The sequence below is a fragment of the Petromyzon marinus genome, chromosome 1 (genome assembly GCF_048934315.1).
Source record: "Petromyzon marinus isolate PM22_M1 ecotype Great Lakes invasive population chromosome 1, UKy_Petmar_22M1.pri1.0, whole genome shotgun sequence".
NCBI lineage: Eukaryota > Metazoa > Chordata > Hyperoartia > Petromyzontiformes > Petromyzontidae > Petromyzon > Petromyzon marinus.
Genome location: NC_133667.1, coordinates 5,811,190 through 5,883,278, shown reverse-complemented (window position 1 = coordinate 5,883,278; position 72,089 = coordinate 5,811,190). Strand labels below are relative to the sequence as shown.

The following is a 72,089-nucleotide window of genomic DNA, read 5'->3' as shown; positions in this document are numbered from 1 at the left end:
CTGAAGGCGATGGAGACGTTGTAGGGGATGTACACCTTGCCACTCTGCTCGGGCCACAGTTTGATTTCTTCTGTGGGATCTCCCATAATGTCTCCTGTCTTCTCAAACTCCTTTTCACCTATAAAACAACATCAATGTGTTACAGTATTTACAATTAAACATGCACATTACAATGCCACATTGGTGACATTACCAAACGTTTCGCGCACAGCACCCATCACAATGAGACCACGATCGGCCTGGACGGCGCTTTGCTTGGCACCATCACCGCAGCCCGTGTGGCTCTGCAGCTCTAAAACATCCTGAAGTTACTGACAATTCATGGTTTAATCATAGAATGCACAGTAAGAACATTTACTGAAGGAAAACGATTCATCTATTGACCAACATTCCTTCACATTCTTCAAGCCTTTGTTATTGTGCATGAGGATGTGTATCAGGGTACCATTAATGCTCAGTGTGCCACAGCAAGCACCACACATTTTAATTCTGCAATACACAACCAAATTAACTAAATTGATATCTCATGAAGCACAGCATCTCAAAATAGAAGATCTATCAAGTCGTGTACCAGTGGTTGATAAACCACATCATATGGACTGAGGAAGCGTAGAGGTGCGAAGGAAAATATCTCATGAAGCCTGACGAATTTCGACGTTGTCCTCAGAGGAATAGCCCGTGTGCCAAAGCCGTCAGAGGAAACAAATACCTTGAATCTTGGATTGTGCTCATGTAGTAGACATTTGAACTCATGTGAACACTCTTGAGTGTGCAAAGCATGTTATATATGGCAAATCGTAATCCACATATAGATTTTTCGTTCAAAAGCCTTCAATCACGTACAGTACAACCTCAGCTAGCTACAATAAAATAGGGGGACACTGGTCCAGTGAGCTGACAAGACTGGCTAGCTGCTACAACAATTAAAACTTATGTGAGATATTGCTAAAAAGGCTTTTTAAAACACCTACAAAATATGATTACATCACAGGATCATGAGACCTGGAATTTTGGTTTTGTTATAGTGTTGCAGGCAACTCACCCAAGATTAAGGGTTTCTAATGAGAATGATCTTATTCTTTGGGTCTTTCAGTAAAGTCACGTAGATAGGTTCAAAAAAATAAAAAAAACTACGACGTTTCGATCGCAACACAAGCGGTCGTCATCAGGTGGAGCAAAAAAAGGGGTTAGCCTCTAAAGGCAAACTGTAGACAGGATGGAGAAGTTCAAAGGGCTCGCATAATGCACATGCATAATGTACGTTGCTTCAGTAATCGCCCCACATTGTGCAAGAGCGCAGTTGCGTGGTCAACACATCTACGCCTCTATATAAGGAACGAAACAGTGAGACTTCTCCACAAATCTGGCTGTCGCCTTAAGGAGCTAGTTGTAATTACTGGCGAAACGTTGTACTCAGATTGTAAATGTTGTAGCTTAGCTCTCCAACACATTGGTGTGCTGTACTAGTGACGAATTGGCATGTTCTGTTTACGTGACAACCCTTACTAGTTAGTTGGCTGTGTCGGGTGGTGGTAAGTTTTAACAACACATATTTACGCGATCTAACCCAAAAACCTCCGTTATGGATGATATTGGTCGCAAAAGCCTACATGCTAAACTGATTATAAAGGTTTCAAATAAACAGTTTGCCTTTAGAATCTAACCCCTCTTTTTTCTCCACCTGTTGACGACCGCTTGTGTTGCGATTGAAACATCGTAGTTAAAAAAAAATGTTGAACCTATCTACGTGACTTTACCGAAAGACCAAAAGAATATGAATTCCTGCAGTCACGAAAGCTTTAAGTCGAGAAGGCTCTTACCTGAAGCAATGTTATATTGCGAGTGAAGCAAATTGATCTTCTGCAACAAAGTTAAGACATCCAGTCTTGATTCACTTAAGACGCAAGACTCGAGAATCTTCTTTATAAGCACTATAAGAAAAGAGAAGGGAGCCAAATGAGACATAAACAGTACACAAGGTACATTATCTGAACTATGCAAAGCCATTGAAAAATCATGGTTTTGTCATGTGAGACAATGTTATAATTTCACAGAGATGTAGTCATTGTTGATTGGACTTTGGTCTATCATGTGTTTATGTTTGCGATTGGAGTGTTAGTGTGGTGGCTTGTACACTGCTTTACCTAAACAGTGAATACCATTCAAATTATGATTACTAGGGAAATAGTTACTGAGAAAATTGTGCAATTTTATTGTGGGAGCATTATTGTGACTTTTGAGAGTCATTTCCACATTATTTTGTTGTAATAAAAATATAGTTTTCATTGAAAAGTATAACTTGTCAAATTGCTAACTTGACAGCTTCATATCAGCCCTCCGGGTTGAGGTAAAATAATAAAATATTAGAAATGTTCCAATTTTTGTGATTAAATTATCACATACCATAGGTTCATATTGAGCACACTATGGGATAATAGCTCTATGGTGGTGGGAAATCAAAGATTCCAGATTTTAAAGCTGGCAGGACACATGGTTCAACTTTGAATAGTAAGAAATGTTTATATTTAAAGTAATAGTTACAAAAACTACATGTAATTTGTGAATCATACAGGCTACCAAAACCTCCACGTTAAGTATTTGCTTGTAAGACAAACAACAATGTGAGGAATGGTCGCCGGTGTGGACGCCGTTTCCATGAAGCCGCGCATCATGCATCTCCCCCGGCCCCTCCCTCTATCCTACTCGAGCCCACCACCTCGTCAGGTAACCCCCTCCCTCATCCGATGGGGCCCTTAAAATGCTTCGTGACAACTCTGCCTTGTTGGGGCTTGGTGTGATCCCTCCAACATTGACCTCTAATGGCCGCCGGCAATCTCACAATCGCGTGCAGCCTGCTGACGGTCTCGAGGCGAGATGGCAGTCTCTTCTGGGTCCCCCTGACCCGTGGAGAAAACATAAACTCACTCGGTATTGATAACTTCAACTCATCTACGTACGCAGCAACATTGCACTTTCATCCCTCCTTTTGACTATGGACCAGGATCACATCAAAGCCCTATCATTGAAGATAACTCTCCTCAGCAACCAACATATCATGCTTTTGTGCTGCTATCGGCCAGTAAAAAGCCATGGCTTCGAGTTGTTGGTACTTCTGCGGAATGTCATCTCTGCCTGACAAGAAAGGGAGCTGATGGTCACTGGTGACTTGAACTGCAACTGGGACAATCCTAGGACTAAAGTTGCCTTCACAGATGAATGCAACCTTTATCAGCTCATCTGTTCATTGTCATGTCCGAATAATAAAAAAACCCTGATCAATGACAAATCATTGATGTACTCATGTTAAATGCTCCAGGAAAGTTCATAAAAGTGGGTGTCCTGGAAAATCATCTTCGTGACCACTCAATGATATTTGGCATTCGACATACAAAACTTATTAAAATTCCACATATTAGATTTAAAAGCTCTTTGAAATTATTTGACCATCAGGCTTTCATCCACAACATGCCTAATTCTGACCTACATTACGTCTTTTTTCTATTGTTTATAAACATGCCCCTTTTTAAAAGTTAGTCAGGGTAAATCAAGCTCCCTGGTTCAACCAAGAAATTTCCCAGCTCATCCACTCCAATAATGCAGCTCGGAAATTTTGACTCAAACTGGACCAACTACAGAGAACTAAGAAAATGTTGCACCAAATTAGTCCGGAAAACCAAATATCGTAATTTTCAGCATACGCTCTAGGATTCAAGATGATCCCAAACTTTTTAGGAAATCCATAAAGAACGTTGAGGGTAAAACGTGTAAATATGGAGTACCACAGAGGTGTTTTCTCAATATCAGTTGTCTTTCCGATCAAATTGCAACTTTAAATGGGTTTAAATCACACTTTTCAGCTGCAGGCCAGATCTTCTGCACTGACATCCATGTATGTGACACCATTATTCACCAAACCTCTAGACCAGTGGTTCTTAACCTGGGTTCGATCGAACCCCAGGGGTTCGGTGAGTCGATCTCAGGGGTTCGGCAGAGCCCCCGCCACGGAGGTCCGGACACACTTGAATTATTGTGTAAATTTGTGATGACACACACGGCCCGCTTGGCCATCACTGGCTGCAGATGATCATGCTACACTGCTTGGCCAATCAGCGCTGCGGGGAATTTAGTGCGTACTCAGTAGTCAACGTGTGACTGTTGTTGTCGTACGTCGTGTGATTTCTTTAATATTTTATCCATACTAACTATGTCGGGCAAAAGAAAAAAGTGGTCGGACGAATATGTACAACATGGATTCTCATGTATCACGGAACGTGATGGGAGTGAGCGTCCTATCTGCATGATTTGCAACGCCAAGTTGAGCAACTCTAGTCTTGCACTGGCAAAACTAAAGGAACACTTCTTGAAGCTGCATGGAGACGGGGAATACAAGAACACAACACTTGCTGAATTCAGGGTGAAGAGAGCCAGATTCGATGAAAGGGCCACTCTGCCTGCTCTTGGATTTGTACCTGTTAACAAACCGATCCTGACAGCATCGTACGAAGTTGCTTACCTGATCGCAAAGCAGGGCAAGCCACACACCATTGGTGAAACACTTGTGAAACCAGCTGCATTAAAGATGGCGAATCTGATACTCGGAACAGCGGTCGAAGGTAAATTATCCCAAATTCCCCTTTCAAATGACACCGTCAGTGACAGAATAGAAGACATGAGTAAAGACATCTTGGCTCAAGTAGTCGCGGATCTGATTTCAAGCCCGGCAAAATTCAGCCTTCAACTCGACGAAACCACAGACGTTTCTGATCTAAGCCAGCTTGCTGTTTTTGTACGCTATGTGAAAGACGACATGATAAAAGAAGAGTTTTTATTTTGTAAGCCTCTTACAACAACAACGAAGGCAGCCGATGTGAAGAAGCTTGTGGATGACTTCTTCAGAGACAACAATCTTTCATGGGATATGGTTTCTGCAGTTTGTATGGACGGAGCTCCAGTCATGCTGGGAAGAAAGTCTGGTTTTGGTGCGCTAGTAAAGGCCGATGCACCACACATCATTGTGACGCATTGTATTCTGCACAGGCATGCGTTGGCAACAAAAACCTTACCTCCAAAAATGGCAGAAGTATTAAAAACTGTGGTGGAATGTGTGAACTATGTGCGAAAAAGTGCTCTGAGGCACCGCATCTTCAGTGAGCTGTGTAAAGAAATGGGCTCTGAATTTGAGGTACTTCTGCTCCATTCTAATATTCGGTGGTTATCCCGGGGACAGGTGCTGAATCGTGTTTTTGCCATGCGTGTGGAATTAGCCCTGTTTTTGCAAGAGCACCAACACTGCCATGCAGATTGCTTCAAAAATCCTGAGTTCATTCTCATTTTAGCGTACATGGCTGATATATTCGCAGCTCTCAATCATCTCAATCAGCAGATGCAGGGTGGTGGAGTCAATATCATGGAAGCGGAAGAACACCTGAAGGCTTTTCAAAAAAAGCTACCGTTATGGAAACGACGAACAGAGAACAATAACTTCGCAAACTTCCCGCTTCTGGACGACTGTGCAAGTAAGATCGAAGATGTGTCTGGAATCGGAGATATTTCTGTATCCACGGAACTGAAGCAAACAATTGCCACGCACTTAGATGAGCTTGCAAAGTCTCTCGACGGATATTTCCCTACAAGAGAGTCATATCCAGCATGGGTGAGACAGCCGTTCACGTTTGCTGTTGAAACAGCAGATGTCAATGATGAATTCCTCGACGAAATCATTGAAATTCAGCAGAGCCAGGTTCAACAGCAACTCTTCAGAACAACAACGCTCTCAACGTTTTGGTGTCGACAAATGAACAAGTATCCAGTTATTGCTAAGAAAGCCCTGGATTTTTTTTATACCATTTGTTACAACATATCTTTGTGAGCAATCCTTTTCGAGGATGCTGGACATAAAAACGAAGAAAAGGAACAGACTTTGCTGTGAAAATGACATGAGAGTGGCACTTGCCAAGGTGAAGCCACGCATATCTGAACTGATCTCTCAAAGGCAACAGCAGAAGTCACATTGATTTCCAGGTATGTAATTTGTTGTGAGTTTATGCATTGTGTTGGTTTTATTCTTTGAACAAGGTAATGTTCATGCACGGCTCATTTTGTGTACCAGTAAAAAACATATCTACGTCTTGAATTTGAAAAAAATCACATTTTATTTTTCACTAAAGAGGGGTTCGGTGAATGCGCATATGAAACTGGTGGGGTTCGGTACCTCCAACAAGGTTAAGAACCACTGCTCTAGACCCATCCTCCTCACTCCAACCTAATTAGAAATTGAATATCCTCCCATTCCCGGAATCTGAAATCCTAATCTTGCGCTCCACAATGGTGCCTGCACACATTTTCCCTCCACCTTGACACAAACGTCAGAGCAACATTTCTTGAGGTACCCATCCCTCCTGAACAGAACATTGCTTGCGTGCGCCCTCACCATACCACCGCAATAAACTTCACCTGTACATTAAGCAGTCGCGTCTTTCACCTCTTTTCATTCCTCTCTTAAATATTACCTCTTCTCCACTGTCCATTTCCTTCTTCTTCCCTCCCCCCTTCCATTACACTGCTCAGTCACCTATCATCATTGCAACCTGTACAATAACTCAAATCTGTACCCCTCCATATCTGGACAGTCCATCACTGGGTCCACTTAGTGCTTCTTCACTCCCTCCCATAGCCCCAGTCGTGCCTGCTTATTCCTTCAAAAAATTCCAGTTGCTAAAACTTTGCTTGGTAAAAAAGAATATCTTCGTTGCTGCTCCACGTTTCTGGAAATCTCTTGCCACGCATCTCCAGCTTGGTTCCGTCCCTTCACTCCCTCTCTTTACTTCCCTATTATGCTTATGTCACTGTTGGACTAAACTATAGAACTTACTTGCACCTGTACTTAACTTTTTCGGTTCCTCTTGTTCTCATGTTATATTTTCACTATTTTATTTATTCTCGTATGTTTGGTGTTTAGTGGTGATATTTAATGCTCTCCAACTAAAGTTTTTGTATATATGCATTAGATCCATCTGTTAATATATCCGCTTGTTAGGGTTATTATAACTCTCAAAGGTGATACAATATGCAATCATCTTAAGTATGAAGTCGTGTTGACTGAAAACTGGACAAATGTATCAAAGGATTGCTTTAAAACCTGCAGACAGAGACCGCAGCAAAAAGAGCTATTGACAAACATGACAATGTATTTTGCCTCGGCAGCGACTGGTCAGCGCCCAGACTGCTAATGCAATACTTCTGAAAACAAATGTATGTAAAGTGGTGTGCGTGTTGTCCGGAAAAACAACCCCCTACCTCCTCGTGGTGCCGGAGGGGCAACGTTGTGGGCAGTGCCGTGGGGGTAGGGCCAATCCAGATTGGCCTTTCCCCTCATGGCGTTTGTAGCCACCACAGCAGCCTAATGGGGGCTCGGGACTTGTGCGAGGAGATGGTAACCCCTCCACCTTCAATTAACTACCACGAAACTACGAGGTAAAACATTTATTCAGCTTGTGCCGGAGGCCCCGGGGGGACAGACATCTATGACGTCTCCTGGGCAAATCCCATTTGGCGGAGCCAGGAGACTGAATCCTTACCCTTGGGGCTCCTCCAGAAACAACAAAAAACCACTGCATGTGGCCACGTGGAATGTTCGAACGCTCACTGCGGAGAAGAGGCTGCCATTCCTCGGACCAGTACCGCCTGGATCTCTGTGGTATTCAGGAGGTCCGGTGGACCGGCTCTGGCTCCTGCCACCATGAGGGGTGGACAGTCCTCTACTCGGGGCAGAAGACTGCCAAACAACAGGGTGTGGCTCTTCTACTAAATAAAAGAAGGGAGCATGGGAGCGTGGCGGTGAGGTGTGGGAAGCTGTAAGCCCCAGGCTACTTTAGGCTCGCCTTCCCATCAACCAGAGGCGAGGAGTGGTGGTCATGGTTACTTATGCCCCCACTAAAGATGAATATCCGTGGAGGGATGCAGGAAAGGCCGATGAGTCAGATGCCTTCTATGACCTCCTGTCCACAGATGCTAGCTAAAGTGGCCCCTCAGGATAGAGCCATCTTGTTGGGTGACTTCAATGCCCGAGTTGGTTATGATGCTGGCACCTGGTCTGGAGTGATTGGAAGGCATGGGCCATATCAGCGCAATAACGGCAGGAGGCTGCTAGATTTGTGTGCAGCCCATGGGCTTGTAATTACCAACACACTGTTCCAGCATCGGCGCATCCACACCACATCATGGATGCATTCCTGGTCCAAGCAAGAACATCTGCTGGACTACGGAGTGACGGAACAGCGGATGCGGGCCCATGTCCTTGACACCAGGACCTACCGTGGAGCTGATCTGCCCACTGACCATCGACTTGTCATCTGTAAGATGCGCCTGCCATTCTTACACTCTGGTGGTGGGTGTACACTCAGGACCCCATTCAAACCCTTAGTAGCATGGTCTCAGCTAGCCGATAAAAGTTGCAGGTGAGAATTTCATCATCGCTTGCGGCTGGGGTTGGCATTTTCCCCCACTCCATCCTGATGTCGAGGGGAAGTGGGTGAGGTTTAAGACTGGCTCATGCAGCTGCGATGGCTGCTTTGGGTATACAGTCCAGACCTCTCCAGAGACCCTGGCTGACAGAGGAGGTGTTCAAGCTGGCTGAGAAAAAGCGACAGCCCCACTCTCATCGGCTACAGCATCCCACGTCGGAAAAGGAGGAGGATTACCGCAGCCTCCGCTCAGGGGTTTGGAGAGCCGTGAGGCGCTGCAAGGATGGGTGGTGGTTGCGGGTTGCTGTGGAGATGGAGTCTGCCTCAGTGGCCCGTGATGCCAAATCGCTCTTTAACTCCATCAAAAAAGTAACCTGCAGCGCCACACCTATTACCATCATTAGGGGAAAGAACGTGATCCAATCTCTGACCCCCAGGAACAGGTTTGCTGATTTGCTGAGCATTTCTGTGAGGTCCTGGGGGAGAGGAAATCCCTCACCCAGGAAAACAACGTGGGACAAAGTGGGGATGACCCTGCCGAGGCTGCGGTGCCTCAAATATTAAAGAAGTCACCCCCTGCGAGTGGCTGGCTGAGGTGCCATCTGTGGAGGAAGTACTGAGGGTAATCCAGAGTCGTGAGACCAGGAAAGGCACCGGGCAGAAATGATCTCCCAAGCAAAATGATGAGGGAGGGTGGCGTTTGTGCACAGACTGGTTGGATGAAGGTCCTGGTGGTCCCCCTCTTTAAGAAGGGGGACCGCACAGACTGTAACAACTACAGGGGAATCTCACTCCTCAGTGTGCCAGGAAAGGTCCTGGCAAGGATTATTCAACATCACCTTGCTAGGGCTCGCTGAAGAGAGGCTTGTGGAGCCCCAATGCGGTTTCAGGAAAGGGTGGTCCTGCACAGATGCCATATCTTGTCCATCTGCTACAGCAGAGGTGTAGGGAATTCCAACAAGACCTACATCTCTGCTTTATTGACCTGGTCAAGGCCTATGATACCATCAGTAGGCCTGGGCTCTGGGTTGTTCTTTGTGCTTTTGGAGTCCCTGACCTTCTGCTCACGATCATTAAGGACCTTCATGATGGTGAGTGGGCCCGGGTAAAACTACGTGGCCAGGAGTCGGAACCATTCCCTGTACACCTTGGGGTACGACAGGGATGTCCTCTGGCTCCCACATTATTTAAAATCTATGTTGACCATGTAGTTCGTGAAGCCTTCAATAGCTGTACCGGAGGAATTTCCATCTGGTACAGATACAACGGGAGGCTGATCGATGCCCGAGTGCGGTCAAGGGATGGCTCCGTATTGCTCAACCACGTTATGTATGCCAATGATCTGGTAATTGCTGTTCACTCAGAGGAGGAGTTGGAGGTGCTGCCGCTGAACCTCGAGCTTGCCACTAAGAGGTGGGGCCTTACCATCAGCCCCACCAACACTAAGCACCTGCTGGGTATTTTGTACCATCGGACACTCCACCCCCACATCTCCCAATTGGTGATAGGGCAGTTGTGGAGAGAGTGGAGAGTTTCCCAAACCTTGGCAGTGTGTTCATGACCGGCTCTGGTTTAACAGCAGAGGTCTCACTCCAAATCAGTTGAGCGGCATTATCTTTTCATCGGTTGCGTAACGCTGTGTGGAAGCTACCTGGTCTGTCGCTCCGCACGAAGTTTCAGGTCTTCTCAGCCACGGTCATTCCCTCCATTCTCTATGCTTGCAAAACGTGGACCCCCCGAATGGAACATCTTCGCCGGTCAGAAACATTTAGGCTGGCCTGCCTACGATCCTTTCTAGGTTTAACCGGCTGGATTGTGTGAGGAGCTCACAAATCCTTGAAAGATCTGGACAAAGTCCCATCGGTAAGCTCCTCGGGCAGGCAAGGCTGTGTTGGCTGGGTCATGTAGCCCGCATGCCTAGCCACTGCATGCCTAAGCAGCTTTTGTTCGGCCGGATCGAGGGTGCAAAATGGGCACGGCATGGGCTAAAGAAGAGATAGAGTGATGTGGTACAGGAGAATGTGGAGCTGAGTGGACTTGCCGATGACTGGTACCAGCGGTGTCAAGGTCAGCCTCTGTGGAAGGACGCTACTGGGCAGTTGGAGGCAGTCGCCCTCCAACAACAACGGAGGGCGGAGGAGCAACGCTCACAACAACGAGCGGAGTGCCGGGTGGCTAAAGCACAGTAAGTTGGCACATTAGGGGGCACAGGTGGTGCATCAGCCAGTCGTCTCAGTCAGTCGACCCGTGGCATCTGGGTCTGCCCCGTAACCTCCTGCCAGCGGGCGTTCGACACTTCACGTGGCCTCAAGGTGCACATAGCCTGGCGCAAGCGTCATGGTGATGCCACCGCCACTTAGTGGCGAATGGCGGTTGTTGTTGTGTTGTAGACACTATACGTATTCATGATTATTATTTTTTTACTTGTTTATTCCTGGTTTAATCGTGGTGTTTGAAACCCGGATTAAACCCCAAACTCTCAGTCGTGTTGGCTCAGTGACCGGACCTGGCCAAGCCAGATCGCTAGGCACTCTGACCGAGCAACAGCTGCCACCTTTACTGTTCTGCCTCATGACAGGTGTGGAGGTGTGCGTACACAGGAATTTCCTGATGTGATGATGAGTTTGGTCACGTGACCAGGAAGTTACGATTTGACATTCTCTAAGCCATGAGGCAGGGTGTCAGCCATTACACAGAGTACAAAATACTGGCACAAATAGCGTCTCAGTGAAGGCAGGTGCATCTGTTAATTGTGGGACTTTAAGAAGCATTGTCTGTAAGTTTGTTTATGTTCTTATAATACTGGGAATGCTGTTATAATGTTAGGATTGCCGTTATAATGCTGTAAAAGCGTTTATAATCCTGTTAAATTGTTATGATAAATATGAGGCCTACTTAACAACGAAGCCTGCCACTTGCATTATTGTGAATGTTACTTGTAATTGAATAAGTCGAGTCAGACTTGTACCATGTAACTTTAATGCAATCTTGACAGCAAGGATGAAGAAGTATGTCATTCACAGTTCAGTGTTATGTGCAGCACTGTACATTTAGGCTGCAGTATGGTGAGTACACGATGTGACCTTATTTAACACATTAGCTTATTCTCTTGTATAGCTATTCAGTGCTAATGGAGGTGCCTGGTCCATCCAGGACCTATTGTTGAATTTCATGCTATCTAAGACAATGTTATTATGATGCAGTGTTCATTAATTCTATTGATATTCCAAGTATTAACAGATGCTGTATTTTGTGCTGTGTTTTTACATCAGTTTTACCTCGTTCAATTAATTAAATACGTTTGGAGTTGGATGTTCACCCTGGCTCTGCAGGTTTATTGAATGCGAGGTTAACTTCTTGGATAGTGGTGCAACGCAGCGCACAGCGAGGCCGAGACGTTTACATTTGCCTCATCTCTCCTTGTTCTACTCTCGCCTGTCACATCAATCCTATACCTGGGCCTACCACAACACAGGAAAATATTGTAACACATGCTGGCGACAAACCGTTGTTTGTGATAAAGTAGTGAAGCAATGCTCTGGCTATTGGAGTGAAAACAGAAACAGGTCCAGCTGGATAGGAGAAAGGGGTTATGAGTGAAGCACTGACAGTAAAAGGTTCACCCTGTGATGCTGGTGTGTGCAGCACCTCCTAGAGAAGCGTTGTGCCTCAGTCCACGTGCTCTGGACAAAACGGGGCCCAAATGTTTTCAATATTTACACCCTGCAGCATTCTCACTTAGCATTGTCTTTTAGCAACCTACGTATGTTCCTGAAATGTGCCTCTGTTTTCACTAATCATATGATCTGACAGCATTTGTTCACATTAAGAGCAAGGAATACATGCATGGATTCTGGAACACTTTCCTTGGAAGAGTTTAATTATCAATAATAATGTTTTATTGCAAGCCATACAACAAGCTGATGCCACATAGTGCATGAAGTGTGACATAGCAATGATGTCACACAATGACATCATCACTGTCACACGTAATATGACTTGCTTTTCACGTTTGTTTTATTGCAACGTTTTGGACGATGCTTTCATTGATTTGGCCAGTTTTCTCCAGGGCAAGTCCTTAATATCAACACCACTTTATACTAAAATTGTATCCATAATGGATTACCTTTACTGGAGTTATCATGCACTCTTCCCCTCCCTATTAGAGACAGACAAGGTTTAAGACTTGATTTGAAGCTTTCGTGACTGCAGGAATCCATACTCTTTGGTTCTTTCAGTAAAGTCACGTTGGTATATTATTTTATTTTATAGCAACGTTTAGTCGGGATGTGTTAAAATTAATTAATAAATACAAATTCCCCATTATGTTCCCATCCCTCCCCTCTTATGCAGTTTCCTGACGTGACATAATCGATATTAGCAGCCATTATCAATGCACTGTGGGTTGAAGGTTTCCACAAGACATCGTCATCTCTCACCGGTCCATGATGCAACAATTCACCTGCATCTGCATATTGCTCCATGTCCACAGTGGATGTTCTCTTGGTCGTGTTACATTCCTTGGCTGCCACTCCATCATTATTCATGATCATCGGTTAACTTTTTTTAACAGTTTGAATGAATATTCTTAGTTCTTTCGGTAAAGTCACGTTGAAGGTAAACAATAAAATAATAAAATATATATAAAACAATAAAAATTCTCACGACGTTTCGACCATAACACAAACGGTCGTCTTCAGGTGTGTCGGTTTGCATAAATTTATTTATTTTTAAACGGTGTATTTATTTATAAAAAACGTTAGCACCACGCGCAGCGATTTGGCAGTTTATTTAGAAGGACTAGTCCATCTATGTTCTGAAAAGAGGAGGGGGGAGACGAATTTTTTTTTTTAATGTATGCTGTCTGAAAGCCACTGTAAGCGTGAACAATCAATTAAGACCTGAAATGGTTTATCAAATCTTTCCAATGATTGCTAAGCCAGAATCCATCTTCTCGGTTGAAATTGTCTCTGTGCTTGTATATGTGGATAGCCTCATGAACGAATCTCTCATGGTAGCCAGATGGCTTACAAAGAACCTCTGTCTTGGAAAAGTCAATGTCATGTGAGCCTACTGAATTATAACAATGATCTGCCACGGCCGAGGTGTTGGTCCTACCGTGTTTAAGGTCTGCTTTGTGTTCACGAATGCGGTCCGAGACATGGCGTTTGGTTTCTCCAATGTAACTACTACCACGGAGGCAACTTAGTTTGTAGACACCAGGGTATTGTATGTCCGGAATCACATCTTTTACAGACGGAACCAGATCACGGATTTTATTTAATGTGTTGAAACGGACCTGGATCTTGTGTTTATTCAAGATTTTGGAGATCTTTTTTGTGATCCCCGCAATGTAGGGTAAAGTGATGGTTTTGAAAGGCTCCTCAAGAGGGTCCTTCTTCATGGTTTGAGTGATAGCTTTGCGGATTGTATAGTCGGAGTAACCATTAACCTTAAGAGCTTGGTGTACGTGCTTGAGTTCACTGCCTATGTGTTCCTGGTCGGATATGCATTGGGCTCTATGATACAGAGTCTTGATGAGAGAATTCTTCTGTGATGGATGGTGGTGGGAATCCGGTTTCAGATAAGCATCCGAATGGGTAGCTTTCCTGTAGACAGAGTGGCTCATTGAACCATCAGGTCTCTTTTTAATTAGGACATCCAAAAAAGGTAGCTTGCCATCTCTTTCGACTTCCATGGTAAATCTGATGGCTGGGTGTATGGAATTGATGTGGTCGAAGAATTGGTCTAGAGCAGGCCGGCCATGTGGCCAGATGACAAAAGTGTCATCCACATACCTCTTCCATAAGGTTGGGCGCAGAGTGGCAGTCTGGATGGTGTCAGTCTCAAATTTCTCCATGAAAATGTTAGCTATAACCGGAGATAGGGGGGAGCCCATTGGGGTGCCCTCAGTTTGTTTGTAGAAAGTTCCATTCCAAGTGAAGTATGTATTGGTTAAACAGTGTCTCACCAGGGGGGGTACCTCAGTGTTTAGTCCTTGATGAACCAAGTCTTCAATGATTGCAATGGTGTCAGGTACAGGAACCTTGGTGAATAAGGAAACTACATCAAAACTGACAAGCAGGTCGTCTGGGGACAGGGAAATACCCTTGATTGTCGATACCAGGTGAGTAGAATTTTGTACCGCAGAGGTGGTTTTTCCAGTGAAAGGACGCAGGATTTCAGACAAAAAACGAGCCAGTTTGTAGGTGGGGGAGTTGATAGTAGAGACGATGGGACGAAGGGGTGTATCTACTTTATGTATTTTTGGTAAGCCGTATAATCTAGGTGGCCTGGCAGCAGAAGATTTCAACGAAAACTGTTTAAATTGATCAATTAATGCGGTTGAATCAGAAATTATTTTGTTGGTTTGTGTGACGAGGCTGTTGGTGGGATCGCTTTTTATTTTTGTATAACTACCATCGTCGAGTAATTCTTTAATTTTGTTGTTGTTGTATTCTTTTTGATCCATGATGACAGTAGCATTGCCCTTGTCAGCTGAGAGGACTACAATATCATCCCTCTTTTTTAATTTACATAATTCAAAACGCTCATCTTTGCTGAGGTTGCTCACTGGCATCTTAGCGTTTTTGAGGGTTGCAGCGATTTCAGATTTTGCTACGTCTGCAGCGATGTGACCCAGGCCCCTGAGAGCAACGTCTACTTGGACAATTATATCATTAACTGGTATGTGTTTAGGTGTGACTGCAAAGTTTAGACCTTTAGCTAAAACGGATTTCAGACCATCGGAAATAGAACTGTTACTGCGATTAATTACGACTTTGTTAACGTCTAACTTTTTGGTGTGTGGGTCCGGTCTTTTGTTGAAGAGGAGGTTAAATTTGGAAATCAGGTTGTCCTTACATTTGGTCGACATAGTAGCAGCTGAAGAGGCAGTCATATTGTCTACATGTTCCCAATCCGATGTGGACATTGTTGCCGTCAATGATAAGTGTGATTTGTAGAGTGTCTTGTCTAACTGATCTAGTTCGGTGCGTATAAGTCTGATTTTTTCTGAGATAAGAGCTAAGCTAGTTTTGAAAAAAATTCGTTTCGCATTAGAAGAAGTTACAGCAGCAGAGGTCAGTGTAAATGCGATTGGTATTACCCCAGAGTCGCGGCATCTCTTCAGGAAGGTGAGAGACTCGATCAGCTGAGCCTTCTTATCCCGGAGTTTGTTGAAGGATCTTAAAGTTATGTGAAAACCCTCCCCGTAGAGGCGGTTAAATTTTTGATTTAAAGCTTTCGTGACTGCAGTAATTCATATTCTTAGTTCTTTCGGTAAAGTCACGTTGAAGGGAAACAATAAAATAATAATATATAAAACAATAAAAATTCTCACGATGTTTCAACCATAACACAAACGGTCATCTTCAGGTGTGTCGGTTTGCATACATTTATTTATTTTCAAACGATGTATTTATTTATTTATAAATAAACTGCCAAATCGCTGCGCATGGCGCTAACGTTTTTTTATAAATAAATACACCGTTTAAAAATAAATAAATTTATGCAAACCGACACACCTGAAGACGACCGTTTGTGTTATGGTCGAAATGTCGTGAGAATTTTTTTATTGTTTTATATATATTTTATTATTTTACTGTTTCCCTTCAACGTGACTTTACCGAAAGAACTAAGAATATGAATTACTGCAGTCACGAAAGCTTGAAATCAAAAGTTTGAATGAAGTCATTAACGAGCGCGTTTTCTATAATCCATGTGCGCTGCACTTCGTTGTGCCTTTCCATGTAATTCCAAAACATGCATCTCTCCATAATTCTCTGCATATTTTACATTTTTGTTCCATTTATATTTTTAATTACCTAGGTTTCTGGACAATATGTCCTCGGATAGTATTCGCTGATTAAAAACTCTCAAAGCACATGTTATCATAACGTTTATTTTTCCAAAATCACTCCAACCTGCACTCATCCGCTTCTACTTCATCATTATGATCTCGGTCATTTTAAATAACTGTCCCCAGTGCTCACACCCTGCTCTGTGTTCCAGTTGTGTTCCTCCAGCAGGTATCTGACTGTCTAGCGAAGCTGTTGTACATCACCTTTGTTTTGCTCAATTGTCTTGAGCCCAACTTTGCAACCTTTGCCATTAAGTTATTGTAAGATTTCCTGCTGTTCATTCCCATTGGACATAATAATGGATATGCAATCAGTACATCTGAGATAGTAATGCTTTTGTTTCTCCAATCCAATTTTCAGAAAATAACTTCTAATGATTCTATAAATAACTTGGACAAAAGCTTGTCAGCTTTTCTGACTCCCCTGCACTACCTATGTTGGTACTTTATCCATAGTAGAGGATTTTTTAAATCCATGTAATCTTAGTGGCTGTTTCAATTTTCTGAGTGGTTTTTATGATTTCAAAGCTCAAATAATCTAACTAGAATGTAATTGCACGAGAACCCCAGATCACCAAACATACCTGAACCACCTTCCTCCTTAAACACTTTCCACAGCATCTCATTCTCAGGGCGGTCTTGAGACAGGGTGTCCAGCAGGCTCTGCAGGCGGGGCACTGAGGAGGCGTCATACCTGACAAGCAGATAAACAAAACGTACATAAAATAACTATTTGTTTACAGCTAAGGCCCACGAAGCTATATAGCTCATTTTCACAAGCGACCTGGCTACAAATGATCACTAAACAAAGTGGCTTATCATGTGGACATTTATAGCAGCCAAATACTCTAAATGCATGTATCTAAATGTGGAGGGAAAAACCAGAGGACCCGGAGAAAAATCCACACGACCAGGGGAACAACATGCAGACTCCAAATATACAGGTGTCAGGGTTGAGATCAAATCAACGACCTCCTGTATACCAGGTGAGGTAGTTAACATCTCGCCACTGTGATAGTGAGTCAGCAGTGGTTATAGTAATAAAATAACTGCAATCAAGCACGACACTAATAATGATTATGAAGGGGCTTTTACAAGTCAAGGAGTCTCCATGCTCACTTGTATGTATGTTGAACTTCCTTCGCACTGTGGCAGACATTAAACATTCCTATGCGTGAGGTCAGTGACTCCATAAGATGACACAAGGGTACTCTTTTTATTGGCTACCGAGGAGTGATGGCTGATTTAATCCTTCACTTTGAACTGAAGATTTTAAATATTTCCAAAAGTGAAGGGATTTCTCAGTTACATTGAGCGCATTCCTTGACGATACACACTTACCAAACACAATATGCTATCTTAAGCAAAGCACTGCAGAAGAGGCAGGGCATTTGCTTTTATATTTAGCAACCAGATATAAGTTGGTGTTATCAAATGAGCCATCACAGAGGTAGCCGTATTGAGTAAATAACGGTGAATGCAGGAGCTCTGGAGCCCCGGTGACGCTACACAAGGTAACAACTTCTAACGCCCATTACCGATGCCCAACAAGTAGCAGAAAATGCATGGGAGAAGCCTTTAACTTTTCTTGAGCCCTCAGCAGCACAACAAAACACGCAATCTCGTAAAACACGAGGCATAATAAGGGTTTAATTTATTTCCCAAAATTTATTAATGCATTTGGGCTTTTAAAATACAATTTCAGAGCCTTTGACAAACGAGGATGAACGCGCATGTAGCACAGTCCATTCACCAACCCGCACTGATGAGTGTGGTGAAGTATGGTTAAACAAACTCCATGACCTACATGGCGTGAGGAGGCCTTCGTTCAGCAGAATAATGAAAAAGGGCTGGGAATGATTACATATTGTTACACAGTCCCCATAATGCAACGTGTCCATTCCACATGTGGCCTTCACAGCGATCTCTCTTAAATGTGCAACTAAACACGTAACTTGAAGTTCCGCAACACAAAGAAACGATTAGATTGGCCACTAAGAAACTAGACCCAGCAGCTGCTAGAGGCTCAGATTAAGAAACAGCTCTAGAACCAAGGACAGGAAGGAAGTGTAGCAAGCATCTGCAGTAAAACTCCTTTCAAAACAAGGTACATCAAACGTTCACGACTCTACAGCAACTTGGAGTTGGAACACAGAAGATTCCTTTTGTTGCTCAATAAATGTGCACGTTACACACATCCATAATATCTGCTCCTTAACTTGGCACCTTGAACAAGGCAGACTGCGGCAAGCACTGGCACTCTCACATATCTCCACAGAGCTCCAGAACTACGAGGTGACATGACAAGGCACAGAATGTACTCTGTGGATAGACTCGCCCCACCAAAGGAACATGGAGTGTCCATTTCTGGCTCAGAGCTGTAACAGACCAGCACTGCACTATGCTGATATGAATGTTCAAACACTGACTCGAGGAAATGGCTTGGCCACACCTCGTGTATGGGAGTGGGTCGGTGCAAACAGCCCAAGTGAGAGCAGCGCCTCACCAGCGGATCTCCATCAGCTCCTTGATGAGGTTCCTAAGGGGGTCTGTTTTCTCCTTCCACTCCAGCCCTATCAGGGCGAGACGTAGACTCCAGTCACGAGTTTACACAACGAGGGTTCGTTCACTTTACGATGTGTTAGATTCCGTCTGCACGTCACCCTGGTCCCACCTTAACAGCAGCCACAGGGGGTATTTACTCTGCATTTTACCTCAAACACAAAATACACTGCAATGTGGTGCTGGAGCAGCGTCGAGTGTTTTGCTGAGAGCGAGCAGGCGCGAGCGTTCATCACAATGGGAGTCTCCCTGGAGGGTAGCACAGCCACCAATGCAGCCGGCACCGCGTGGCGCGAGCGTCACGGCAGCCATTACCTCTCTTCTTGGTTTCCTCGTCTACTTCTTCTTTTGTCTTGACAGAGGAAACACGAACACAGCGGTCACATTATTCTGTCAACAGCAGAACTTGTAACCAGCAGTGTACACCAGTTAACGAGAATACATATGTAACGTTATTACTGCAGTCATAATGCTAATTTACTTGACATAAACATAGAGCAGTAATTAAAATGACTCAACAGTAGTTACATTACATATTGGACACTTTCTTAACACCACAACTATAGCCGGTCAACTTAACAACCTGGCATGCGAATGGAGTACTGGGGAAGGTATTCCCCCACTTAGTATCCTATCCTCCAGTGAATATGTCTTAAATGTTTTATAGTGTAATGTGGAATTTTTTTTATATTTACTACAATTAAAATATTGAATATTACAAAATAATACGGAAACAAACATTCATAACTCCAATGTAATGTATAAATATTATATCCAGTAGATTTTTTAATAACCTAACATTTTTAATGTCACTCTCTTCCAAATATCGAAAAAACACTAAAGTATATAACACATTGACTAAACATATAGCGATTGTGTGTTTTGCGAAAGCTTGTGCCTGTGTGTAACTTCTAAAATGTAGCTGTTGTATTTTTGAGAATATTTTTGTTTGTTATTTCTAAATGTTTATATTTATGTAAGCCTAGATTGGTAAAAGCTCCGTTGCCTGCTTTAAACATGCCTTTCCATGGTCTACAAATGCCTTTTCATTGTTTCCCGCACCTCCGATTCACACGGTTGGCTATGTACAGTGTGAAAGAAGTTTAACATACAAACATACAGGTATGAAGGTAGAGGGAATTCTTGAGCATTTTCCATAATATCACCTGTAGCATGTATCACAATAAAATTATAATATATTTTTGTAAAATTGTAGTTGAGAAACAAAAGCGAAAATACGTAGGCTTTCGTGACCAATATCATCCATAATAAGAGGTTTTTGGGTTAGATCGCATAAATATATACATCTGTCCTCTACGCCTCTATATAAAGAATGAAACAGTTAGACTTCTCCACAAATCTGGTTGTCGCCTGATGAAGCAAGTTGTAATTACTGGCGAAACGTCGTACTCAGATTGTAATTGTTGTGGCTTCGCTCTCCAACACACCGGTGTGCTGTACTAGTGACGAATTGGCATGTTCTGTTTACGTGACAACCCTTACTAGTTGGCTGTGTCGGGTGGAGGCGGGTTTTAACGACACATTTATATATTAACGCGATCTAACCCAAAAATCCTCTTACATAAAAGCCAAAATGTTGTTATTATTACCTATGGGACCTTTTTGGCAGTATCAAAAATTATGAAAAATAATAGGTTTTACCCTTTTTGGTAATAAAACAGGTTTTGAGATGTTCAAACACCAAATAGATACCTTTTGCAAGGCATCAAGTTTGCATTAACAACACGTACTTGTGGCAAACGAACATGCATTGTCTTGGAAACTGATTGGCCTACACCAGAGACAGCCTGCTGTATGGCATTGCCTTTCATCATTGCTTTGGACATGACGAGTTTGTATGGGTTTTGAAGCTATTGGAGGAAACTGGAGAACCCAGAGGAACGGATATAAACTCCACATGGAAAGTTGGGAATCAAACCCAGGCCCTTCTTGCTGTGAGGTATAATTGTGACTTCTGCACCCCACTGTAGAAAATATTTTCAATCTCCAATTTGCTGATGACATCGTGATGATGACAACCAATGGAAGTGAGGTACAGGGAATGCCAGAAGAACCTGATTAGGAAGGCTGTGAGTGGTCAAGATAAATATGAGCAAACCAAATGTGACGTACAGCAATTCCATAAACAATTGGAAACACCTGTTGGAAGAAAACAGATCAAAGTAGGAACACTTAGTACAGTTGTTGAAGGTGAATCGGGATCAACATGATCTAACAAAGAGGCAGACAATAGCAGGTTGCAGTGCTTCTAAAACATGAATTGGATAACGAAAAGGACCATGCAACACCAATGTACCTAAAGAAGAATGGTGTTAATAAGTGGGTATTATCTGCTATGCCTTGTGCACCAGAAAAGTTGACATTGACAGACAAAATGTAAGAACATGGAGAGGTGCATACTTGCAACTCTATTCCGATACAGAAAGAGGAACAGGGATTACAAAACACATGTGGACTGTGAGGAAGAGGTGGGTGGGCTGAGGTGATGGCCGGTGGTCGAGATGAACGGTGGAGGGGCTGCTGGTTGAGCGAGCGCGCCCAAGAGGACCTCAAACAAAGAGATGAAGCGGTAGAGTCAGCTGGTGTGCAGCTGTGAGATGGATTGTAGCATCGAGACTGAGAGAAACTACTGCGACAGCTTAGGAAGGCCTTCACGCAGCAGTGGATAGATAATGGTTGCTGATGGTGACCAAGTATAAAACCACACTTTGTCTCCAATTGGCATGAGACTGATAAGCGCTTATCAGCAGATGTTTTCAAATTGTTAAAAGCTTTGCATTACAAAATGTTTACTGTTCAGGATGTTGTCTTCACTGCACTGTAAAAGTACGGAGCTGCCTAGGGAGCCACAGAGTTGAATGTTGGAGCAACAGCTGTGTTTGGGAGCAGAGCGTGGGAACCTCTGCTGCACTGCGTGGCTGGACGCTGTCACGATGATGCCATCAGCAAATAGGAGACGTTCAGATGATTTCTGTTGATTTATTCCTCTGTTTTTTTCCAATTCAGGTTTTTGGGATAAAACATCTCCAATGTTGCTGTAAAGAACTGTGTTGAAAGCCTCTCTCCTTTGCGTGTGTGTTTGAGGAAAACCTCTCTAAGATGGACTCAAGTCAGCTACGATTCAGGTCGAGCTACAGAGGCTTAATTAAACCCCCAAAAGCTCTGACTGCAGCACTGTCCGTGCGCTTGTGAACCTGCACGCATCAAGTTGCAGCATTCTGCAGTGAATTGCAACTTTGAATCACTCAACGAGTAGGAGTTAGTGACGTTAGGAATCACCCGGTAAGAACAGGGTGCAGTTTGATTTCATAGGTAATGTAACTCTCAAAGGGAACATCCCCGTGATGCATTGGGTGGAGTAAAACCCCAGCTAGTCGGACTTATAGGGTAGCCCTGGTCCGGCTGGCTGACAAGTCTGGCTAGTTGCACATACAACCATGTTAAGCAATAAAAATCTATGAAACATGCATTTCAATGCTAGATATAAATCCAGAAAAAAATATCTGGACTGTATTGATGGTGCATTGTGCTGCAATGACCTCACCACTGAGTTGTTGTGAAGCCCTCTGAGAATGATACAGAGGACACAAAACCAAAGAGAGACAGCAAGAGACAACGAAGGAGGAGGGAGCCAGAGGCAGGGCTCAAGGGGGCTAAACCCTGCAACACAACGCCACGCAGACACCAGGCGTGCGAGAGCGTGCACTGTGGCCATGCGCTGAGGTGGCACAGGAGGCAGCACAGGTTTATTCTATCACTTGCACTGGTCTGGCTAAGTGCAACATCCAGCTAGCTGGGAATTTACATTATTAAAATTGTGTTTACACATATGCCTCGTGTTTTTTCGTGGTGTAGTAATGGATTACACATTTAATTCCATCCCCATGCTTTGCTACAATAGACAAAGTGTTACCTTCGCCTTCCAAACGCCGACGCGGCTGTCCAGCGGCGCCTCCTCATCAGCCGAGATTCTGCTCCTCCTGACCACCGCTGCCGACACAGAGACAGGGCCAGGTGAGTGCCGACACAGAGACAGGGCCAGGTGAGTGCCGACACAGAGACAGGGCCAGGTGAGTGCCGACACAGAGACAGGGCCAGGTGAGTGCCGACACAGAGACAGGGCCAGGTGATTGCCGACACAGAGACAGGGCCAGGTGAGTGCCGACACAGAGACAGGGCCAGTTGAATGCCGACACAGAGACAGGGCCAGGTGAGTGCCGACACAGAGACAGGGCCAGTTGAATGCCGACACAGAGACAGGGCCAGGTGAGTGCTGACACAGAGACAGGGCCAGGTGAGTGCCGACACAGAGACAGGGCCAGGTGAGTGCCGACACAGAGACAGGGCCAGGTGAGTGCCGACTCAGAGACAGGGCCAGGTGAGTGCCGACACAGAGACAGGGCCAGGTGAGTGCCGACACAGACAGGGCCAGGTGAGTGCCGACACAGAGACAGGGCCAGGTGAGTGCACACGAGGGGGGGGCAACAACTCCACAACTCCACGGCACAGCGCACGGCCACGGAGCGACGTCTGAAGTTCACGCAGCCAGAATTCCTCACGCCACTGAGAAGCTTCCATAGCAATATCCAACACACATCCTACAATGGATTCCCTTCTCAGCAGAGCTCTTACAAACAGCCTGGGGAAGTCGAGGTATATTGTCTCTTTGTCAACAGTGCATCCGTAATTAGAATCACCACAGTAAACTCACGGCAAGTTTCACATGGAGAGTGTTGCTAAATACTACGAGCGTTGTTGGGTTTTAGTCACTTATGTCAATCATATTATGGTGGGTGTGCCACAATACACAAGACAGGATCATATTTTTTTTAAAACATTCATATTTGGTTTAAGCCAATGGCAATAGTAAAATATGTAGCTTCTTATCACAGTTTGGGTATGGTTGTGAAAGGGACTGTTGCATTCATTCAGGGTTGGAGTCACCGTGGAACCAAAGAGAATGCTTCGGAGGGATGGACGCACAGCTCATCACGAGACCCCCGGTCCTCACTAAAACCCAACACAGAGGCCAACGGCGTAAACCACGCGGCCCAACCTGCGGGAGTGGCGTCCACCTCCGCCTCGTAGCCGTACAGCTTCTGCACCTTGACAACGTCGCAGGGACTCAGTGAGTGGCTCTGTCCCATTTGCAGCATGGACAGAACGTCCCTGGGGATGATCGTTGGGTTGCGCTCATCCACAGAGCCTGCCAACCTGCAAGATACACGTGCTCAGCCTGCATTCATAGCAACAACTACAGCTACATACACATGCACTCATACACACAGCCTACATAAACCCACTCATACACAAAGCCGATATATACACAGCCTAATAAACTCACTCATACACAGCCAACACAACAAAAACAACAACCGCCATTCACCACTAAGTGGCGGGGACGTCACCACGACGCTTGTACCTTGAGGCCACGTGAAGTGTCGAACGCCCGCCAGCAGGATGTCACGGGGCAGACCGAGGTGCCACGGGTCGACTGACTGAGATGACTGGCTGATGCACTACCTGTGCCCCCTACTGTGCCAACTTGCTGTGCTTTAGCCACCTGGCGCTCCACTCGTTGTAGTGAGCGTCGCTCCTCCGCCCTCCGTTGTTGTTAGAGGGCGACTGCCTCCAACTGCCCAGCAACGTATTTCACGAGCCTCCTCCACAGAGGCCGATCTTGACACCGCTGGTATCAGTCATCGACAAGTCCACTCAGCTCCACATCCTCCTGTACCACATCACTCCATCTCTTCTCTAGCCCATTCTGCGCCCGTTTAGCCCCGTCTATCCGACTGAACAAAAGCTGTTTAGGGATGCGGTGACTGGGCATGTGGGCTACATGACCCAGACAACGCAGCCTAGCCTGCCGGAGGAGCTCACCAATGGGACTTGGCCCAGATCTTTCAAGGATGTGAGCTCCTCACATAATCCAGCCTGGTTAAACCCAGGATGGATCGTAGGCAGACCAGTCTAAATGTTTCCAATCGGCAAAGATGCTCCATTAGGGGGGTCCACGTTTCGCAAGTGTAGAGAAGGGAGGGAATGACCGAGGCCGAGAAGCCTTGAAGCTTCGTGTGGAACGACAGACCAGGTAGCTTCCACACAGTGCTACGCAACTGATAAAACGATAATGCAGCTCGACTGATTCTGATTGAGACCTCTACTTTCAAACTGGAGCCGGTCATGAGCACACTGCCCAGGTATGGGAAACTCTCCACCCTCTCCACAACTGATTGGGAGTTGTGGGGGTGGAGTGCCCAATGGTACAAAATACCCAGGCAGGTGCTTAGTTTTGGTGGGGCTGATGGTAAGGCCCCACCTCTGAGTGGCACGCTCCAGTTTCAGCAGCAGCGCCTCCAAGTCCTCCTCTGAGTGAGCGGCAATTACCAGATCATCGGCATACATAACGTGGTTGACCAATAGGGAGCCATCCCTTGACCGCACCCGGGCATCGATCAGCCTCCCATTGTTATCTGTACCAGATGGAAATTCCTCTGGTACAGCCATCAAAGGCTTCACGAACTACGTGGTCGAAAAATGTTAAATAATGTGGGAGCCAGAGGACATCCCTGTCGTACCCCAAGGTGTACAGGGAATGGTTCCGACTCCCGGCCACGTAGTTTTACCCGGGCCCACTCACCATCATGAAGGTCCTTAATGATCGTGAGCAGAGGGTCAGGAACTCTGAAAGCACAAAGAACAACCAAGAGCCCAGGCCTACTGATGGTATCATAGGCCTTGACCAGGTCAATATAGCAGAGATGTAGGTCTTTGTTGGAATTCCTTACACCTCTGCTGTAGCAAACGGACAGAAAATATGGCATCTGTGCAGGACTGCCCTTTCCTGAAACCACATTTGGGCTCCGCAAGCCTCTCCTCAGCGTGCCTGGCAAGGCGATGTTGAATAATCCTTGCCAGGACCATTCCCGGCACACTGAGTGAGATGCCCCTGTAGTTGTTACACAGTCTGTGCAGTCCCCTTTCTTAAAGAGGGGGACCACTAGGGCATCCTTCTAATCCTGCGGAACTCGTCCAGTGGCCCAGACTGTTGTTATGATGTCATGTAGGGCAGTCTGTGCACAAACGCCACCCTCCCTCAGCATTTCGCTTGGGAGAACATCTCTGCCCAGTGCCTTTCATGGTCTCAGACTCTGAAACGCCTTTCGTACATCCTCAACAGATGGCACCTCAGCCTACATAAACCTACTCATACACACAGCCTACATTAGCACACTCATGCACACAGCCTATACACATATTCTTGGTTCTTTCGCTAAAGTCACGTAGATAGAAAACAAAAATCTAAATTTAAAGCAAAAAACCCACGCCGTTTCGATCACAACATAAGCGGTCTTCTTCAGGTGAAGATAAATGCAGCTGCTTATAAGAAATGCAGCTGCTCATAAGGGCTCCAGAGTGAGTGGGTGGGGGAGAGGGCTTCGCGATCATACAATGGGGGGGGGGGGGGGGGAAGAAATGGAGATAAAAGAGCTGCGAGAGAGACAGGGGGAGAGAGAGGGGGTGGGGCAGTGGGGCAGAGATAGGGGGGGAGAGAGGGGTAGAGATGGGGGGAGGGAGGAATTGCATCTCGGTATACAGAACTCCAGCTGTACCTGCGGCAGCAGTTACATTGGGGAAACCAAACGACATGTCTCGGACCATGTTCGTGAGCACAAGGCAGATCTGAAATACGGCAGGACCAATACTTCTGCCATAGCTGATCATTACTTTAATGCAGCTGGCTCACATGAAATGTATTTATCTAAGACGATGGTACTTTGTAATCCGACTATCAACTGTAATTCGTTCACGAAGCCATCCATATATACAGACACAAACACAATTTCAACCGAGACAACGGTTTTAAACTCAGCAATCATTGGAATGATGTCATAAACCACTTTGGGTCATGATTTGAATGTGTTTCCTTGTCAACCTCCACCGTCAGCAGTGTGGATGGGCGTGGCAAGGTGCAATTCCCACCCATCCCATCTATACCCTTCCCCCCTTATCTCACCATTCCTTTCAGCTTTCATCCCCATTCTTCCCCCCATTGTCTCCTCGCACAGCCCTCTCCCCCGCCCACTCACTCAGATGCAATTTCTCCCTCCTCCCATCTCTACCCCTCTCTCCTCCCCCCCTATCTCTGCCCCACCCCCTCTCTCTCCCCCTGTCTCTCGCGCAACCCTTTCCCCCGCCCACTCACTCTGGGGCCCTTATAAGCAGCTGCATTTGAAGGCTTGCCCCCTCTTTTTTCCCTACCTGAAGAAGACCACTTGTGTTGCTATCGAAACGTCGTGAGTTTTTTGCTTTTAATTTAGATTTTTAATTTCTCTCTACGTGACTTTACCGAAAGAACCAAGAATATTAATCCTGCAGTCACGAAAGTTTTAAGTCTAAATTTAGCCTATACACACATAGCCTATTCAACCCACTCATACACACAGCCTACATAGCACACTCATACACAAAGCCTATATACACACAGCCTAATAAACTCACTCGTACACACAGCCTACAGAGCACGCTCATACACAGTTTATATACACACAGCCTAATAAATCCATTCATACACACAGCCTACATAGCACACTCATACACACAGCATATTTGCACACAACCTAATAAACCCATTCATACACACAGCCTATTTAAACACAGCCTAATAAACTGACTCAGACACACAGCCTAAATAGCAATTTAACACATAGGTTTTTGTGACCAATATCATCCATTACTGGTCGAAACGTCGTACTCGAATAGTAAACATTTTGGCTTGGCTCTCCAACACACCGGTGTGCTGAACTAGTGACGAATTGGCATGTTCTGTTTATGTGACAACCCTTACTAGTTGGCTGTGCCGGGTGGTGGCGGGTTTTAATGACACATTTATATAATTACGCAATCTAACCCAAAAAAACTCTATTATGGAAGCCTAAATAGCACTCATACACACAGCCTACATAAACACAGCCTAAAAAACCCACTCATACACACATCCTACATAGCACATTCATATACAGCCTACATACACAGACTACATTAACCCACTCATGCACACAGACGACATATCACACTCATGCACATTGCCTACATAAACACAACAACACCCAACATTCGTCACTAAGTGGTGATGACGTCACCATGGCGCTTGTGCCAGGCCAGGTGCACTTTGAGGCCATGTGAAGTGTCGAAGGCTCGCTGACAGGAGGTCACGGGACAGACCTAGGTACCATGGGTTGGCTGACTGAGATGACTGGCAGATACACCACCTATGCCCCCTACTGTGCCAACTTGCTGCATTTTAGCTGCTCGTTGTTGTGAGTGACGCTCCTCTGCCCTCCGTTGTTGTTGGAGGGCGACTGCCTCCAACTGACCAATAATGTTCTTCACAAACCTCCATCCATAGAGGCCGATCTTGAGACTGCTGGTGAACTTGCCAGTCTTCGGCAAGTGGAGCTGGGTGAACTTACCAGTCTTCGGCAAGTTCACTCAGCTCCACATCCTTCTGCGCTGCATCAGTCCACCTCATTTCCAACCTGTGTCGCACCCGTTTAGCCAAACAGAAGCTGTTTGGGCATGCGGTGGCTGGTCATGCGGGCTACATGACCCAGCCAAAGCAGCCTCGCCTGCCGGAGGAGCTCACTGATGGGACTGTGCCCAGATATGGAGTAATGTTACGTGGTGCCACGACCGTGGAGCAACTCCGCAAGCGCCGCGACTCCCTCCCGCCCCCCGCACTAAACACATACTCGCATGCAGTGCACCCACGTAGTGTCCTGGAAGAGGGTTGCCTGGCACATCGGGTTTAGCTCCTAGGGGGAGAGTCCCATGGTTTCCCGGTGCCAGGAGATTGGCCGACCCCCACAGGCCAGGTTACATTGCGGTGCCCCTAAATTGGCTGAAAATTGTATGGGTGCAAAAAGAAGAGGTTCCCTGGGCCAACCGCAATGAGTTACTCACAACATTGGGGGGAGGACAGAGGGTGGCATATTAGGCGTAAAGAGCAAAACCGGAGGCTCAAACTACTGGGCACGGGAGAACAATGAGTAAGGGGTAGAAAGAGCAAATAAACCGAAGGCACGAACTAAGAAAACGATGGGTGGAGGCGTAACGAATGCTCCAGGTGAGGGCAGGGTCTCAGTTGTAAATTTAAAGGTAGGCGCGTGATTGGCTGCATGACGTGACGCCCCCCCCCCCCCCCCCCCTGAACCTTTGAAGTTTAGAGAATAAAGGTGGGAGCCCCGAGACAATTGGGTTAGTTGTCTACAATCTCCGGGCCATCACGACCCACTCCCTGCCTGCCGTCCTGCCTCTTCAAGCCGCTCACAGCATCCGTGTGATACCAGCAAGTGCTGCTGCGAGGCAGTGATTGGGCAAGTCTTCTCTCGTCCTTCTCCCTCCGACTCGCTCAGCGTCCGTTGGACGCCACAAGTCCAGTTTCAAGGTACGTGGTAGGACATTTGAGTAACTGGTTTCATAGGCAGAGTTACGCAAGGCTCTCCTCGCGAAATATTCCTCCTCCAGGTAATGCATATTGGCGCCATTAATAAACTCTAGTACAGAATATCGGTGTAGCGTGATTTCTGTGTGTGTGGGCAGAACCTTGGCATAGTGTCTGTGATCTGTGTGTGGCGCGTCTGCGTGGAGAGACGGTGTGCCCGGCGTGAGCACGAGCGCAGGGCTGCAGTGAGGGGGTGATTTGAGCATGCGCGTGAGGCGCGTGTACTGCAGCACACACGGCCGCCATCGTTTAAGCGTGCTTGCACTCGTGTGCGTGTTGACACAGCGCGCCATACGCAGCGCATTTACACAGTAGAAATCGCGTTAACGGTGAGGCATGCCCCATAGCCCTGTCCCAGCCGTTCCTTTCCCACTAGCATTAGCCTCTGTTTGCACAGTGGATTAAGGCTTATCCACCGGGGGGTAGGTGTGCATATTCATACCACCGCCACTTCTGTTGATTAGCTCCTTGGCGTGTGCGGGATAACCTCAGCGGTGGTAAGGGCTCGTGTGCGTGTTTACACAGCGCGCATTACCCAGCGAGTTTACACCGTGTGTTTGCATTACGATGCCGGGTCCTTTGGGGACCGTAGCGATGGCCGTTGGGGAAGCAAACGCCTATAGATATTCATACAGCCACCGTTTCTTTTCAGTTTACATCAGCATTGCGGGCATGCAGATTAGGACTTAACCACCCAGAGGGGCGCATGCATATTCATACTGCCGCCATTCCTTTTGGCCAGCCAGCTTTGTGAGGGAAAAACGCGCCTGCAGGGGCGCGCGCGTGCATACCTCTGTGTTCGTTTTTATGTGGTGGGGTACGTGTGCGTGGGGGAAATAACCCCGGGCAGTGGTGAGCCAGCTGAGTAGCGATGTCCCTCAGAGAGGGTGCTGGAGCGGGGGGGCCGATCACCTGATCGGCGGGGGTGCGACGAGTGGCAGCCGAAGAGGAGGAGGGAGGAGTGAAAGGGGTGGACGTCGCTCCCTGCCCACTCACGGGGAGCGGGGAGGTGGACGTCAGCCCCCACAGTTACACACACGTACATGCTGTAGTGCATGATGGAGCTGCAGTCGTAGGGCGCTGCCAAATCTTGTTCGTTTGATTTGATGTCCACAATCTGATCTCTCCATTCTGTAAACAATAAGACAAGCACGTGGTGTACAGCATCACCGTTGCTAATGCCACTACCACAGTACAACATCTGTGAATGGTCCTCTAGCATTACTCAGCATCTTTGTTTCACTACCACAGTACAGCACCTGAATGTTCCTTCAGCATTACTCGGCATTATTGTAATTGAAAAAATATTTATACATTCAGAATGCAGGGTGTGTTTATTCCAGCTGCACTTTATTTAACCTGATTACCAAATCGCCACAATGTGCCCACTCCCATCAGCTCTCAGAAGCTAAGTTAGGCTCAGGCCTGGATAGTGCTCGGGATGTGCGACCACCACGCATCCAACATGTGTAGTAGGTTTCGATTTAAAGCTTTCGTGACTGCAGGGATTCATCTTCTTGGTTCTTTCAGTAAAGTCACGTAGAATGGAAATAAAATAATACAAATAAAACAATAAAATACAATTCTCACGACGTTTCGGCCACAACACAAGTAGCCTTCTTCAGGTGAAGGAACAGAACTGTCGGGACGAAAGCGCTTCAATGAACACTGCTAAGCTTGGCAGCGTCTTTTACGCTGGGTGGGAGGAGCAGAGCGCCTTGACAAAGGAGTTTACATATCAACAGAATAATTTAGCATTGAAGTAGCTGTGTTAATGTGTTGCATTAGCAGGGTGTTAAAGTCAGAAATTAGCATGTAACTGGGAGATTAGCATGATGTTAGTGTGAGGGATTAGCATGTAACTGGTCGCGGAAGTAGCTATGTTAAAGTCAGAGTTTACATAACAACAGAGGCATTTAGTATATTGAAGCTAAAAAACTGCAACTACCCAACTATCATACAATAAGCCAATGTGAAAGAACTAAGTATAAACTACATCAATATAATCAATGTACTTAATATATTCTTCAATAAGTTGAGCTATTAACATAAAGTAACTGGGTATACACTACACTATATAATGAATAACATATAGTAAACTGATAAAAAAACTAAAATATAAACTACATCAATTCACTGGGCTCACATGACATTGACTTCTCCAAGACGGAGGTTCTCTGCAAGCCATCCGGCTACCATGAGAGATTCGTTCATGAGGCCATCCACATATACAAATACAGAGACAATTTCAACTGAGAAGATGGATTCTGGCTTAGTAACTATTGAAAAGACGTTATAAACCATTTCGGTTCTTGATTGATTGTATTTTACGGTGACTTTCAGACCGCAGTCCATTCGTTGGCACTGCCTCTTAATACCTTTCAGACAACGGTCAATGGTATGGTTTATAGCATGTTGTATAATAATAAATAGTATAACAGTGTAATGTTTAACATAATTCATAAGGCAATATATAGTATCGTAATTGTATAGTGAATATACAGCAGTGTGGTATACAGTAGGGTTGGTAGAATAATACATAGTGTAATATTACAAGTCTAATATTTTATAGTCTAAAGTATAGGGTAGTGTATAGTAACGCATTGTATAATTCAAGGGTGGGGTTTGTCTATGGCAGTGTATATTACGGTGTATAGTCGTGTAATGTAGAAAAAAGTTTAGTTGGAGACATATCAATATAATGCATAATGTTAGAGCTTACATTGGGCTGTGTATACGATATTATACAATGTAGTTTAGATTGGAAGGTATAACATTGTAATGTATAGTAGTCTAGTTTATAGAATAGTTGTAACGCAACACAGGACAGAGCAGCGCATTGTGGCTGTTTCTCTCTCTCCCCCCTCCTCCGTTCCGAGCATAGATGGACTCGTCCATCTGAACAAAACTCGTCGCTTTCCGTGGTGCTAACGTTGAAAAGAAAAAAGAAACCGCCACTTTTTTCGACATAGAATTGTAATGTATAATGACTTATTGTTAGTAGCTCAGCTGTTTGGAGAGTATATTGAGTTTATTGATAACATTGATGTAGTTTATATTTTAGTTTTTACCAGTTTACTATATGGTATTCATTATATAGTGTAGTGTATACCCAGTTACTTTATGGTAATTGTGTCCCATTGCATCTCAGCCCTGCCTTCTCTGTCTATTTAAGACCTTGACACAGGGATGATGCTTCAAAGTGTGCTTGTCTCTCTCCATGTGTCTCTGTGCTAACTCGTTCTGCTTGGATGTCTATATATGTGTATGCGGTCTGTATATTTAAAAAAAAAATTCACACTTAACTTTAAATTTAGCAATCTTTGAAATAGCATAATCAACCAGACCATGCGTTAATTGTGTTTTGACCGACCGTCTGTGTTGCGTTATATGGTTTCCAAATTTTGCTAAACCCTGTTTGATTTAGTGTGCTCCCCCGTCTCTCTCTATATCCCCTGTTGTATCTGTGTCTGTATATATATCTGTGGTTATGTGTCTCCTCTCTCTCGTAAATTTAGCTCTTCTGCACCTGATGATGATTGCTTGTGCTGCAATCGAAACGTCGTACGCTATTATGTAATTTTATTATTTCTTATTTCTACGTGACTTTACCGAAAAAAACAAAGAATAAAGTATGTTTTATGTTGATTAAACATCTCTGTCCACAAAATATCTTCACCGGGCAGACCGTGGCTGCTGAGGGTGATGCTGATGATATATTTGACCTTCCTTGATGTTCTCTGGCACTACCCAGACGTGGTCGTCGCGGTCGCTGCGGCAGTGCTCGTGCTGGAAGCCGAGCGCGTGCATCAACTCGTGCAGAACTGTGCCCTTGGTCACCTTGCCGGGCTCCAGGGACAGCGGCTGCTCCCCCCCCTGCTTCCCCAGCAGTGACCAGCTCTTGCTGAGAGGTCTAAAGGAAACGAGGCACGAGAAGTTTCATCACAGATAACAAATATTATTTATCCAATGTAAACCACAAATCTCTTTCGCATAACAATCTCATGTGACCTGTCATGTAATGGCTGTTCTGGCGAAGGTGTTGAAAAATCTTCGTTTAATTTTCTCTGCGAAGGCCTTATTTAAACCCTGAACAATTACTACTGCTGTACAAAGCAAACATTCTGCATAGGTTGGAGTACTGTTGTCATATCTGGGGTGCAGCACTCAGTTCCTGCCTCGCTGTTCTTGGACACATTCAATGTAAAGCTGTCAGGGTGATTGATAAACCAGAACTCACTCATTCACTTGTTGCTGACTGCTTGGCGTTTTGGGCCTGTGCTCAACAACCGTGTTAAATACTCTGGTTCTTTCGGTAAAGTCACATAGGTATAAAGTAAAATAAATCACGACGTTTCGGGCGCAACACAAGCGTCCATCATCAGTGTTGTGCCCGAAACGTCGTGATTTATTTTATACCTACGTGACTTTACCGAAAGAACCAAAGAGTATGGATTCTTGCAGTTACGAAAGCTTCAAATCAAGATTGAACCGTGTTAAACATAAATATATTGAAGTCCCCATTATCTTCATTGCCGCACCGTGCTACCACCCATCAGAGTCCCAGCACAGGGAGGTGAGTGGCCATGCCAAACGCAGAAAATGCATTGGCTCCAATAAATCCTAACGAGTCAAGTAAGGGGGACACGGTGCACCAATAAGATCACAATGATGAAACACACAACGCAAGGAGAGTTTGGGAAGGGAATTATGCCATGAAGAACAAAATGCTGTTTATGAATGGGGAGGTCTTCCTTCAGTGCATGCCACTGGGCACAAACACATTCACAAATGCTACCGAACACAACCATTCACAAAGGCTACTGCAACATAAACACGGCATAGCACAGAGGAGAGTGTAACTAAGCACATCTTGCTGAAAGCTCAAAAACTGTGCAGACGTTGTCTTGTTTACACGAGTACCACGAGAGAGTGAGTGAATGATGGGAATAGAATGGGAGTTAATGATGGGAGTGAATGATGGGAGTGAATGTTGGGAGTGAATGATGGGAGTGAATGTTGGGAGTTAATTATGGGAGTGAATGTTGGGAGTTAATGATGGGAGTGAATGATGGGAGTTAATGTTGGGAGTGAATGATGGGAGTGAATGATGGGAGTGAATGTTTGGAGTGAATAATGGGAGTGAATATTGGGAGTTAATGATGGAAGTGAATTATGGGAGTGAACGCTGGCAGTTAATGATGGGAGTGATGATGGGAGTGAATGATGGGAGTGAAAGTTGGAAGTTAATGATGGGAGTGAATGTTGGGATTGAATGATGGGAGTGAATGCTCGGTGTGAATGTTGGGAGTGAATGCTTGAAGTGAATTATTGGTGTGAATCTGTAAATCCCTCACCCGCCCAAGTCCTGGATGTGAATGAAGTCCATTTCGCCTGCGTGGGGTTTGAACTGGACGCACGTTTTCTTCTCAAACTCTTGTGTCGCCCGCGTGATCGCCTCCACGTCATAGTCGTCTGACAAAAGCAGAACACCCAAGTATATTTATTACTGGCGCACGAGTGATCTGTACACTTACACAGTGTCAGAGTCACTAATACCGCATTAAAATCCACTCATATGCAGGGCCGTACCCTTAGAGCCCCACTCTGACACGAAGGAACTTGATTTGGAAGCAACAGCTCTCTCTCCTCGCTTTGACATCGCCATGAGGAGCCACTGAGATCCTGGGGTCCACACCGGGTTTCAACCACCCTGATAAAACTGGGCTCTCAAGGATAGTGAGTTAATGGTCTCTGCCTGATCACCAATGACTGTCATCAAACTGCATCGCATTGTAATTGGGATTTGACCTAAACGGGCATACATGGGTATATAACCGCAGTGATGAATGTAGGCACCCCTGTGATGTCATGAGATGAACATGGCAGGAGCGAGTGACGTGCATTGTGGGGTGCAGGAGGCTGGCTTAAGGGGCGTCGGCCGCCAAGCAGCGATCCCCCCGGCGCTCCGTGCCATGCCACTCCATGCAGCACCACGCTGCGTTGTGCCGCTCCCTATGACCGCTCCACACGGTCGCTTTGTCTATCAACGCAACACACTAATGGCCCCGCCGCTATGCTCCTGGGATCTACACGGCCGGGTGGCCCTGTGGTCGAAGTGCACTGCACGCAATAGGAAGCCTAGCTCTCAACCACAATCTGGTTGAGGATCAACTCAGCCCATCATCCCTCTTAGGTTAATAAAATTAGACGCGTCAACACTGGAGGGAATGTGGAATTTCCACCACTGCTCATTTCAGCAGCGATGCACCACTGGTCCTTAGAAGAGAAGGTGCTCTCATTGACTTGGAATGACGGGGAGTCCTGCCTGCCCCAACTGCTTGAGACCCAGCCGTGCCCCTGGCCACGCCGGTGTCTTTGTAAAACGCATCACAGGGAGTGCACTTCAGCATGGTGTTTCTGTGCCACTGCACGTGACTGTATGGGGCTGGTTCTCCAGACATGTGACCTCCACTGAGTAACACTCGTAGTAGTCGCATTACTGCCAATCACGTGCCCGACTCTGAGTGAAACTCTCCTGGTACACGGCTGGCGTGGTGAGAATCGGTACGGTTACAATGGACATCACGGTCTAGCGGAACCCTGGTGAAGCTGGCCACGGTGCGGAGCGGTTGTGTCTCCCTCTCGCGCGGGAGCCGTGAGTGGTCGTGTGATGTCGTGAGATGGATTTACACACGAGGCACGGGACACACCGTCGCCTCACTCGTGCCTCGCTCGCTCTTTACGAGCGCCTCACACCTCGCTCGCACCTCGTTGGCGTATCACTCACACTTCACTGGTGCCTCAAAAGCATCTCGCTCGCACGTTACTCAGTCCTTACTAGCACCTTGCTCACACTTCACATGCATATTAATAACACCTCACTGGGGAATGAATGCCTCACAAAACACCTCAATCACACTTCACTCGCGTATCAATAACGTCTCACTTGCATATCAATAACACATGGACCAGTATCAACAGTGAACTGGATTCAGAGCGATATTGTAGTGATTACACTGAAACATAAAGGAGGAGATGAGTGCATTGTCAACCCTGCAGCACGGAGCAGAATCAGCGCGCTGTGGTGCGGGAGGCACTCACAGAAGGCAGTGGAGAGCTTGTACGGGACGTACACCTGGCCACCCGGGCCCTGGGGCCAGCGTCCCACTCTGCCTGCGGAGACGCCGTCCTTGACTCCACAAGGCGAGGGTGCTCCTGCCGAGACATGGCACACGGGGAGGGCTCCAGCACGCGCTCCAGAGCGCCGCTCTCACCACAGCGGCAGCAGCGGCACGGCGAGCGAGCGTCTCCGCGTAACGGCGACATTCACCACCACCACAGCCCTGCAGCACCCTCAACCAGCACAGCAACTCTGCTCTCTCAGCCAGCGACGAGGAACACACCTGGGAGTGTGGTTCAAGGGTCACTGCATTCTGTGCTCTAGGGAACGGTAATGGAGGGGCAGATCGCTGACAGCCTGTGGGGTGGTAGTTGCCACGTGGTAGCTGCGCGAAGCAGTCTGGCTACTTCTAAGGTGTGATGAAGCTTCTGGTGCAGGAAAACGTCAGAGCAGCTGGAATGCGCAAGAGGCTGCTTCGCCCTACAGTTTGGTGATGTGTGTCTCTCTCCTTTTCATCACTCAAGTGATTGAGTGATGTAATAGGTTTCAAAATGTAGTCAGAAAAATAACACGTGTTTAAATATCTGCATAGGTGTCCTGAACAATGCTTCTGGTATTCAGGAGTTTTAATACCAAGGGAAAAATGTGTTCTTGTAGCAGGGGATAGCGCTTGAACGAGTGTTGCATTCAATTTACTTTCACATTTTTCAATAACAGTGCAGGTTAACCTGGAGCCACACTTGTGTACTACAGGGAATCACTGCCTGCACCTGAATGCGTTTGTAGTGAGTCCAACTGAGTCGCAGACGTTGTTCTTCAGTGGCAATAGATTTATTCACAACACGTATATACAAAAGGGATAACTGCCCCTTTACCAGATACAGCCTAGGGTGGTGACCAACCAGCTAACTACTCTATACGTAGGAGTTGTTACAGCTATGATGGACCAGACCCTCACTCGGGTCCCGGGCCACGTGTTGGTGCCTCTTCAGACGTAGGATGTGGAGCTTCCAGCTTGTAGAACGAAGCGACCCCGGTCCCTCTCAGGGACCCACCTTATATCCTCCCGGGTCGGGGCCGGCTCCGCCCTCGGCCTCACCCACCTTCGCGAGCATTCCAGCTCCCTCTCGATCCCTCTCGAGAGCTCTCCCCGGACACGTGATCACCCCCGAGCCCCCCCACCTGGGGGCCTCTCTGTGGACACTCCGAATCACGTGTCTACAGGGTCAACCAGAATGCCATGGCCTGGGGCAACTGTGTCCCTGGGCTGACACTCTCCCGCTCCCCTCTGTGGGAGCCCGCACTGCACTCCATGCGTGGTGCCCACACTATCCCAGCGCTCACCAAGCCCCGCTAGGGCTGGTACCACACCCACCTACGGTGTGTACGCGATGCATCACACGCCGTGCTCTGCTAGAGCCGGCCTTACTCAGCAACACACACGATGCTGTCTGCGATGTAAGTACGTCGCACACCACGGCCCTCCCGGGCCAGCACCACACAATGACATCCCAATGTCACTACACGTTCATTGCAGACATGGCTATCGCCTAAGTCAGCTGCTTAAAACTGAAGAATAACCAGGATTGTGAGTACCTCTCATGCTGATTCCCTTCACCTCCTGGCGCAGCTGCAAAACAAAGACAGACAGCTGAGTCAACACAAACGCACGTGACGGCTGCTCTTGCTCAGAGCCACTGCAAGCGCTGCTGCAGGTTGTAGAGAAGAGGTGGCGAGGTGTGCACGTGGACAGCCCTCTATCACTCCACTGCTGGATGAGGGCCACTGCACACCGTGCGGGCTCTGAGGGTTATTGGACCAGACTCCACCACGCTGGTCAATGCGGGTTTGTGAAGCATACACGTGGACACATAGAAGTACAGTACAACAATGGGTTTTGCTGCACTGCCTGTTGCTGCCCATGACGTAGCCCCACAATGAGGCACAGTGGCTAGTTATGAACGCAGCCCTGACGACACCACCCGTGCGTTGATTAGGGTACCTTGGTAAACAATCTCATCGCGTCTTCCTTCGTGCAGGCACCAGCATCTCTGTGTGTGGTACCAGCTCCTGCTGTTGCTCCTGCAACAACAACAACAACAACCGCCATTCGCCAATAAGTGGCGGAGACGTCACCACGAGGCTTGTGCCAGGCTATGTGCACCTTGAGGCCACGTGAAGTGTCGAACGCCCGCTGGCAGGAGGTCACGGGGCAGACCCAGGTGCCACGGGTCGACTGACTGAGATGAGTGGCTGATGCACCACCTGTGCCCCCTACTGTGCCAACTTACTGTGCTTTAGCCACCCGGCGCTCCGTTCATTGTTGTGAGCGTCGCTCCTCTGCCCTCCGTTGTTGTTGGAGGGTGACTGCCTCCAACTGCCCAGTAGCGTCCTTCGCGAGCCTCCTCCACAGAGGCTGATCTTGACACCGCTGGTACCAGTCATCGGCAAGTCCACTCAACTCCACATCCTCCTGTACCACATCACTCCATCTCTTCTGTAGCCCATACCCCTCCTCTTTAGCCCCCTAGATCCGGCCGAACAAAAGCTGTTTAGGCATGCGGTGACTTGGCATGGGGGCTACATGGCCCAGCCAACGCAGTCTTGCCTGCCGGAGGAGCTCACCGATGGGACTTTGTCCAGATCGTTCAAGGATTTGTGAGCTCCTTACACAATCCAGACTGGTTAAACCCAGGATGGATCGTAGGCAGGCCAGCCTAAATGTTTTTAACTGGCAAAGATGTTCCATTAGGGGGGTCCACATAAAGACAAAGCTCCCCCATATAGCCTTAACAGACTGTTGGGGTAAGTGCTGTTAGTGAGCACCTATGGAGGCCAGAACGGCACACGAGGGGGTGGATGGCCAGCACCACGCCCGGGTGCCTTTGCCTCCCGAGTGGCGATGTTTACACACCGTACCAGGCAATCATTTGAGGCTGATTCGACCTAGGGGAGGCCCAGGACCGGTTCAGATAATCATTACTGGTGTTGGCCGTGAGTGGGAATGAAACTCTGTTTGCCGGGTTTGTAGTGCAGCACGCTAACCACTACACTACCGCTCATGGAGCAAGGAGACTCTGTGAGCTGTGACTGTCTCGCAGGGCAGACACGCTGGAGCTGTTCCTTGGGCTCACTGACGCTGCAATGGCTGTTGCTGCTGCTGTGGCTGCTGCTGTAGTGCCTGCTGCTGCTATGGCTGCTGCTGCTATGGTGGCTGCTGCCGCTGCCGGGCACCTGTAAAGGAGCCAGACTGCGATGTGGCTGTGCTGGGCGTCGCTGTTGCCGGCTCTCGCTCGAACATCTCCTTGATCTTCTCCACGTCCCCGTCGCTGAGGCTGTGGCCGCCCCCAAAGCGGTGCGTGCTGCTCTTGTCCTTGGGGAGCATGGTCGCGCTCTTCCTGTCTCTGGAGCCGGCCGTCCTGTGGGCACACAGCGGCACCGTCAGTACGTGACGTGCCGCCACGGTGCGCTTGGCGACTGTCAAAAGAATAGCCGTCTCTATACATGGTGGCCGTGCAGTGCCTCCTATAAGGAGCAATGTACACTTCCTCCAGACTTGAGCACTCAGCTCGCGCACCCTGCAGGCAGAGGGGGCACCAATCGACCCTGGTAATCAGCTGGGCGATGCTGTGGTTACGGAGCTCGAGTCGTCATGGCAAGGGCAGAGTTCTAATCCTGGTTGGCGTCACTTGGCCCCATCAACCCTCCTGGCTCAATACAAAAACACCACATTGCAAACATTGAACAGTGATCGCACCATGGGCAGACTGGCCCTGCCATGGAATGTGGAATGTCACTATTGGCTCAGGGCAGCCAATGTTCGTGTGAGCAGGGAGAGGCCTGGCTGGGCCCACTCCGGTTTGCGAACGGCGTTGTTGTCGCCAGCTCCGGGAGGCCACCCAGAGGCGTTCCCAGGCTGCGCCCTCCTTGCTGGTGAGCGCGGTCACTCGGGCAGAGGGCACGGGGCGCTGAGATGCTCCAACTCTCGTGCCTCGCCATTCCCCTGCACTCACTGCAGCGAGGTTACTACGCCCCACCGCATGGGGGAAGGGGATCAAATATCCACAGCTGTAGATACATGAATGAGATTAATGCTATTAATTAGATATATTCGTGTCGACTTTGCCGTACAAAAACCGGAGGAAGGGCCTTTGCTATTGATGCCCCCAGGGTCTGGAATGCTATTGCCAATAAACTGCAACTTGAATCACTACCTATGAGATCTTCACTCAAAACTGCTCTAGAGGAGTTGTACACCCCTAGCTGCCACTGCTATTCAGTAGCCTAAAATATGGCTCTAGATTTTGTTGTTATAATTTATTTATGTAGTTTATTGTAAAAAATTCGGTCACAGTCCCTATGATCACTGTTACATTGCATTTATGGCTTTTATTTTGGTGATTTCGAAAACGTTTTTTTTGGTTATGGCCATGTTTTTGTTTATTGTACACGGAGTTAGACTGATGTCCTTAATCTTAGTTGTCTTGTGGTTGTTGTTGTTATTTTGACTTGCATCTCACTGGGATTTTTTGCACACAGCGTTGGTGTACGGTGCTATTTTAGGAATATTTTTGAAGTTTTTTTCCTGGATTTTCTGTTTGCACAGTCACATAATCACTTTAAGATGTTTTCTTGTTCATGTTTTTTTGTTTGTTGCGGTTGCACCCGATTCAAGAGCCGAATGGCTCACAGGGCTATACCAAATAAATGAACTATGAAACTATGAACTATGACTGGTGGCTCACTGTTACGTGTCCTTCAGTTACCCTCCAAGGGACCCACTCTGTTCTCCAATGCATTGTATTATGTTGGAATGATGAATCAAACCGAGTTGCACAATAACTTGAGAAGGGCTGAAGTAGAACCACTGTGACCACACAGAGGCAAACCTTGATCACGTGACCGGCGTCAGGATAGTGCGATGCTGGCAGTGTAGTAAGCGCTAGGGGCTCAAATGATCGCATTTCAAGAAAATGAAGCGGGCAATGCATCCCCTTGATGTATGTCTCTCTACATAAAAATACAGGTAGAGGCAGTGCTCGCTTAACGTCGGTCCGTTTAACGTTTCGCTATAAAGTCGCTGATGAATGACTACCCTTGGATGTGTTTAACGTCGCTTGGCGTTGACATCACGTGGATGCTATCGGGCCACTATTTTCCCAGCCATGGTTAACATCAGTTGCGAGTGATAATTGAAGTGGTATTGGGACACCCCTGCATTCACCCATTATAGCCAAAATGGTGAAGCATGGTCATACAAGCCCTGATGACTGAAAATGGAGGCCTTTATTGACCAGCAATGCAAACGAGAGAGTAAACATCGACGCGCTTAGGTGGGGGGGAGTGCTCAGAGGGTAGTGAGATGAGGGGGGAGATGAGGGGTGGAACCAAGGCCTTGTTGAAATTGATTGGGGGTTGGCCTGGGAGCCGGTGCGGTGCATGGAGCCTTGGTGGCTCTCGTTCCCAGGTGCAGGTGAGGAGGATGCCGGATGATCTCGCGTGTGGAATCGAGGGACGAGAGGTGGCTGCACGGAGTCGCCGCAGTCGGGGTGAGATGCGGCCAAGGCGGGGGGGACGAGGGTCTTGATGGCAGCTGGGCCGCATCTTAGCCACAGGGGATCGTGGCAAACGGACAAGAATAGTGATGGAATGGAGGGAACACGCCCGAGAGGACAACCACTCCGTAGATGAAGACAGTGAGAAAAGCTGGAATAAAGCATGATAAGGGCATCGGGACGGTGTGGGGAGGCCTGCAGACAGCAGTGGATAGATCATGGCCGATGACGATGACGTAAGCACAGGCTTACATCCCCCTGCATGGAGCCTGAGCCGCAGAACTCACGTGCTGTAGTGGGTGATTGAGCTGTAGTCGTAGGGGGTCGTGTGAACTTGTGACGTCTTCTTCTCAATCGCATCCTTCCACTCTGAAACACAGCACACCACGTGTACAGACTCACACAAACAACCGTGTTCATGGGAAAAACTTCAATCACGTGCCTCCCCCACGCATACAATCAGTGCTCCTCTGTCACTTCACAGTGGTAGCGATGCCTCCACAGCGCCTGTGCCAGGCATGGTGCACTCTGATGGGTAACAGGGCAGACCCCGGTGATATGGGTTTGCAGCCTGCAGATATTCTAATGAACCCCCACCACACAGCAAATGCATTCCAAACAATCTGCATGCCTACAACTCGTGCCATCCACACGAGGGCGAGTCCCACAGTGAGAGCCTCATGTGGCACCAGAGGCAGCTTCTCAGCATCAGAAACAAAGAGGCTGCCCCTTATGCCATTGGGAGCGTCACCGCGCAGCTGGCTCTGAGCACACAGCGCAGATACAAGCACCAATATCTCCAAAGCCCAGGGGAAGGGAACTGGAGGGCTCTTTGATGTCACAAAGCGCAGGGCGGGTGTTTGTCACCACAGGGTGAAGCAGGCCACACAGCGTCATGGCAACCTTCAACGTCACACTCAGCCCTTGACTAATCACAGTTAGAAGCAACCACACATCCACTACTCAGAATGTGTAAACGGAAGTTCAGTAGGTCCTGGCCTGAGGCAGCAACACTGTCCACAACCTTTATCTCTCCACGAGTGATGTTGGCAGACTCTATAAGATTCTTGTTTTGCATTAAACTTGCTCGGAGGAGGCTCGGATCAGATGTAGCACCAACTACTGGAGCTGTGCGTCCATCAGTTCTCCCTGCACCCCACCTGGATCAATGTTGTCGCTCAGCACCCAGACGTGGTCGTCACGGTCACTGCGGCAGTGCTCATGGTGGAAGCCGAGTGCGTGCATCAACTCGTGCAGAACGACGCCCTTGGTCACCTTGCCAGGCTCCAGGGACAGTGCCTGGTCCCCGCCCTGATGGCCCAGGAACGACCAATTCCTGTAGAGACAACCCCAGCCTGAGCACAGAGCCCATTCACTCACCACTCACCACACAGAGACAACCCTATCCTGAGCACCGTGCACCATTCACTCACCACACAGAGATAACCCTAGACTGAGCACCGAGCCCCATTCACTCACCACTCAGAGACAACCCCAGCCTGAGCACTGAGTCCCATTCACTCACCACTCATCACACAGAGACAACCCCAGCCTGAGCACCGAGCCCCATTCACTCACCACTCATCACGGAGAGATGTAGTGTCCATGTCTCTGTTGTGTCCTTGTCTCTGTATCTCACCCCTCCCACGCGTGGATGTAGATGTAGTCGGTCTCGTTGGAACGAGGGATGAACCGGACGCACGTTTTCTTCTCAAACTCCAGCGCCGCCTCCTCGATCTTCTTGACGTCGCCATTATCTGCAGGTCACACACCGGGCGTGAGTGGCGGGGCCGGCGTGAGCAGGAAGAGTCCACGGCAAGTGCCGAGCACCAAGCGCAGCCAACGGCATGGGGCACGGCGTGGGGTGGAGTGTGGGGCACAGAGAGGGACACAGTGAGTGGCATAGTGCGGGGCACACTGGGTAGCACGGCATGAGATGGAGCGTGGGGCACAGTGGCGGGGAACAGTGGGTGGCACATTATGGAGTGGAGCGTGGGGCACAGCGGATGGCATGGCGTGGGGTGGAATGTGGGGCACAGTGAGTGGCACAGTGTGGGGTGGAGCGGGGGGCACAGAGAGGAGCACAGTGTGGGGTGGAGCGAGAGTGGCGGTGGCACTGGGCTCCCTGGGGAGGGCCCGCGGGCCACTCCGCCGCCTCTCCCTGCGCTTCCGCTCGGCAGCAGGAGGCGTCGCTCATTCAAACCACGGCGCCGCTTTATTTGAGTTGACAGAGTCATTTGCCGTTCATCGAGAGCTGCTTCTCTTTTATGGATCAGGTGCTGCGATCTCCTCGTTCTAGAGTAGTGACGTCATGGCTACCACTGCCTTTGACTGGATAGCATCCGTCACGTGTGGCTTATTGACTTAACACTCATTCGCTGGGACCCCACAACATGTATTTGACAGCAGCTAAAGAACAAACACAGCAGATAGAGAACAAACATCGTTATCTTCTTTGGTTCTTTACCGAAAGAACCAAAGAAGATGAATCCTTGCAGTCACGAAAGCTTTAAATCAAAACATCGTTATCTGTCCTTTCTCATTGGTATCCATCCCTTCTAATGTCTAATCAAGCTGCTTTGAGTGAGCGGCACTGCTTCAGATAAAGCCCGGAGCGGAGTCCCTGCGTTAGTGAAATCTTTGCTCCACGGTCCCCCGCCCGGCGACGCGAGGAATCTCCACGATCCGCGGTGGCGACGCGAGGCTCCCTAGCGCCGCTCTGCGCTCTCCCTGTCGTGTGCACCGCTTCCTCTGCTCCATTGGCCCCAATGCGGCATTCCCATCACAGTCACGCACGCTGGGTACGCGCTGTCACTGGCTTCTACACGCATGGTGCTATGCGTGTATCACGAGTCACGACCGATGTAAGTCAATGACTCTATGCCTGGTTACAGGCCTCCGTGCGTGATGATGCCGTGTGTATATAGACACTTAGCTTTGAGTGTCCATTAGAGAAATGTCAATCAACATCCTCATTCTGTTATAATAATAGGGGTTTTCCCCTTTTTTCTGGCAACAAAACTGAAACCTTTTTTTACAAGGATTCATGTCTGCATTAACCACAATACCTGCAGTCAAAATGCAAACAAAAAATACACTGATAATATATGCATTGTCCTTGAAACTGATTGGTCCACACCAGAGACAGCTGTCTTTAGAGCCTAGTCTCAATTGGTGCTAGACCAGATGACGCCAAAAGGCTGCAGCTATTTCAATGGAGCGTCAATCATTCAGTACTCGGGGGATGTGGCTTGATTCTCACGCGGATTCAAGTAACCAGGCGACATATTATAGAGAATAAGACACCGAGTTGGGTTTCTTCAGGGACAAACCCCACTCACCACCAGCTTGCCAAAGCCACCTCCACGCCAAGTCAGTGATTATCAATCCAAACAGAGCACAGTTTTGAATCATTTGCGCCCTGATTCACATTGGGCTCTGTGCCTCATTCTAGACAAGAGCCACTCTGTTGATGTGAACTCTGTCCTCAATCTCGTCACCTTCCATTCACAGGATGAACAAGGTTCAGGAGGAATCAAGCCACAGGTGGAACAAAGCACAGGATGAACAAGGCACAGGATGAACAAGGAAAGTGTAGGGGGAGGAGGCGAGGCCACTCACAGAAGGCGAGGGACACTTTGTAGGGGACGTAGATTCGGCCGTCTCTGGCCTTGGGCCACTTCTGCACGAAGCGACGCGTGGGGTGGACGGCGATGTCTCCCCACTCAAGCGTGTAGTCTGGGTGAGATGGGACAGCGTCACTTACTCACTGGTACTCACTCACTGGTACTCTCACACTCCCAATCACTTTCTGTGAGACACTGTCACTCACACTCACTGTAAGACACTCAATGTGTGACACTGTGATCACTATCATACTCACTGTGACGCACTCACTCTTACTGACTTGAAAGACACACTCACTGTGGGACATTTATGAGTTGCGTGAGAGTGCCTGATTGTGCCATTACCGGAGTGTAAGTGACACACGCGGAGCGCAAGTGACACACGCGTAGTGTAAGTGATACACCCGATGAGCGTAAGTAACACATGTAGAGTGTGACACACGTGAAATGTAAGTGACGCGCGAAGTGTAAGTGATACGCGCAGAGTGTAAGTGACACACACGATGAGTGTAACTGACACACACGATGAGTGCAAATGACACACACTGAGTGTAAGTGACACCACACAGAGTGTGAGTGACACCACACAGAGTGTAAGTTATACGAGCAGAGTGTAAGTGACATGCGCTGAGTGTGACACACGCTGAGTGTGACACACGCTGAGTGTAAGTGACACGGGCTGAGTGTAAGTGACACGCTTGGAGTGTAAGTGACACGTGCTGAGCGTAACTGACATGCACGGAGCGTAAGTGACATGCGCGTAGTCTAAGTGACACACACGACGAGTGTAAGTAACACATGTGGAGTGCAAGTGACACGTGGAGTGTAAGTGACACGTGCAGAGTGTAAGTGACACACGTGGAGTGTAAGTGACACGCACAGAGCGTAAGTGATATGCGCGTAGTGTAAGTGACACACGATGAGTGTAAGTGACATGCGCGGAGTGTAAGTGACACGCTCGGAGTGTAAGTGACACACCAGTGTAAGTGATACACGCTGAGTGTAAGTGATACACGCAGACTGGGTGTAAGTGACGCGTGAAGTGTAAGTGACACGCGTGGAGTTTAAGTGACACGCACGTAGTGTAAGTGACACGTGCAAAGTTTAAGTGACACGCACGTAGTGTAAGTGGCATGCGCCGAGTGTAAGTGACACGCCAAGTGTAAGTGACACACGCTGATTGTAAGTGACACCACACGGAGTGCTCCTCACCTCGTTTCTCAGTCTCCACCTTGAGCTTCTCTTTCAGCTGCGCTCACAGCGAGAGACAGGGAGACAGAGTGGAGGGGTAGAGATGCACGCACGCTGCCTGCTGCACTCGTCTTTACGTCAATCTCGTGATGATCGTCGTCAATGTCACTGTCCGTGTCCCACTGCGTGTGCTGAGCCGTGCTCATTTCCAGGGCTCCTGCATCATTCATCCTAAGGAGCTCCATTAAAATCGCCATCTGACGACCTCCATGGTTTGTGGCTATGTCCGGACGTTGCAAATCTCCATCCAATGACATGTGGTACGAACCTCTCCCCGTCGGTCAAAGAGACTCTGTGGGGCCTGAAATCCGCTACCGTGACGAGACAGCAGCACGCCCTACTCCAACCCTTTAGCATCACAGCCAGGACGACCACTGACCAATTGGAAGGACCACAAACCCAATTAATGAAAACGGTGGCACAAAACCACCCTGGCACAAAACCTCCCTGGCACAACACCCCCCTGGCACAAGCGGGTATAGAGCACTTGAGCCACAAGATGAAAGGGAGGGAGTGGGAGCTCGAAGTCACGTGGTCTCCCTTCCTACAGAGTCTACAATGAGCGGCGCGGACGAGGAGGTGGGGAGGTCGGGACGGGAAAAAGAGGGGCAGAGACCCTTGGTGGCCAAGCGGCAGCGGAATGAGGAGTGGTTGAAGGCCGCCCGGTAAGCCCACCAGCCGCATGTGGGTCAACTTGTTTATTAGGCAGTTAGCTGTTCCCCCTCCTCCCTCTCCCTGGCTTCTCACTGGTCATTGGAGGTTCATGAAGCTAAATAATATAGATGGAAAGGTATTATTGTGTACTTCCCGTGCTGTTAGCCGGTAGTATCTCATACATGCCAACAGGGGGCAGAAGAGGGGCTGAGCCCCAGTGTTAATGGACTATGGGCCACGGGGACCAACGGTAACCGAGATGCAGACCCCACGAAGGGGGTTGGGGCATGACATCATCCCCCATGTCCTGCTAGAAGGTTCGAGAAGGAAGGTGTGGCCGGGGCGGAGCGAGCCACAGCTCTATGAAAGCCGGACCTCTGAACGGTCCCGGGAGTCCTCGTCCACCCGAAGATAGAAGAGCCTCCTGAAGAGAAGAGCCCAATGGGCAGAGCCATACCCCTGGCTATGGTCGGCTCAAGCTAACCGTTCAAGACTGAAGAGAAGAGCCTAAGGGCAGAGCCGTACCCCTGGCAAGGGTCAGCTCAAGCTAATACCAGTGAAGACCAAGCTTCACTCAAGAAGGATGTAGAATAACCAGTGAGAGGCATATTAGTCCGGAGGGTTACCTCCTTAGTGTATTCAGGTATAAGGGGCTGTTACCCCTTTGTGTTAAGGATTTATTGTTGAACAAATACGTGTTGCCTCAGAGAGACTCTCCTCTAGTAATTTAGCCCACTACATTTGGCGTCAGAAGTGGCGAAGACAATGACGGCACGGCTGCTGCAGGGACGACGAGCCCTGCGGAGAATGGCGAGGTGCTGCCGGCTGCCCAACAGCCAGTTCAGCCATCGGGCAGATCGCCGTCATTGGGTAATGCGCTCCAAGCTGCGCACTCCCACCTCGCCGAGATGCTCTATGCCGCGGCTTCCATCCTCGAAGAGATAAATCGCGGGGGGCCGACGGCGGAGGTGATGGACAGAGCGGGCCCATTGCCAACAGCTATTCCTGCCACCGGGCTTTAAATACATTTTTAATTTTGCACCGAAGGCGGAGAAGCTTCTGCCGGAAGCGGAAGCCAGGTGCACCACGGGAGCGGCCTGGACCAACCGGGGAGCGCCACTTCATCGGCGGCGGACGGACGCGGGCCGGACCAACCAGCGGTGCCAAATGCTACTGGGGCCACCATCCCGCCGGCTATCAGCGACGCGAAGTTAGAGGTAGAGCAGCTGACCATGGGGTGCGCGCCGTCTTTCCACCAGCGCCTGCCCATTCTGAAGTAATTCGTAGCAGCGGGGGGCGACTGGGCGGCGTTCCATCGCCGGTTCCTCGCCCACCAGTAGATGGCGGGCTGGACCGACGCAGAGACGCTACGAGTGCTCCCAGCTGCTTTGGACGATGATGCCCTCACTGCTCTCATCACCATTCCGAAAGCAGACCGGGTGACTCTACACCTGGTGCTCCGCCGTCTGTCCGAAATTTATGGACCGCCCTCGGACATCCGTCAGCGTTTCGCTGATCAAAATAAGGGTGAGAAGGAATCTCCTCTCGCCTTTTGCAGCGCTTTGCTAGCTCTAGCAAAGGCTGCTTTTCCGGGCATGGACAGCGAGGCCATCGACGCCCTGGTCTTGGAGACGTTGTTGGCGCTGGCACGTGAACTACGAATCGTTATTCATGGTGCGTGTTCTGCCGGGCGCACAAATGTTGGTGCTCCTTCGTTTGCGGAAACCACACGACTTGGAGACATCGGCGAATGGCGTTTTGTTGGGTCCGTCGAACACCGTGGTTAAGGGTCTGGACCTAGTAGCCATGCAGATTCTGGTAGCAGGTGACAGGGACCCGTTCATCCAAGTCCTGAACTCCGGGTTGCGACCGACCCTTGTTCCCCAAGGGGAGCGTGCTCGCTCATGCGATGCCAGCGCCCTGGGGGAACCCAGTCGTTGGTCATATTGGTACCGGACCTCGGTTGCAGCTGCGCTCAGACACAGATAATGGGTGGGTGGATTCGCTCTGCATGGGGGCTGGCGACCTGTACGGGTCGCAGCAGGCCAAATTGCGTGCGCTCTTGCGGGAATTTACTGACACTTTCAGTAAAAGTAAATTTGATATTGGATGCACTAAATTCTTAAGTCACCATATTGACACGGGTGACGCTGCTCCCATCTGGCAGAATCCGTTTTGGCTTAGCCTGGCCGAAAAGGAACATGTCAAGTTGGCCGTCAATGACAGACATTATCTCTCCATCAACCAGCCCGTGGGGAGCTCCTATTGTGCTCGTGAAAAAACATGACGGCAGTTTGAAATTCTGCATTGATTTTCGCCGACTGAATAAAATCTCGGTGCCCGACGCTTACCCGCTTCCAAGTATGGACGAATCACTGGACAGTTTGGCGGGGGCTCGTTATTTCTCAACGTTGGATCTTCTGTCAGGGTTCTGGAAACTTCTCCTTGACGAAGTGTCCAAACCCAAAACTGCCTTTCAAACACCACAGGGGCTCTTCGAGTTTAATAGGTTGCCCATGGGCCTTCACTCGGCCCCAGCGACGTTACAGCGGCTCATGGAACTTGTCCTCGCTGGGCTACAGTGGGACTCGTGCTTGATCTACTTAGATGATATTATCGTCTTTAGCCGCACGTTTGAAGAACACCTCGAATGGTTGCGGGCCGTCTTCCTGAGAATGCACGCTGTGAACTTGAAATTCAAGCCGCAAAAGTGCCACCTTTTGCGATATCTGGGGCATATTGTCAGCCGGACGGGTATTTCAACTGACCCGGAGAATACCAAGTGCGTTAGCTTGTGGCCGACTCCTGCTTCGGTGGGAGAGGTACGTAGCTTTATTGGTTTTGCGTCATACTATCGCCGCTTTGTGGCTGACTTTGCATCGATCGCAAAAGCCCTCCATGCCCTGACAGGCAAGGGAGTTAAATTCCACTGGGGGGAAGTGGAACAGACCGCATTCAATTCGCTGCGTGATGCCCTGGTGAAAGCCCCACCCTTGAGCTACCCCAACTTTTCAAAGCCATTTCTGCTCGATACGGATGCCAGCAACCCCTGTATTGGCGGGGTGCTTTCCCAGGTTGTCGACGGAGTCGAACGGGTAATCGCGAACGGCAGCAGAGTGTTGTCTCCGGCAGAGCAACGCTACTGCATTACGCGCCGCTTGTTATTGGCCATTGTGTTTTTTATCCAGCGGTATCGGCCATCCTTGTATGGCAGGCATTTTACCGTTCGCTCGGACCATTCTGCATTACAATACGCCCTGCGTGTTGACCAACGGTCTGGTCAACTTTCTAGATGGCTTGAGGTCCTCCAGGATTACGATTTCAGTCACATACCGCAAGGGCACCCGACATACCAATGCCGACACCCTGTCGCGTCTACCATCCAGCGACAGGTGCGCGTGTTTTCTTGGTTCGGGCCGTTGCATGCCACCAGGGGTTGGCCCGGTTCCGCCCCTCGCAGCAGTGGCCGACGTACTCCCTTCTGAGCTGGGTCCCTCGGAGGATCCCGTCGAGTGAGCAGGTCGAGACGACTTGCATGGCCTGACCCTAGCTGAATGGGGTCGCCTCCAGATGGAGGACGCCTCCCTGCTTGCCTTACGCCGTCGGGCCGGGAATTCGGCAAATGGTCGGGGTAGCTTCGCATCCCTCGTCCTGCGCGACGGTCTCGTTATGAAATGGGACAGTGACTCCTGTCGTCACAAAATTGTGGTACCCTCTGCCCTGCGGGGAAAGGCCGTTTGGGCGGCACATGAGTGCCTGTTACACTTGGGGGCACACAAAACCCTCGGCTTGCTCCAGCTGGATTACTTCTGGCTGGGCATGCCACAGGATGTAACCGACCTGTTGAAGGGCTGCATCCAGTGCACTCGGCAGAAGCCACCTGCCAAGCTGTCCTGCCCGCCCTTGCAGTCTATCACGGTGTCCCGCGTCAACGAGCTGGTGGTACTGGACATTTTGGGGCCTTTTCCTACCACGCCTAGGGGTAACAAGTACCTGCTGGTTGAGGTTGAGTATTTCACGAGCTGGCCCATGGCCTGGCCTCTCCCCAACCAGTCGGCAGCAGCCATCACTGAGGCCTTTGTCCAGGGCAACGTCCTGGACAACCAGGGGAAATTTTTTTTGAGCACTCTGTTACGCAACATGTGTAGCCTCCTAGGAACAAAGAAGGTCCGCACCTCACCATACCACCCGCAAACTGACGGCATGGTGGAGCGTCTCCATAGGACGCTCACTTCCATGCTGTGCCACCAAGTTATTGATTCCCAGCTCGGCTGGGATCTACAAATCCCCGGGGTCCTGGCCACATACAGGATGGCGTCTCACACTGCGACCGGATTCTCACCCTTCTTTTTAATGTATGGCAGGGATGCGAACCCTCCTATGGAAGTCCGATTGCGTGTTGATCCACCTGCATCAAAATCTAAGATATCGGACCACGTGCGGTTTAACATCCACAAGTTGGCTGAGGCACGTGAATACGCCATTGAAATTCGGGCTCTCGCCAAAGGGCCGACGAGAGGCTGCATGACCTCAGGTCATCCTCACATGTGTGGGCCGTGGGAGACAAAGCCTGGCTCCATTGCCCCCAGGTGCCCATGGCAACATCGCCTAAGCTACTCAAGCCCTGGAGGGGCCCCATCGACATTGTTCAGGTCGTCCGCCCAACATGTGTCAAGGTGGGCAGGCGATGCTGGATTGTCCACCCCTCGCACCTTAAACCCTTCATTGCGCCGCGCACTCCCATGTCACCATCACACCTCGGGGGCCGAGCTTGTGACGTGTCTGACTAGCCAGGGATGTGTCCGTGGTTTCTAACCCTCAGCGCAGTCATATTGTTACTCCTCCAGATGTCGAGGGAGTGAGGGACCCGTGCCAGTCCACGCCAGCCACCCCTGATGATGAGCGCCTGGACGGCCTGGTGGACGTACCTGCCAAAGGGCCCATCGCATCTGCACCACCGACGAAGCCTCCTGTTCCATAGGATGGACCGGCTACGCGCACACGTGCAAAAACTCTGCGTTTTACATTACTTTTTTTCTCTCCATCAACAAAAACCGCCACTCGCCACTAAGTGGCGGTAACGTCACCACAACGCTTGTGCCAGGCTATGTGCACCTTCAGGTCATGTGAAGTGTCGAACGCCTGGCAGGAGGTCACGGGGCAGACCCAGGTGCTGCAGGTCGACTGACTGAGACGACTGGCTGATGCACCACCTGTGCCCCCTACTGTGCCAACTTCTTGTGCTTTAGCCACCAGGTGCTCCGCTCGTTGTTGTGAGCGTCGCTCCTCCGCCCTCCGTTGTTGTTGGATGGCGACTGCCTCAAACTGCCCAGTAGCCTCCTCCACAGAGGCCGATCTTGACACTGCTGGTACCAGTCATCGGCAAGTCCACTCAGCTCCACATCCTCCTGCAACACATCACTCCATCTCTTCTCTAGCCCGTGCCGAGCCTGTTTATCCCCCTCTATCCGGCTGAACAAAAGCTGTTTAGGCATGCGGCAACTGGGCATGCGGGCTACATGACCCAGCCAATGCAGCCTTGCCTGCTGGAGGAGTTCACCGATGGGACTGTGCCCAGATCTTTCAAGGATTTGTGAGCTCCTCACACAATGCAGCCTCGTTAAACCCAGGATGGATCGTAGGCAGGCCAGCCTAAATGTTTCCAATTGACGAAGATGCTCCATTAGAGGGGTCCCATCGGAAGAGTAGAGAAGGGAGGGAATGACCGTGGCCATGAAGACTTGAAGCTTCATGCGGAGCGACAGACCAGGTAGCTTCCACACAGCGTTACGCAATCGATGAAAAGATAATGCCGCTCGACTGATTCTGAATGAGACCTCTGCTGTCAAACTGGAGCTGGTCATGAGCACACTGCCCAGGTATGGGAAACTCTCCACTCTCTCCACAACTGCCCCATCACCAATTGGGAGTTGTGGGGGTGGGGTGCCTGATGGTACAAATTACCCAGGCAGGTGCTTAGTCTTGGTGGGGCTGATGGTAAGGCCCCACCTCATAGTGGCAAGCTCCAGTTTCAGCAGCAGCGCCTCCAACTCCTCCTCCGAGTGAGCGGAAATTACCAAATCATCGGTATACATAACGCGGTTGACCAATAGGGAGCCATCCCTTGACCACACCCGGGCATCGATCAGCCTCCCATTGTATCTGTACCAGATGGAAATTCCTCTGGTACAGCCATCAAAGACTTCACGAACTACGTGGTCAAAAAAGATGTTAATTAATGTGGGAGCCAGAAGGCATCCCTGTCTCTCCCCAAGGTGAAAAGGGGAATGGCTCCGACTCCCGGCCACATAGTTTTACCTGGGCCCACTCACCATCATGAAGGTCCTTAATGATTGTGAGCAGAGGGTCAGGGACTCCAAAAGCACGAAGAACAACCCAGAGCCCAGGCCTACTGATGGTATCATAGGCCTTGACCAGGTCAATAAAGCAGAGATGTAGGTCTTGTTGGAATTCCCTACACCTCTGCTGTAGCAAACGCACAGAAAATATGGCATCTGTGAAGGACCAACCCTTCCTGAAACCACACTGGGGCTCTGCAAGCCTCTTCTCAGCGTGCCTAGCAACGCAATGTAAAATAATTCTTGCCAGGACCTTTCCTAGCACACTGAGGAGTGAGATGCCCCTGTAGTTGTTACAGTCTGTGCGGTCCCCCTTCTTAAAGAGAAGGGCATCCTTCCAATCCTGCGGAACCCGTCCAGTGTTCCAGACTGTTATTATGATATCATGTAGAGTAGTCTGTGCACAAACGCCACCCTCCCTCAGCATTTCTCTTGGGAGATCATCTCTGCCCGGTGCCTTTCCTGGTCTCAGACTCTGGATCACCTTTAGTACTTCCTCAATAGATGGCATCTCAGCGAGCCACTCACAGGGGGTAACTTCTTCCAATATTTGAGGCACCGCAGCCTCAGCAGGGTCATCCCCACTTTGTCCCATGATGTTTTATATGTCGAGGGATTTCCCCTCCCCTAGGACTTCACAGAAATACTCAGCAAATCTGCAAACCTGTTCCTGGGAGTCGGAGATTGGATCACCATTTTTTCCCCTAATGATGGTAATAGGTGTGGCGCTGCAGGTTACATTTTTTGATGTAGTTAAATAGGGATTTGTGATCGCGGGCCATTGAGGCAGACTCTATCTCCTCAGCAACCCGCGACCACCACCCATCCTTGCAGTGTCTCACGGCTCTCCGAACCTCCGAGCGAAAGCTGTGGTAACCCTCCTCATTCTCTGACGTGGGATACTGTAGACGATTAGAGTGGGCCTGTCGCTTTTTCTCAGCCATCCTGAACACCTCCTCTATCAGCCAGGGTCTCTGGGAAGGTCTGGACTGCATACCCAAAGCAGCCATTGCAGCTGCCTGAGTCACAGTCCTAAACCTCGCCCATTTACCCTCGACATCAGGAGGAGTGGAGGACGATGCCAACCCCAGCCACAAGCAATGATTAAATTCTCGCTTGCAACTTTCATAAGCTAGCTGAGACCAGGCCACCTTAGGTTTGAATGGGGTCCTGGGTGTACACCCACCACTAGAGTGGCAGAATGGCAGACGCATCTTACAGATGACAAGTCGATGGTCAGAGGGCAGATCAGCTCAACGATAGGTCCTGGTGTCAAGGACATGGGCCTGCTTCCGCTGTTCCGTCACTATGTAGTCCAGCAGATGTCCTTGCTTAGACCTGGCATGCATCCATGTTGTTGTGTGGATGTGCCGATGCCGGAACAGCATGTTAGTAATTACAAGCCCATGGGCTGCACAAAAATCTAACGACCTCCTGAATACCACAGAGATCTAGGCGGTACCATTCCAGCTCCCAACAGAGGAGTGGCAGCCTCTCCTCTGCAGTGAGTGTTCGAACATTCCACGTGGCTATCAGTAGTACATTTTGTTGTTTCTGGAGGAGCCACGAGGGTAAGGATTCAATCTCCTGGCTCCGCCAAATGGGGTTTGGCCAGGAGACATCATAGATGCCTGTCCCCCCGGGGCCTCCACACACATACGCACCGCGCCGTACACTTACCTTATACCCGCTGGTTCGCCTCGGTCGTGACCATTGCCCGCTTCATTGCCGTCGGTCGGTTACGTCCTTTTTGCCGTGGTTGCGAGTGCGTTGTTGCGAGTTGTGTGTGTGGTTCGCGCACAATTCCTTTATACAGTGAGGGAAAAAAGTATTTGATCCCTTACTGATTTTGTACGTTTGCCCACTGACAAAGAAATGATCAGTCTATAATTTTAATGGTAGGTTTATTTGAACAGTGAGAGACAGAATACCAACAAAAGATCCGTAAAAACGCATGTCAAAAATGTTATAAATTGATTTGCATTTTAATGAGGGAAATAAGTATTTGACCCCTCTGCAAAACATGACTTAGTACTTGGTGGAAAAACCCTTGTTGGCAATCACAGAGGTCAGACGTTTCTTGTAGTTGGCCACCAGGTTTGCACACATCTCAGGAGGGATTTTGTCCCACGCCTCTTTGCAGATCTTCTCCAAGTCATGAAGGTTTAGAGGCTGACGTTTGGCAACTCGAACCTTCAGCTCCCTCCACAGATTTTCCATGAGATTAAGGTCTGGAGACTGGCTAGGCCACTCCAGGACCTTAATGTGCTTCTTGTTGAGCCACTCTTTTGTTGCCTTGGCCGTGTGTTTTGGGTAACTGTCATGCTGGAATACCCATCCACGACCCATTTTCAAATCCCTGGCTGAGGGAAGGAGGTTCTCACCCAAGATTTGACGGTACATGGCCCCGTCCATCGTCCCTTTGATGCGGTGAAGTTGTCCTGTCCCCTTAGCAGAAAAACACCCCCAAAGCATAATGTTTCCACCTCCATGTTTGACGGTGGGGATGGTGTTCTTGGGGTCATAGGCAGAATTCCTCCTCCTCCAAACACAGTGAGTTGAGTTGATGCCAAAGAGCTCCATTTTTGTCTCATCTGACCACAACACTTTCACCCAGCTGTCCTCTGAATCATTCAGATGTTCATTGGCAAACTTCAGACGGGTAAGTATATGTGCTTTCTTGAGCAGGGGCACCTTGCGGGCGCTGCAGGATTTCAGTCCTTCACGGCGTAGTTACCAATTGTTTTCTTGGTGACTATGGTCCCAGCTGCCTTGAGATCATTGATAAGATCCTCCCGTGTAGTTCTGGGCTGATTCCTCACCGTTCTCATGATCATTGCAACTCCACGAGGTGAAATCTTGCATGGAGCCCCAGGCCGAGGGAGATTGATATTTCTTTTGTGTTTCTTCCATTTGCGAATAATCGCACCAACTGTTGTCACCTTCTCACCAAGCTGCTTGGCAATGGTCTTGTAGCCCATTCCAGCCTTGTGTAGGTCTACAATCTTGTCCTTGACATCCTTGGAGATCTCTTTGGTCTTGGCCATGGTGGAGAGTGTGGAATCTGATTGATTGATTGCTTCTGTGGACAGGTGCCTTTAATACAGGTAATGAGCTGAGATTAGGAGCACACTCTTAAAGGGAGTGCTCCTAATCTCAGCTTGTTACCTGTATAAAAGACACCTGTGAGCCAGAAATCTTTCTGATTGAGAGGAGGTCAAATACTTATTTCCCTCATTAAAATGCAAATCAATTTAGAACATTTTTGACATGCGTTTTTCTGGATTGTGTTGTTGTTATTCTGTCTCTCACTGTTCAAACAAACCTACCATTAAAATTATAGACTGATCATTTCTTTGTCAGTGGGCAAACGTACAAAATCAGCAGGGGATCAAATACTTTTTTCCCTCACTGTATATATGTCTATAGGGTATATTTGTACAGGGGGTTGGGTATTTATGTTGGGTTCTTGTTGTGTGGTTTTTTTGTTGTTGTTTACAAGGCACACACATTCCATTTTGTTGTTATATAATTTTATTAAGGAGACTGCTGACAGCCGGGACGGCTGTGTGCTACGAGGAATGGAGGGGTGATGTAGAGGTATTATTGTGCACTTCCCGTGCTGTTAGCCGGTAGTATCTCATACGTGCCAATAAGGGGCGGAAGAGGGGTTGAGCCCCAGTGTTAATGGACTATGGGCCACGGGGCCCAACGGTAACCGATATGCAGACCCCAGACCCCAGGAGGGGGGCTGGGGCATGAAATCATCCCCCATGTCCTGCTAGAAGGTTCGAGAAGGAAGCGAGCCACGGCTCTGTATAAAAGCCGGACCTCTGAACGGTTCCGCGAGTCGTCGTCCACCCGAAGATGGAAGAGCCTCCTGAAGAGAAGAGCCCAATGGGCAGAGCCGTACCCCTGGCAAGGGTCGGCTCAAACTTATACCAGTGAAGACCAAGCTTCACTCAAGAAGGGTGTAGAATAACCAGTGAGAGGCGTTTTAGTCCGGAGGGTTACCTCCTTAGTGTATTCGAGTATAAGGGGCCATTACCCTTTTGTGTTAAGGATTTATTGTTACATAAATACGTGTTGCCTCAGAGAGACTCTCCTCTAGTCATTTAACCCACTACATAGACATGGGAGTATTTATAGCGAGATAATACTTCTGCATTCCCCTCTCCTCCCACAATGCAGCTCCAATAATGTTTTATTATATTATATTGGATGTTTAGCTCAACGGCTGTTTATCAATACAAGGAGCGTGGGATCCCACTGTCCACGTCCAAGTGAAATGACGCACGACTGCCGTTTAAGGAGCGCAGAGTGGACGCGTGGAGCTCAGTGTGGACGCGTGAAGCATAGCGCGTGTAGCGAGCGCAGTGTCGCGTCGCTCTACGAGCGGCAGGCCGGGCATCGCACTTGTCGCGTCAACCCCCGTGCACCGCGCACCACGCGGCACCCCCAAGCGTCATGCATGGTGTCACGCTGGAGCCGAGGGAGCCCTGGGAGCCGCCTCACCTTGGGGAGGATTTCCTTCAGCGCCTCTTCCCCCAGCTCGGCTCCCGGCTGCAGCATCTGGGGGCAAAGCAGGGGCGAGTAAGCCTCTCCTTTTCATTCGTAGAGATCCGCGTCATGTGCTGAGCACATGCTGTAGGTTTTAGTTTTAGTTTATCCATATCAGGGTGCCTTTGTCAGTGGGGAATTATGGACAGTTTATCGCATTAACATGTACTGTAGATCAAATTGACGTCAATAACATTGTCTCTAATCTATGTGTTCCTTTCTGTCTCTAAATGTAATTCCAGTGTACACCTCTCTGTACTTCTTTGAACATTTTCCATTTTTGCACACTTTCCATGACCTTACTTAATGTCCAACTAATCGGATCCATATGTCTTAAACGAAACTCTTTTTTTTTAAATTTGACCATGTAAAGCCCACTGAGCTATACAGCTCTTTTTCAGCAGCAACCTGGCCACAAATGAGAGCTCAACAAAGTGGGTTTTCAATATGGAAATTTACAGGAGCCAAATACTCTAAACCAGTGGTTCTTAACCTTGTTGGAGGTACCGAACCCCACCAGTTTCATATGCGCATTCACCGAACCCCTCTTTAGTGAAAAATAAAATGTGATTTTTTTCAAATTCAAGACATAGATATGTTTTTTACTGGTACACAAAATGAGCCGTGCATGAACATTACCTTGTTCAAAGAATAAAACCAACACAATGCATAAACTCACAACAAATTACATATCTGGAAATCAATGTGACTTCTGCTGTTGCCTTTGAGAGATCAGTTCAGATATGCGTGGCTTCACCTTGGCAAGTGCCACTCTCATGTCATTTTCACAGCAAAGTCTGTTCCTTTTCTTCGTTTTTATGTCCAGCATCCTCGAAAAGGATTGCTCACAAAGATATGTTGTAACAAATGGTATAAAAAAATCCAGGGCTTTCTTAGCAATAACTGGATACTTGTTCATTTGTCGACACCAAAACGTTGAGAGCGTTGTTGTTCTGAAGAGTTGCTGTTGAACCTGGCTCTGCTGAATTTCAATGATTTCGTCGAGGAATTCATCATTGACATCTGCTGTTTCAACAGCAAACGTGAACGGCTGTCTCACCCATGCTGGATATGACTCTCTTGTAGGGAAATATCCGTCGAGAGACTTTGCAAGCTCATCTAAGTGCGTGGCAATTGTTTGCTTCAGTTCCGTGGATACAGAAATATCTCCGATTCCAGACACATCTTCGATCTTACTTGCACAGTCGTCCAGAAGCGGGAAGTTTGCGAAGTTATTGTTCTCTGTTCGTCGTTTCCATAACGGTAGCTTTTTTTGAAAAGCCTTCAGGTGTTCTTCCGCTTCCATGATATTGACTCCACCACCCTGCATCTGCTGATTGAGATGATTGAGAGCTGCGAATATATCAGCCATGTACGCTAAAATGAGAATGAACTCAGGATTTTTGAAGCAATCTGCATGGCAGTGTTGGTGCTCTTGCAAAAACAGGGCTAATTCCACACGCATGGCAAAAACACGATTCAGCGCCTGTCCCCGGGATAACCACCGAATATTAGAATGGAGCAGAAGTACCTCAAATTCAGAGCCCATTTCTTTACACAGCTCACTGAAGATGCGGTGCCTCAGAGCACTTTTTCGCACATAGTTCACACATTCCACCACAGTTTTTAATACTTCTGCCATTTTTGGAGGTAAGGTTTTTGTTGCCAACGCATGCCTGTGCAGAATACAATGCGTCACAATGATGTGTGGTGCATCGGCCTTTACTAGCGCACCAAAACCAGACTTTCTTCCCAGCATGACTGGAGCTCCGTCCGTACAAACTGCAGAAACCATATCCCATGAAAGATTGTTGTCTCTGAAGAAGTCATCCACAAGATTCTTCACATCGGCTGCCTTCGTTGTTGTTGTAAGAGGCTTACAAAATAAAAACTCTTCTTTTATCATGTCGTCTTTCACATAGCGTACAAAAACAGCAAGCTGGCTTAGATCAGAAACGTCTGTGGTTTCGTCGAGTTGAAGGCTGAATTTTGCCGGGCTTGAAATCAGATCCGCGACTACTTGAGCCAAGATGTCTTTACTCATGTCTTCTATTCTGTCACTGACGGTGTCATTTGAAAGGGGAATTTGGGATAATTTACCTTCGGCCGCTGTTCCGAGTATCAGATTCGCCATCTTTAATGCAGCTGGTTTCACAAGTGTTTCACCAATGGTGTGTGGCTTGCCCTGCTTTGCGATCAGGTAAGCAACTTCGTACGATGCTGTCAGGATCGGTTTGTTAACAGGTACAAATCCAAGAGCAGGCAGAGTGGCCCTTTCATCGAATCTGGCTCTCTTCACCCTGAATTCAGCAAGTGTTGTGTTCTTGTATTCCCCGTCTCCATGCAGCTTCAAGAAGTGTTCCTTTAGTTTTGCCGGTGCAAGAGTAGAGTTGCTCAACTTGGCGTTGCAAATCATGCAGATAGGACGCTCACTCCCATCACGTTCCGTGATACATGAGAATCCATGTTGTACATATTCGTCCGACCACTTTCTTCTTTTGCCCGACATAGTTAGTATGGATAAAATATTAAAGAAATCACATGACGTACGACAATAACAGTCACACGTTGACTACTGAGTACGCACTAAATTCCCCGCAGCGCTGATTGGCCAAGCAGTGTAGCATGATCATCTGCAGCCAGTGATGGCCAAGCGGGCCGTGTGTGTCATCACAAATTTACACAATAATTCAAGTGTGTCCGGACCTCCGTGGCGGGGGCTCTGCCGAACCCCTGAGATCGACTCACCGAACCCCTGGGGTTCGATCGAACCCAGGTTAAGAACCACTGCTCTAAACGCATGTTTCGAAATGTGGAGGGAGAAAAATCCAGAGGGCCCATAGAACAATCTACGCAACCACGAGAAAAACACGCAACCACGAGAAAAACATGCAAACTCTAAATATACAGGCGTCAGTGTCGGGATAAAACCCGCGACCTCCTGTATAGCAGGCGAGGGAGATAATATCTCACCATAGCAGGTAAAATGTATTTTAATACATCCGAGCACAAAGACGTTTTGCAAAGAATTACAACCATAGATATGCATGATTTTTCTCGTATTTAAATAACAACTTTATAGATAGCCATACATTTCATCAACAAAAAGTAGTGGATATTATTATAACTATACATTTTGCATTAATATAAATAAATAACTAGCATTCATACTCTTTGGTTCTTTCGGCAAAGTCACGTAGGTATAAAATAAATTAAATCACGACGTTTTGGGCGCAACACAAGTGCCCGTCATCAGGTGGAAACAACCACAGCAATAAACAATTGGTAAAGTGGGCAAAGCAGTAACGAGTCAGCCTCCCCTTTTCATTCGTAGAGATCCGCCACAGCAATTAACAATTGCTAAAGTGGGCAAAGCAGGGACGAGTCAGCCTCTCCTTTTCATTTTAGCTATTGTTTATTGCTGTGGTTGTTTCCACCTGATGACGGGCACTTGTGTTGCGCCCGAAATGTTGTGATTTAATTTATTTTATTTTATACCTACGTGACTTTACCGAAAGAACCAAAAAGTATGGATTCCTGCAGTCACGAAAACTTCAAATCTAGATTGAACTAGCATTAATCTTTGTGGAAAGTGTAAGCTTAACATATATTTGAAACGTTGACATGAATGCCATGCCATTATAATTCCATACAGAGAGATGTTTAGATGTCCAATGTCATCTGTTGACAGACACTCCTGCCATACTGCACTTACACACTTACCTTATTTCTAATGCCAGCAATGATGGAGATATTGGTTAATGTTTCCACCAATTCTCTGGTGGTATAAAGAATGTTCTCCAGGGCTATGTAGCTTTTGTAGCCAGGTCTATTGATCATGTCCATCAGTATTGAGAGGGCACCTTAGACGAGCACAGAAATATGCAGAAACTAGTCATGCACATTACCTTTTCAACATTCAATAACTATGTTTGTAATAAAGGGGTAAATGTGTTAGCGATACAGCAAACATGCTCTTCTTCATTCGCCTAACATTTATGAATACTGTTATCTGCAGTCCAAATGACATGTATAATTGATCTCATTATGTATGAATACCGTCATCCATGATGTTATATGTAATATAAATATACTTGCTACTTCTGTTAATTCTAGAACAATTGCGTATTATTAAACTGTAGAACGAATAACACCTGATCTCAAAGGTCCACTCATTCAATACCCCACTCAGTGCCAATCCAATGCCTGTTTTGGTAGTCTGCACTCCTGCATGCTGCACACGACCGACCCATTTCTGCCTGTTTACATCTATAACATCTGCCACATTTTATTTTAAACTTGACAGTTGCCTACACTATCGTACCATTACTTGTATATATGTATGCTGGACTTCTTTCGCACCATACGTAACCAACCGTCCGAATTGGACGTGCAGGGGAAGGACAATAAATTAAACAAATGAAGCAGTTTGCAACTAACTCATACAGTAATCGATACACCTATATTTAACCCTTTCTCTGAATGGTGGATGAGACTCCAGTTAGGCAATGAGATGTACAACAGCATAGCAGACCCTGGGTAGTCATAGCAGACGAGCCTCTAATAGCGATAAAGATAGAGTGGCTACTTCTGTGCTCTACCGGCTTCCAACCACCACACCATGACATGAGCTCCAACAAAACTTGCAGTGCTAGCTGAGATGTAACGTAGATTAACAAGATCATTCTGGGAGCTGTACAAAGCCTGACTCCCAAGCCATGGGACGAAGGTTGGATGATGACAGTCAGTTCTCAGGTTGGCAGGAAGCCATAAACAAGGACATGCCACGAGATGGTTTAGCCTCTACCACGTTTTTAAGGGCAAATCTTCTCTTTGTGAGCATGCACAGTATACAATTATGAGTTTTGGATAAGTGAAAAGATAAGCTTGTGATATGACTCATTATAATAGGGCTGTGGATTATGGTATATAAGTTGTATGATGGAATGCACTTTCTTAAATAGGTGTGATGAGAGAGCGCCATCTAGTGGGTGCCAGTGGGTAGCTGTACGGGTACTATTGGGTAATCGGCATCCGATCCTAAGCGGGATAATATCTGGGCCAAAGGTGGAGTCGGAGAAGATGTTCGGGAACCATCAGGAAGGTTCCATGAGTGGGCGTGGCTAGAGGCGGGGCTTAGCTCCGCCGAGGGGAATATAAGCAGAGTCACAAGACCTGATTCATTTTGAGTTGCGCATATACAATTACTACTGTTGATATTGGGCTGTTTTATGTTGATTGCTTTGGCATGCAGAACAAATGCCTGATTGATTTGCTTTTTGATTCATACCAATACAATGTTAACAGTATTATAAGTTGTACTGATCACCAGTTGCATATTAATGACTGGTATTCTGGTTTTTATAAATACATTTTAATATAGGAAATACTTTATTGTATTAAAGTCAAGTTCTCGTGTGTGTGGTTTACCAGTGTGTTCATCCATTGAGTTGCATGTGACGATATCCAACGAATCTGGTTTTCATGGGTTACTGTCTTTATTCAGTTATACCCTAGGCCAGGGGTCGGCAACCTGTGGCTCCAAAGCTGTGTGGCGCTCTTTAATGACTGCTTCGTGAAATTATTTATTATTTGATTGCCGAACCCTGCCCTAGACAATGAAACTCCCAAATAATTGACAGATACCAATCAGAACGATGTTGCCACTACATAGGTCACTCACCAACTCTTCCATGGCAGGTGATCAATAAAGTGTATTACAGTAGGACATCCTCTACTGATGTGCAGATAACCAACTGTGTGTATGCAACGATAACAATGTCTTATAATGCATAATTTTATATTTATCCTACCAAAATATAAATTAATGATATGATATTAAAAAGTAACATTTTAAAAAATATATATAATATGGCTCCCTGTTTCACGTTAACCGTATGCTAAATGTGTCCGAAAAATAACAGGAAAACCAAAACATTATTCTTCTTTAGTTCTTTCGGTAAAGTCACGTAGAATGAGAATAAAATAATAAATTGATAAAATAAAATAACACAATAATATTCTCACGATGTTTCGGCCACAACAGCACTGGAGGACAGCGCTGTCCTCCAGACAGTCTCGTCCCTTCACCTGATGAAGGCCGCTTGTGTTTGTGGCCAAAACGTCGTGAGAATATTATTGTGTTATTTTATTTTATCAATTTATTATTTTATTCTCATTCTACGTGACTTTACCGAAAGAACCAAAGAAGATGAATCCTTGCAGTCACGAAAGCTTTAAATCGAAACAAAACATTATTTCTAACCTTTTGCATTACAGATGATGTCAAGGTCATTCTCATCAGCAATTCTTGCAAGAGCCGTCAATGCTGAAAGCTTGATTGGTGCGTCAGGGACATCCAAGTAGCAGGCCAGCACGTCTACAGCATCTTCTTGTCGACACCACGGCTTCAGGTCCTTCACTATCGTCAAGTTGGAAATAGTTGACATCGCAAACCTCAGGCTATTCCGTGCCTCCTGAAACACAACAGTAGATGTAACAATACTGTTAGCAATGCAATTCTACAAAGATTCTTCATGTTGTATATAGCAATTTTTAAATCAAGGCTTTCTGTTCTCAAACACTATTTATAACAACTCCTACTTATCTTATACAGACATATTTCTTTTAGCGCTAAATCTTATAGCGCCGTTTCCTCAGAATGCTCTTTGTCCTGGAGGAAAATTACAGTGTGGATAATTCCTGCACGAGAACACGCAGCGTGCGATGCTCCCACTTTTGTCGGAGCCACGCGCTCAAACAGTGAGAGTGACGTGCGCTCAGTGGCGCCGAGCCAATTAGCATCCGCCTCCACCCGCCAGTCTTAAATGCTTCCCGCAAGACATCTGAAGCTGCCACCTGATGATGCCAGTTGTAATTACTGGTGAAATGTCGTACTCAGATTGTAAATGTTGTGGATTTGCTCTCCACCACACCGGTGTGCTGTACTAGCGTAGTGTATTAGAACGACACCACTGTGTTGGCTCGTTATGGGGGCTGTAGTTGGGTGTCAAGAAGGTCGTGTCACGCCGTGACACTCTGCGTGAACCCAACAGGACACGTGACTGGATAAAGGGGGGCCAGGGGCCCCAGGGAGGTCACGTGGTTGGGGGGCTCGGGCCTTCCTAAAGGATTGGGAAGGGGGGGTGTGGCCTGGGGCGGAGCCAGCCACGCCGGAGTGGTTATAAGCGGGGTGTGGACGGAGAGCTGGGTTGTTCTGCGCTGTTCTGCTGTGTCAAGTCTGAGATGAAGCCACCATCTACGATCCTCAGCAACGGTCCAGGAGTATCCCCGTGTGTTAGCTAAGTTAGGAACGGTGGTTACCACCCTATGTCATTATCCTGTTAATGTTAAGAGTTACCCGTTGTGTTTAGATAATAAAAAGTGTTGCCTCCAAAGTTCCAGTGTGCGCCTGAATTTAACCCACTACACTAGTAACGAATTGGCACATTCTATTTACGTGACAACCCTTACTAATTGGCTGTGGTAGGTGGTGGCGGGTTTAATGACATTTATATTCACGCGATCTAACCCACAAAAACCTATATTATGCATGTGAAGCTGTGAGCGCTAACGACCAGGCAGTGTGTGATTTCCCCGACACCCTGAAGGCAATCATCGACCAAGGCAGTAACATAACTTATTGATTGTGTTTTGCCATTATCTTTAAAAGTTATTATTTGATTTATGAAACGCTTTAATACATTTATCATATGTATAGTATCATTAATAGGTAAAAAAACAATAGCGCTGTCGGTAACGCATCTCTATTGGAACCATGTTCAGAATCAGAAAAGGTTTTATTCGCCATGAAAGTTCACACCGACACGGAATTTACTTTGGCAGGATGGTGCATACATTCAACATATAGGAATCTAAAATCTTAAATAAGTTTTAAACAAGTATTACTATAATAAGGGTTAAAGTCTAACTAACACCAAGGGGCTGAAGTATATAAAATTGAATAAATATCGAATATAAAATAGCTTTAAGATATAATTTAAAAATTAAAAATACAAATAGGTTAACATAGTTAATATCGGCAAGGTGTCATTATGTAGATAAAATGTTAAAATCAGTGTAAGCCCTTGGCCTTGTTTAACAGGCCAGCAGCAGATGGGAAGAAACTGTTTTTATGGCGTGAGGTTTTGGTCCTGATGGACCGAAGCCTTCTGCCGGAGGGGAGTAGCTGAAACAGAGAGTGTCCAGGGTGGGAGGAATTGGCCATAATCTTCCTCGCTCGCCTCATGGTCCTTGTCGCGTGCAGGTCCTCGAGGGTTGGTAGATTGCAGGCAATTACTTTCTCAGCAGTGTGGATGATACGCTGCAGTCTGCTCTTGTCCTTGGCAGTGGCAGCAGCGTACCAGACGGTTATGGAGGAGATGAGGATGGATTCAATGATTGCTGTATAGAATTGCACCATCATTGTCTTTGGCAGGTTGAATTTCTTCAGCTGCCGTAGAAAGTACATCCTCTGTTGAGCTCTCTTGGTGAGGGAGCTGATGTTCAGCTCCCACTTGAGGTCCCGGGAGAGAATAGTGCCCAGGAAGCGGAAGGACTCTACAATTTTGACTGGGGAGTCTAACAGGGTGATGGGGGTGAGTGGGGCTGTATTCTTCCTGAAGTCCACAACCATCTCAACTGTCTTTAGAGCATTTAGCTCTAAGTTGTTCTGGCTACACCAGGTCACCAGGTTATCAGCTTCCCACCTATAGTCAGACTCATCCCCACCAGAGATCAACCAAATGAGGGTGGTGTCGTCCGCAAACTTCAAGAGTTTGGCGGACAGATGATTGGAGGTGCAGCTGTTGGTATACAGGGAGAAGAGCAGTGGGGAAAGGACGCAGCCCTGAGGAGTTCCGGTGCTGATGGACCTGGAGTCAGAGACTTGTGTTCCCAGCTTAACGCACTGCTTCCTGTCAGACAGGAAGTATGTGAACCACCTGCAGGTAGAGTAGGGCACGTTCAGCTGGAAGAGCTTGTCCTGAAGCAGGGCAGGGATGATGGTGTTGAAGGCAGAGCTGAAGTCCACAAACAGGATCCTAGCGTAGGATGCTGGGGCATCCAGATGCTGTAGGGTGAAGTGGAGGGCCATGTTAACTGCGTCGTCCACAGACCTGTTGGCTCTGTAGGCAAACTGAAGGGGGTCCAGGAGAGGGTCTGTGATGGCTTTGAGGTGTGCCAGGACCAGGCGCTCAAAAGACTTCATTACCACAGATGTAAGGGCGACCGGTCTGTAATCATTTAGTCCTGTTGGCCTTAGCTTTTTGGGCACAGGGATTATGGTGGAGGACTTGAGACAGGCTGGTACATGGCATGTCTCCAGGGAGGTGTTAAAGATGTTGGTGAACACCGGAGACAGCTGGTCAGCGCAGTGCCTGAGGGTGGCTGGAGAGACAGAGTCCGGCCCGGCTGCTTTGCGTGGATTCTGCCTCTTGAAAAGTCTATTAACTTCTCCCTCCTGAAAGGAGAGAGTCGTCTCTGTAGTATGGGTGGTGGATGGGGCCTATTGGGTGGGAAGGGGTAGTTCAGGACAAAATGGCGCCGATGATGGCAGCCTCGGCCGGTTGGTGCGCCCTGTTTTGTCCAGTTTTGTCTTGTTTTGCTTGATCACCCGTGCTGGTGAGAGGGGCCTGCTGTTGAGCACACCCGTGCTGGTGAGAGAGGCCTGCTGTTCATCACACCCGTGCTGGTGAGAGGGGCCTGCTGTTCAGCACACCCGTGCTGGTGAGAGAGGCCTGCTGTACAGCACACCTGTGCTGGTGAGAGGGGCCTGCTGTTCATCACACCCGTGCTGGTGAGAGAGGCCTGCTGTTCAGCACACCCGTGCTGGTGAGAGGGGCCTGCTGTTCAGCACACCTGTGCTGGTGAGAGGGGCCTGCTGTTCATCACACCGGTGTTGGTGAGAGAGGCCTGCTGTTCAGCACACCCGTGCTGGTGAGAAGATGGCGCCGATGATGGTAACCTCAGCCGGTCGGTGCGCCCTGTTTTGTCTTGTTTTGTCTGTTAATTCAGTATTTTGCCAAGATTTTCGGAGTTCTCTAACAGGGAAACAGCTCCTGTGGATTTAATTCCTACTTTTCTGCTTCCAGCGGCAGAATTTGTAGGCATTCTCGTTAATGCCGCGCTAGGCTTTGCTCAAGCAGCAAAACGCTGCCCAAGGGGTAAACGGTCGGGGGCTCTTGTACGGCTACGCAGACGCGGGATCCGAACAGTGCTTCCGAGCTTTTTCCTCTCCAACGTACGTTCACTGTACAACAAAATGGATGAACTTCAGCTACTTAGGGTAAAAAACAAATACTTTCTTTCATCTTCTATTTTGTGCTTCACGGAGACATGGCTGTGTGATTTGATTCCGGACACTTCGCTACAACTAGCAGGATTCCATCTTGCAAGATCGGATCATGACATAGCACTCTCCGGCAAGACGAAAGGCGGTGGTATTTGTTTTTACATTAACAGTGGCTGGTGTGTAGATGTCACAGTGATTCTGCAACATTGTTCTCCACTCCTTGAATAAATTTTTCTAACCTGTAAACCGTTTTACTCGCCTCGCGAGTTCGCGTCGCTCATTTTGGTCGGAGTTTATTTGCCGCCGTGTCCTCAGGTTAGTAACCTCCTATAGTGCTGTCTCATATAGCACCCTGTTTACCAAGAACGCATCCTGACCACTATGAGAGGTATGCCTCTACTTGATGTTACATAGGCTAGTGACTAATACTTGGTGCTACATGGGTTCTTAACTGACTAATATAGTACTTGGTGTTACTTGGGCTAGTAACTAATACTTGGTGCTACATAGGATAGTAAATAATACTTTGTGCTACATGGGCAAGTAACTGACTAATACTTGGTATCACTCACTCATTCACACACAACCACTCTCACAATCACACTGTCACTCACTCGCTCACTGTCACTCACTGTCATACACAGGAGAGCGTCCATGCCGTGTGTCTGTGAGTGACATCCAACTGCTACCCCAAGGACACCACCCACCAAGACAAAGGAAAAGAAACGAGCTACGAGTGGCGGCAGGCCGATCCCCGTCAGGGCCGCCACCGACAGTTGAATCAGCCGAGGGCCTCTTCTCCTCCGTCCACTGTCAGCTACTCCCTGGCTCGTGCGCCGGACACCAGAGTCGGGGCCGGGTCTCCGAGAGACATGCAAAGGGCGACCGACAATGGAGTACGGCAACCCGGGATGAAGCCGGCAGGGGAACGAGCCGGTGGATGGCACGGAGCGCCGCCTTCGCGAGATCAGACCCGGCGCTCGAGACGATCTCGATGACAAACGAGAACGACGCCCGGATCCCCAACGTGACCGATGGAGACATCCCCATCTCGGGCTGCGATTCGCCCGACGAGACTTTTAAATCTCCACACCAAAGACTGACTCAAACAAAATGCAGATCACCATCTGTGACTTTAATGGCCATGGTCACGACCACAAATGTGGATGGAGATCCGGCGAGAAACCGGGCAGAGGCCAAGCATCTGAGCCTGACTCATGACCCCAAACTCCCAAACCCGGCGAGTGGCAGACGGTGGAACCGGGATAAAAACCCGGACCTCGCGCTCATCGGCCACGGATCCCACACCGTGTTCCCAACGTCACCTCCACCGTCAGAAAGCCGAACTGCAGTGGCGGACACCCGGCCCAGAGCGCTCTGCACGCCTCGTCCCCGCGATGAGAGATGCCGCCAGGAGACGCCGCGTCCCCCAAGGGCGCGGAAGCTGATGGAGAGCGGCGCGCACCCACGAGGCAGCCGGCCGATAGAGCGTTCTATCGCCATGCACGCCGCCGAGCCCTTCTTTGTGGATGCCGCGGTGGCCGGGGAGGAGCTTGCGGAAGAGCGTGGCAGGAGCCAATGGAGCGCGTGGCCGTGAGGCGCCACGGCGAGAACGCACAGCCCACAGTCGACACGCCAAGAGCGACCGCACAGACCGGAACGCCACCGCAACGTCCCGCACTCCGGAGAGCGCTTCAGCTGAAGCAGCCGCACCACAAAACCCTCGCCGACGTAAACAAGAAGAGAACAACTGCGGTGAGCGGTCGAGAGTGGCCGCAAGGGAACAGCCATCAAGGGGACGAGGCCTGGCAAGGCAGCGGGCGCCGACGACGTCCGCACCGAACAGATGGCGAACTGCAGCCCAACAACTGACCGGCTCCTGACAAGGTTGAACTGCATAGCCATGAGCCTGGCCCCACGGCGGACCTCCACACAAGTGGTGCTGCTGCTGCTGGGGCAGCGATAGGGCGGCCGCACTCTCACTTACACCCCCTCAGTGATTACCTCGCTCACTCACTCTGCCTTGCTCCCTCTCACCCGCATGCTCACTAACAAAAACAAAGGTCACCCAGATAGTTTTAGCAGGCTGTCAGGGCAAGCGCTGTTAGCGAGCAGCAAGGCCGTAGCCATAGAGTCAACATTGGGGTGGGACCAAATCTTCAAGGGTGTCTGGGGGTCCCAACCCAGAAAAATATCTAAATTTGAAACACATTTGCTACCTAAAATATTACAAAATTCCCTAACACATGGGATGGACTATTTATTTATTTTTTACAATAATGTCGAATAGTGTATTGTATTACATTGCTCTGTTTTAACTTTTTTTATCATTTCTTGTTTCATTGTAAGTAATAGCAGAGATTAGGGATTAATAAAGTACAACCATAACCACAATCATATTAACAGAAACCTATGCATTTATTTATATGAAGACAAGTCCAGATATTGTGGCCAAGGTTTAGCAAATTGTTGTTTTTATTTACACAGCATAGCAATTTTTTAAATATAGCATAATATGGGGGGGGGGGACATTTTTAGCATATTTGAATATTGGGGGGGGGATGTGTCCCCACATTGGGGGGGGACCAAATCTTCTGGGATGTGTCCCCCCCCCAATATATATTATAATTACGGCCTTGGCGAGCGGTGCCTATGAAGTCCGGCACGGCACACGAGGGAGTGGGTGGCAAGCACCAGTCCCGGTTGCCTTTGTCTCCTTTGTGGTGATTTTTACACACCGCACCGGATACTCATTTGAGGCTGAGTAGACCTAAAGGAGGCCCAAGACCGGTTCAGATAATCGTCACTGGTGTTGGCTATGAGCGGGAGTCAAACCCTAGTCCCTGGGTTCGTAGTCAAGTGAGCTAACTGCTTCACCACCGCTCCTCACTCTTACATACACACACTCATCCGGATACAAACACAGTTACTATCACACACTCACACACTTACTCACTCTCTCTCACACACACTCTCACACACACTCACTCTCACACACACTCACTCGCTCTCTCACACAACAACAACCGTCATTCGCCACTAAGTGGCGGTGACGTCACCACGACGCTTGTGCCAGGCCATGTGCACCTTGAGGCCACGTGAAGTGTCGAACGCCCGCTGGCAGGTCACGGGGCAGACCCAGGTGCCACGGGTTGACTGACTGAGATGACTGAGATGACTGGCACACACTCGCTCTCTCACACACACACTCGCTCTCTTACTCTGTAACTCTTTCTCTCACATTCACTCACTCACGA

At 48.2% G+C, this 72,089-nt stretch overlaps 3 protein-coding genes across 3 annotated transcripts in view; all 3 read right to left on the bottom strand.

Annotated features, from left to right (window-relative positions):
- The window catches only part of LOC142925132 (uncharacterized), an 18,953-nt gene extending 15,908 nt beyond the window's left edge, over window positions 1-3,045 (bottom strand). The window contains exons 1-2 of the mRNA XM_076068049.1: window positions 1,821-3,045; window positions 2-118 (exon numbers count right to left, since the gene is read on the bottom strand). Coding sequence (XP_075924164.1) covers window positions 2-118; window positions 1,821-2,007 — 304 coding nt within the window. The 5' untranslated portion in view covers window positions 2,008-3,045. The remainder of the gene's footprint in view (window position 1; window positions 119-1,820) is intronic.
- A 9,086-nt stretch (window positions 3,046-12,131) lies between these two features.
- On the bottom strand, window positions 12,132-33,969 carry LOC142925127 (zinc metalloproteinase nas-4-like). Its single transcript, XM_076068043.1, has 9 exons — window positions 33,950-33,969; window positions 33,139-33,326; window positions 30,457-30,544; window positions 23,963-24,120; window positions 22,820-22,896; window positions 19,201-19,237; window positions 18,830-18,896; window positions 16,908-17,017; window positions 12,132-12,145 (listed from the first exon to the last, which is right to left on the bottom strand). Exons 1-9 carry the CDS (start codon window positions 33,967-33,969, stop codon window positions 12,132-12,134), a joined length of 759 nt encoding a protein of 252 aa, XP_075924158.1.
- A 777-nt stretch (window positions 33,970-34,746) lies between these two features.
- LOC142930537 (embryonic protein UVS.2-like) lies at window positions 34,747-38,605 on the bottom strand. The gene is made up of 4 exons (XM_076073198.1): window positions 38,539-38,605; window positions 38,133-38,166; window positions 36,518-36,631; window positions 34,747-34,888 (listed from the first exon to the last, which is right to left on the bottom strand). The coding sequence occupies exons 1-4, from the start codon at window positions 38,554-38,556 to the stop codon at window positions 34,767-34,769; spliced, it is 288 nt and encodes a 95-aa protein (XP_075929313.1). The 5' UTR covers window positions 38,557-38,605; the 3' UTR covers window positions 34,747-34,766.
- Between the last annotated feature and the right edge of the window lie 33,484 nt (window positions 38,606-72,089).

What these genes read in the sequence shown, in the direction of transcription:
- LOC142925127 (XM_076068043.1), bottom strand. Translation starts at nt 33,969, where the DNA reads ATGGGTGGTAGCACGGTGCG. An exon ending in TCGGCGTTTGGAAGGCGAAG is followed by an intron (nt 19,238 to 22,819) that starts GTAACACTTTGT and finishes TCCTCTGTCAAG; the next exon opens with ACAAAAGAAGAAGTAGACGA. An exon ending in CGAGGAAACCAAGAAGAGAG is followed by an intron (nt 18,897 to 19,200) that starts GTAATGGCTGCC and finishes TCGCCCTGATAG; the next exon opens with GGCTGGAGTGGAAGGAGAAA.
- LOC142930537 (XM_076073198.1), bottom strand. An exon ending in GAAGGGAATCAGCATGAGAG is followed by an intron (nt 36,632 to 38,132) that starts GTACTCACAATC and finishes ATGTCTCGGCAG; the next exon opens with GAGCACCCTCGCCTTGTGGA. An exon ending in CAAGCTCTCCACTGCCTTCT is followed by an intron (nt 34,889 to 36,517) that starts GTGAGTGCCTCC and finishes TGCTTTTGTCAG; the next exon opens with ACGACTATGACGTGGAGGCG.